This window comes from Mauremys mutica, chromosome 12, assembly GCF_020497125.1.
Source record: "Mauremys mutica isolate MM-2020 ecotype Southern chromosome 12, ASM2049712v1, whole genome shotgun sequence".
Taxonomy (NCBI): domain Eukaryota; kingdom Metazoa; phylum Chordata; order Testudines; family Geoemydidae; genus Mauremys; species Mauremys mutica.
Window position 1 is genome coordinate 55,886,280 of NC_059083.1, and position 71,338 is coordinate 55,957,617.

A 71,338-nucleotide genomic window follows, 5' to 3' on the forward strand; every position below is an offset into this window, starting at 1 on the left:
CCAAGTGTGTGTGTATAAATGAGAGTGAGAGATTTGCTGCTCACATGCACCATTTTGTTCCCTGTACAGCATCCTTGCTGAGAGCAGATGGAATGACTGGCTGGCAGGGACGGCTCTAGGAATTCCGCCACCCCAAGCAGGGCGGCGCGCTCTGGCGGTCACCGGTCCCGCGGCTCCAGGGGACCTCTTGCAGACGTGCCTGCGGAGGGTCTGCTGGTCCCATGGCTCTGGTGGACCTCCCGCAGGCACGCCTGTGGATGCTCCACCGAAGCCGCGGGACCAGCGGCCCCTCCGCAGTCATGCCTGCGGGAGGTCCGCCAGAGCTGCCTGCTGCCCTCCTGGCAAAATGCCGCCCCAAGCGTGCGCTCGGCGCGCTGGGGTCTAGAGCCGGCCCTGCTGGCTGGAGCTGAGGAGAAGCCAAGCTGCAGGAACTGGCTGACATGAGGATGGGATGTGGCTCCTTGTCCCAATGGAGGCAGCAAATTGGCAGAAGGGAAAAGGTCTATTGCTCTTAGGGCAGCACATTTCTCAGAACAGGGAAGGGAAAATAAACTATTCCTGGTTCACATGGGTGAGAGCAGAAGAATCAGGCCAACTGATTGTGAGGGAGCTGCCAAATGGACTTTGCCCTCTGACAAGTCTACAGCAGCTCTTCCGTGCGGGGAGGGAGGACACACTCTGACAGGGCTGGGCTGTTCTGGCTGTGGGGCAGTTCTCTCCCCAAGCCCAAAGGTGGGTGGCACGGCACCTTGGGTGGAGATGACGCAGATAGACACTGAGCTCAAGGAAGCAGGACAGCCAGAGCCTGGGGAGACACAGCCCAGAGACGGACGGTAAGGACTAACTGGCCCCATCCCCGCCATCTCTTCATTCAGAGTCTGAGCCAGGACAGAGCCCCAGACCCCGGGGAGACAGATTCAGGATCCCACATGTCTCTGACTGTCCCCAAGATAAAAAGTGATTTCTCTCCGGGCAGTCAGGACAGGGCTGATGTGGGATCCCATTCTGCCTGCACGTCCCGGAGGTGAGGGATCTCTGCTCCAGGGCAGGGAGTGGAGACAGTGGGGCTGATCTGACCCTAGAGGTGGGCCCAGGATAGGACAGCAGCTGGGCAGGGCCTGTCAATACGTGCGGGCTGCATATGACTCGGATTCCAGGGATTGTGTGGGGCCACCAGGTTCTTTATCCCCAAGGTGATGGGTTTGTGCAGATGGAGGTTCAAGAAGTGAACCCCCTGAACCTTCTCATGCCTGGGGTATCTGCACAGAGGGGCTGGAAACCTCCCCTCCCATTCCCTATTGCATCACCCAGGAAGCTGGGCAGATCTGGGACCTGGGAACCTCCATCCTCTCTGATTGCTCTTGCTGCCCCTTTCAGTCTCTTTCTCCCTGTCTCTCTCCTACTCCCTCTCCTCTCCCCCAGGGCTGGGAGACTCGGTCCCTGGCCCAGTCATGGGGCGTTCACTCTCCCGGAGCTGGCTCAGCTCCTGTGGGTGCTCAGGGGAGCAGAGCCTGAGGGTGTCAGTGAGGGCAGCAGCTCTGGGAGTCGCAAACACCCAGGAGCAGAGCTGGGGTGAGGAGGGGCCATTTGAACAGAGTCACTTTCCTGCCCGGCCACAGATCTTTCCCCCAGGTCTCTCCCCTCACCTGAACTTTGCGACTCAGAAGCTGGTGTTGGCAGAGCCCAGGGCTGCCCCAGGGGCTGGTTCCAGCCGCCAGAGAAGGTCTCCCCTCGGATAGAGTTCTCATTAGCAAGTCTGAGTTTACATGAACGCTCTGAGTGGGGCAGACTCAGGGCAGGGAGTGGGATTGGTTCTGAACTGTGGACTCAGGGTCAGGAGGAGGTAGCAATGTCCCATCTCCCTCCTAGCGTTGTGCTGTTAAAGGCGATAGCAGCAGCAGCAGTGGCCCCCAGACAGGGACCCTGCCCATACAGCAGTGATTGAGGGGAGGGCTGGGTCGTGTCCAGGAGATCCCCCAGGCTGAGCCTATGGGCCGGATTCTGGTCAATCCCATGATCCCCTTCCCCCAACCACAGCTCCCTCCACTGCAGGAAAGAGGAACAGGAGGGGGAGGAAATAGCCCAGATGGGGCCGTGTCCCTGCAGCTCATGCAGGCACTTATGGCCAGAGACCCCCTGAAACACCCCGCTCTGCAAAACACCCCCTGCCTCCTCTGCCCTGTAGCCATTAGTCATGACAGCAGCCCCATAACACCTGTTGGATGATTCACACAGGAGCGTTTGCAGGATCGGGCCTTAGTCAGGTCCCTCATTTGTTATCACTTCATATTCCTCACAGAGGGATTCAGGAAGAGCCCACCCTTCCTTGGGGGTGGGGGGTTGAATCTGAGCAGGGAGGCTCCCGCACTTGAGTCCATGGGGGAAGGATCTGAAATCCAGGCAGCTAAGTGGAACAGAGACCCCTGTTCCCTGAACTGCTGAGCAGCCTGGTGTCATGGGGTCCCAGGCTTGGTGCTCTTGAACTGCTCTGAATCAGTCCCTGGCAGGGCCTTCGTCACAGTGTGTGACACCTCTCAGGACAGTCTCGCTAAGGTCAGCTTCCTTGGCTACAACGCCTCCAGGACCAGCTTCGGAGCCTTCAGCACCCCTGTTCCACGCCATGAGCTCCCTGTAGTGAGTTCACCCGAATAAGACACCTGGGGAAGACTTGCATACACACCTAAGGGAGCAATGCACCCCCATCTTCCTCAGTCAGCAGTGACTCTCAGCCAGCATTGTAAAAAGAAAATGGTTTATTAGTTGTCTGGAACACAGCATAGGAAGTTCTTTTCTAGCACAGAAATCAAGAAGTTACAGCAAAGTCCATCTTGGTCAGACCCAGAGAATCCGAGAGCTGGCTCTCCACCCCCAAGTTCCCATCCTGGCTCCTCCCCAGCTCTTTCATCTTGGTTTCTGGGCAAGCTATCCTCACCTGGCTTCCAACCTTAGTTTCTTTGTTCCCCCAGCTAGTCAAACCAATTGGCTTCCTGAAGAGGGTACTATGTCCCAGGCCATTAGTTGCTAAGCACCAAATGTCTGGCCATCAGTACGACCATTGTCGGCTGAAACTCTGCTCAAAGGAAACTTCCTGCCACCTAGTTTAAACATGCAACATGTAGGGAAACCGAGGCACACAGTATATTCATCCAAAATATTATGAAAAATTCCCACTCTGTCATACTGGCTGCCCCTTGAACAAAAGGGCTCATCTCCCACAGAGCAACTGTTCTAAATAAAGGTCTCAGGCCTAAAACAGCAGCAAGCACCAGGAGGCTCCAGCCCAGGAAGTTCATAGAATCATAGGACTGGAAGGGACCTCAAGAGGTGGCCAGACTAAGTATTATCTAGCCCATCCCTGACAGGTGTTTGTCTAACCTGCTCTTAAAAATCTCTATCGATGGAGATTCCACAACCTCCCTAGGCAATTTATTCCAGTGCTTAACCACCCTTACAGTTAGGAAGTATTTCCCTAATGTAACCCTTCTGCCAGGTGAAATCGGCAGCAACCAGGGCCAGGGCAGAGAGGTATGTTGATGAGGCTTTCCGGGTCACTGTAGAATTGTCCCACCTCTGGTCAGACAGCCCCTGCGCTGTTGAGGAGGGTGAAAGGCCCAGGGAAGCAAAGCAGTCTACAGGAGCAGAGGGAAACCTGTTGGGGTATCCTCTCTCACTGAGGTTACCTCTCCTGGGGGAGGGAACTCCAGTTACTAGGAAAAGGCAGGTGTTAGTAATGGGAGATTTGATTATTAGAAATGTAGATAGCTGGGTTTGTGATGACCGGGAGAACCGTATGGTGACTTGCCTGCCTGGTGTGAAGGTTGCGGATCTCTCGAGGCATCTAGACAGACTTAGGTGTAGTGCTGGAGAGGAGCTGGTGGTCGTGGTACATGTAGGTACCAATGACATAGGGAAGGGTAGGAGAGATGTCCTGGAGGCCAAATGTAGGTTGCTAGGGAAGAGACTGAAATTCAGGACCTCTATGGTGGCATTCTCAGAAATGCTCCCAGTTCCACATGTAGGGCCAGGTAGGCAGGCAGAGCTTCAGAGTCTCAATGCGTGGATGAGACGATGGTGTAGAGAGGAGGGGTTTACTTTCATTAGAAACTGGGGAAACTTTTGGGATGGGGGGAGCCTATACAGGAGAGATGGGCTCCACCTAAATCAAAGTGGAACCAGACTGCTGGCACTAAACATTAAAAAGGTTGTAGAGCAGTTTTTAAACTAGGAGATGGGGGGAAAGCTGACTGCTGCAGAGGAGCATGTGGATTGGACAGAGACTTCTCTTAGAGGAGAGTCTATTGATAGAGATTCTCTAGGTTATAGTCAGGAACAGAGGATGGAAGAGGATAATGTAAGGGTCAGATCAGACAAGAAACATTCACATAAAAAGGAATCTGACACATCAGAAAAGGGCAGACAATTAAACAGTGACAAGTTTTTAAAGTGCTTGTACACAAATGCTAGAAGTCTAAATAATAAGATGGGTGAACTAGAGTGCCTGATGATAAAGGAGGATATTGATATAATAGGCATCACAGAAACCTGGTGGACTGAGGACAATCAATGGGACACAATCATTCCGGGGTACAAAATACATCGGAAGAACAGAACAGGTCGTGCGGGGTGGGGGGAGTGGCACTATATGTGAAAGAAAATGTAGAATCAAATGAAGTAAAAATCTTAAGTGAATCCACATGTTCCGTAGAATCTCTATGGATAGTAATTTCATGCTCTAATAAGAATATAACATTAGGGATCTATTATCAACCACCTGACCAGGACAGTGATAGTGATGATGAAATGCTAAGGGAAATTAGAGAGGCTATTAAAATTAAGAACCCAATAATAGTGGGGGATTTCAATTATCCCCATATTCACTGGGAACATGTAACCTCGTGACGAAACGCAGAGACAAAATTTCTTGATATTTTAAATGACTGCTTCTTGGAGCAGCTGGTATGGGAACCCACAAGGGGAGAGGCAACTCTAGATTTAGTCCTGAGTGGAGCGCAGGAGCTGGTTCAGGAGGTAATAAAGTAATAATTGGAGATATACCAATCTCCTAGAACTGGAAGGGACCTTGAAAAGTCATTGAGTCCAGCCCCCTGCCTTCACTAGCAGGACCAATTTTTTTGCCCCAGATACTTAAGTGGCCCCCTTAAGAATTGAACTCACAACCCTGGGTTTAGCAGGCTAATGTTCAAACCACTGAGCAATCTGTCCCCCCCAAAGAATAATAACAGGATGGCTTGGAAATAGTGACCATAATATAATATTTAACATCCCGGTGAGGGGAAGAACATCTCAACAGCCCAACACCGTGGCATTTAATTTAAAAAAGGGGAACTATGCAAAAATGAGGGGGTTAGTTAAACAGAAGTTAAAAGGTACAGTGATTAAAATGAAATCCCTGCAAGCTGCATGGTCACTTTTTAAAAACACCACAATAGAGGCCCAACTTAAATGTACACCCCAAATTAAGAAACACAGTAAAAGAACTAAAAAAGTGCCACCATGGCTTAACAACCATGTAAAAGAAGCAGTGAGAGAGAAAAAGACTTCCTTTAAAAAGTGGAAGTCAAATCCTAGCGAGGTAAATAGAAAGGAGCATAAACACTGCCAGATTAAGTGTAAAAATTTAATAAGAAAAGCCAAAGAGGAGTTTGAAGAACTGCTAGCCAAAAGCTCAAAAGGTAATAGCAAAATGTTTTTTAAGTATATCAGAAGCAGGAAGCCTGCTAAACAACCAGTGGGGCCCCTTGATGATAGAGATAGAAAGGGAGCGCTTAAAGATGATAGAGTCATTGAGGAGAAACTAAACAAATTATTTGCTTCAGTCTTCATGGCTGAGGATGTTAGGGAGATTCCCAAACCTGAGCTGGCTTTTGTAGGTGACAAATCTGAGGAACTGTCACAGATTGAAGTGTCACTAGAGGAGGTTTTGGAATTAATTGATAAACTTAACATTAACAAGTCACCAGGACGAGATGGCATTCATCCAAGAGATCTGAAAGAACTCAAATGTGAAATTGCGGAACTATTAACTAGGGTTTGTAACCTGTCCTTTAAATCGGCTTCTGTACACAATGACTGGAAGATAGCTAATGTAACACTAATATTTAAAAAGGTCTCTAGAGGTGATCCTGGCAATTACAGACCGGTAAGTCTAACGTCAGTATCGGGCAAATTAGTCGAAACAATAGTAAAGAATAAAATTGTCATACACATAGAAGAACATAAATTGTTGGGCAAAAGTCAACATGGTTTCTGTAAAGGAAAATTGTGTCTTACTAATCTATTAGAGTTCTTTGAAGGGGTCAACAAACATGTGGACAAGGGGAATCCAGTGGACATAGTGTACATAGATTTCCAGAAAGCCTTTGACAAGGTCCCTCACCAAAGGCTCTTACGTAAATTAAGCTGTCATGGGATAAAAGGGAAGGTCCTTTCATGGACTGAGAACTGATTAAAAGACAAGGAACAAAGTGTAGGAATTAATGGTAAATTCTCAGAATGGAGAGGGGTAACTAGTGGTGTTCCCCAAGGGTCACTCCTAGGACCAATACTATTCAACTTATTCATAAATGATCTGGAGAAAGGGGTAAAAAGTGAGGTGGCAAAGTTTGCAGATGATACTAAACTGCTCAAGATAGTTAAGACCAAAGCAGACTGTGAAGAACTTCAAAAAGATCTCACAAAACTAAGTGATTGGGCAACAAAATGGCAAATGAAATTTAATGTGGATAAATGTAAAGTAATGCACATTGGAAAAAATAACCCCAACTATACATATAATATGATGGGGGCTAATTTAGCTACAACGAATCAGGAAAAAGATCTTGGAGTCATCGTGGATAGTTCCCTGAAGATGTCCACGCAGTGTGCAGAGGAGGTCAAAAAAGCAAACAAGATGTTAGAAATTATTAAAAAGGGGATAGAGAATAAGATGGAGAATATATTATTGCCCTTATTTAAAGCAATGGTACACCAACATCTTTAATACTGTGTACAGATGTGGTCACCTCATCTCAAAAAAAGATATACTGGCACTAGAAAAGGTTCAGAGAAGGGCAACTAAAATAATTAGGTGTTTGGAGAGGGTGCCATATGAGGAGAGACTAAAGAGGCTAGGACTTTTCAGCTTGGAAAAGAGGAGACTAAGGGGGATATGATAGAGGTATATAAAATTATGAGTGATGTGGAGAAAGTAGATAAGGAAAAGTTATTTACTTATTCCCATAATACAAGAACTAGGGGTCACCAAATGAAATTAATAGGCAGCAGGTTTAAAACAAATAAAAGGAAGTTCTTCTTCACACAGTGCACAGTCAACTTGTGGAACTTCTTGCCTGAGGAGGTTGTGAAGGCTAGGACTATAACAGGGTTTAAAAGAGAACTGGATAAATTCATGGAGGTTAAGTCCATTAATGGCTATTAGCCAGGATGGGTAAGGAATGGTGTCCCTAGCCTCTGTTTGTCAGAGGGTGGAGATGGATGGCAGGAGTGAGATCACTTAGAATCATAGAATCATAGAATCTCAGGGTTGGAAGGGACCTCAGGAGGTCATCTAGTCCAACCCCCTGCTCAAAGCAGGACCAAACCCAACTAAATCATCCCAGCCAGGGCTTTGTCAAGCCTGACCTTAAAAACCTCTAAGGAAGGAGATTCCACTACCTCCCTAGGTAACCCATTCCAGTTCTTCACCACCCTACTAGTGAAAAAGTTTTTCCTAATATCCAACCTAAACCTCCCCCTCTGCAACTTGAGACCATTACTCCTTGTTCTATCATCTTCTACCACTGAGAACAGTCTAGATCCATCCTCTTTGGAACCCCCTTTCAGGTAGTTGAAAGCAGCTATCAAATCCCCCCTCATTCTTCTCTTCTGCAGACTAAACAATCCCAGTTCCTTCAGCCTCTCCTCATAAGTCATGTGCTCCAGCCCCCTAATCATTTTTGTTGCCCTCCGCTGGACTCTCTCCAATTTATCCACATCTTTCTTGTACTGTGGGGCCCAAAACTGGACACAGTACTCCAAATGAGGCCTCACCAGTGCTGAGTAGAGGGGGATGATCACATCCCTCGATCTGCTGGAAATGCCCCAATTTATACAACCCAAAATGCCATTAGCCTTCTTGGCAACAAGGGCACACTGTTGACTCATATTCAGCTTTTCGTCCACCGTAACCCCTAGGTCCTTTTCTGCAGAACTGCTACCCAGCCATTCGGTCCCTAGTCTGTAGCAGTGCATGGGATTCTTCCGTCCTAAGTGCAGGACTCTGCACTTGTCCTTGTTGAACCTCATCATATTTCTTTTGGCCCAATCCTCTAATTTGTCTAGGTCCCTCTGTATCCTATCCCTACCCTCCAGTGTATCAACAACTCCTCCCAGTTTAGTGTCATCTGCAAACTTGCTAAGGGTGCAGTCCACACCATCCTCCAGATCGTTAATGAAGATATTGAACAAAACCGGCCCCAGCACCGACCCTTGGGGCACTCCACTTGATACCAGCTGCCATCTAGACATGGAACCATTGATCACTACCCGTTGAGCCCGACCATCTAGCCAGTTTTCTATCCACCTTACCGTCCATTCATCCAGCCCAGACTTCTTTAACTTGCTGGCAAGAATACTGTGGGAGACTGTATCAAAAGCTTTGCTAAAATCCAGAAATAGTACATCCACTGCTTTCCCCTCATCCACAGAGCCGGTTATCTCGATAATTATGAAACTTGATCATTACCTGTTAGGTTCACTCCCTCTGGGGCACCTGGCATTGGCCACTGTCAGTAGACTGGATACTGGGCTAGATGGACCTTTGGTCTGACCCATTACGGCCGTTCTTATGTTATGTTCTTATGTTCAATATCTAGGGGTTTCTTTTCAACAATGCAACGTAGAACCAGCTCAGCACCCACCCAGTAACCTGAGAAAATACCATGCCACCCCTGGGCACCTGTAGGTGGCAATACTTCCCCTCTCACAAGCACAAAGTCTGAGGGCTTGGCTACACTTACAAATTTGCAGCGCTGCAGCAGGGTGTGAAAACACACCCTCTCCAGCGCTGCAAATTGCGGCGCTGCAAAGCGCCAGTGTGGTCAAAGCTCCAGCGCTGGGAGCGCGGCTCCCAGCGCTGTCCATTATTCCCCACAGGGAGGTGGAGTACGGACAGCGCTGGGAGAGCTCTCTCCCAGCGCTGGCGCTTTGACTACACTTAGCGCTTCAAAGCGCTGCCGCGGCAGCGCTACCGCGGCAGCGCTTTGAAGTGCTAAGTGTAGCCACAGCCTGAGTATAGAAAAGAAACTTTTGAATGAAGGGAGGCAACTCACCCAACAATTGATTTCAGCTGTAGTGAGCACTTAACAAAACAAAAGACTCCTAATTGAGCCCTACTTAGCTCTATCTTTGAACAATGGAGTGGGGCATGTTAAACGGTGCCTGGTGCTCTAAGATAGAGCCTATACTTCCCATTAGGGACACCTGTCCCCACCCCCTCTTACTTTAACAGGGGTCTTTGACCCCCTGTCTTAGCAAGCTTATTTCAGTTGAGAGTGACCCCCTCAATGAGGACAGGTTAGGCACAGTTCTACTGCCCTTTACTCCTACAGTAAAGATAAAAACATTGATAACAAGTATCAGAGGGGTAGCCGTGTTAGTCTTTATCCACACAAAAAATGAGATGTCCAGTGGAGAACTAGTGTTAATGAGGCCAATTCAGTTAGGGTGGATGTAACAAGCCCCGTTGCCTACTCTGCCCCATATCTAGTCTAGCGACACCACCAGAGGACCCAGCCACATCTGCCACACCATCAGGGGCTCATTCACCTGCACATCTACTAATTAGATATATGCCATCATGTGCCAGCAATGCCCCTCTGCCATGTACATTGGCCAAACCAGACAGTCTCTACGTAAAAGAATAAATGGACACAAATCAGACATGAGGAATGGTAATATACAAATGCCAGTTGGAGAACACTTCAATCTCCCTGGACATTCAATACAGATTTAAAAGTAGCCATCCTTCAACAAAAAAATTTCAAAAACAGACTTCAAAGAGAAACTTCAGAGCTACAATTCATTTGGAAACGTAATGCCATTAATTTGGGCTTGAATAGGGACTGGGAGTGGCTGGATCACTACAAAAGCAATTTTTCCTCACTTGGTATTGTCACCTCCTCATCAATTATTGGGAGTGGACCACATCCACCCTGACTGAATTGGCCTTGTCAACACTGGTTCTCCGCCTGTTCTTCTCTTCATGTGCCAAAATATTTATGCCAGTATCTGTAATTTTCACTCCATGCATCTGAAGAAGTGGCCCAGGGTGAGGCAGGTGATCTCTAGAGGTTCTGGGTTCAGCAGAACCCTAGAAGTGGTCAGGCTAGGGATAAGTGATACCAGCACCAGGTATACACTTTTCGGGCAATGGATTTCCCTGGGACTGGGTGGGACTAGTCTTTCTTTTGCAGTACATGGCTTCAGTGACCTACACACCTTTGGAAACCTTCTGACACTGAAATACCTTTGGAAATCTGGCCCTTTGGGGTAAAGCTGAGTGGATTCTGTAATGCAGGGGTTCCCAACACGGTGCCCGCAGGCGCCATGGTGCCCACGGGGGCATCTAAATGTACCCGCGTCCTGGCCAGCGGTTGAGCATCGCTGAAATGCCACCAAATTTCGGCGGCATTTCGACGGCGATGCCTCTCGATGACGCCACTTGAAGTGGCGTCATCAAGAGGCATCGCAGCGGCATTTTGGTGGATGCTCGACCGCCACCATGGTCCTTCGTCTGGTACCCGCCAGACAAAAAGGTTGGGGACCACTGCTGTAATAGATGCTAAACTGTATTATGCTTTTTAGCCACTAGATGGTACTGTGTGAAGCATACCTTGTTTAAGCTAACATTAGTCATACCTGGCAGAGAATTAAAGGATTTTATGGATGACACCTCTCTGCTGTATCTCTCTAAGGCCTTGTCTACACTACAGAGTTTTGACAGCAAAAGTTTTGTCGACGATCAAAAAGCGCTATAATAAAATTGGTCTTGGAAGTTTACACTACATCCCCTCTGTCAGCAGAGTGCATCCACATTTGGGGCACTAGCATCAACAGTTCAAGCAGTGCACTGTGGGTAACTATCCCACAAGTGATTGCAGAATAGTGCAGGAAAGTTTCTTTCACTGGGGGAAGGAACAAAGCAGCTCTGCCAAGGAACCTTCAGCAGGGGATTGCCAAGTATCTCCAGGGAAGTTTTTCTAGAGATCTCTCTGGAGGATTTCCATGAAATCTTAGTGTGCATCAACACCCTGTTCTGCCATACTACCTAGCTGCACGGGGAAATGCCCAGCACACACAGAAACACAGTCAGCCTTGAACATTTCAATGCCCTCAACCCACCTCTGCACTTTACAAAGCAAAACCATTTACTAGGGGTCTCCTCTCTTGCTTTTTGCTCATCGGACTGTGACTGCTGAGACTGGCTAGTGGAGAAGAGCTCCTGATTGGATGCACCATGGCCTCCACCTCATCATCTAACTCCACTTCTTCATCAATTACTTTGTCCTCTGGGTTAGGTCCACTTTCTGCTGGCTCCAGCCCTGCCGAAGTATCCACAGGGCTCTTGGTGGTGGAGGTGGGGTCGTCGTCGAGGATAGCATTCAACTCCTGATAGAAAAGGCAGGTCTTCGGCATAGCACTGGAGTGATGGTTTGCCTTCCTCACCTTCTGGTACACCTGCTTCAGCTCCTTGATCTTTGCCATGCACTGCAGCATGTCCTGATCAAAGCCCTTTTTGCACAAACTTTGAGAAATCTGCCTGTAGGTAACGAAATCCCTATGGCTGGATCTCAGCTGGGACTGCAGAGGTTCCTCTCCCTATATACTGAGCAGATCCAGAAGCTCTGCAGTGGTCCAAGCAGGAGAGCATTTGCTGCGTGGAGCCGCCACGTTTATCTGAGAAGACATGATGTGAGCTCTCCATGCCAAGCAAGCAGGAAGAGGAATTTCAAAATTTCCTGGGGCTTGAAAGGAGAGGGGCAGATGGTTGTTTACCTGGCTGCAGGGCAGTGTATTTGTAACTGCTGACCAGAGCAATCAGGGTGGGCATTGTGGGACACCTTCCAGAGGCCAATTAAAGTGATAAAATCAAGTGCAGTGTCTACACTGGCACTTTGTTGACAAAACTTTTGCACAAAAAGCCCTATGTCTCTCACTGAAGTGGTTTTATTTTGTCTCCAAACTGAAGAGTTTTGTTGCCAAAAGTGGCATTGCAGTGTGTACACCTCCACTATTTTGCTGCCAGAAGCTTCCTTTTGCTGACAAAACTCTGTAGTGTAGACAAGGCCTAAGAAGGAGGCTCTGTAGCCAGTCTATATTGGAACAGGAGCCTGACCTGCTGGTAGCAGCCCTGCCACCTACTGTGTACAAGGTGTACATGAAAGCTTCAGCCTGAAGCGTCTGAGTCTTCACATGTGGGGCAGTTCACAACCCCCATTTATGTCCTGGCATCTCAGCTGTGCTGAGTGGCCCCAGATCCTATTGAAACCAAGATGAACTACCCGGTCTCAGCTTCTTTGAAAAATCAGGCCATGAACTGGGAGGTGCTGGGGGCCTCCCAGAATCTTCTCCAGAATCTGCGCTTGGACCCCCGGCTCTCCTGGCAGGTGAAATCCAGTGTGGGAGGATGCTCTCAATGACTCCCTGAGAGAGGGCTGGCGCTGGCTTCTCTCTTGGGATTTGTGATGCTGCATCACTTTAAGATAATTGTTTTCAGCCTATGGTCCACGTATGCCTGGGGGTCTGCAGACTATGTCTAAGGGGTCCGTGAAAGACTTAAACTGAAAACTCATTGAACAGAATTCCCCTATGTACAGACAACAGATTTCCAAATGGGTCTGCAAATGAAATAAAGGTTGAGAACTACTGTTTTAAGATACCAGCCCTTCATGCTGACAATCTGGCTGACTCCATCCAGTTTCTAATCTTCTGTTTCTAGTTTATTTTACTGGGGAAGTAGCGTCACTGTAAATAAGGCTGAGACCAGCTTACTGTTTGACAGCCGGTCTTTTAACTGCTATATAATCCAAATGCCAGTCTGGGTTGTCTTGAATAATGCTGTGCCTTGTCAAGGTCTGGGGTAATGGTCATGGTCCAAATTTAAGGTTACTTGAGCAAGGGGTTCCCAAAATACAGTTCCCCACCCTGAAAAAGTGACAGTAACATTTTCTAGTTCTTATAATATTTTTTTTGCACAAACCTGGGGTTCAGGCTATAGCTCTGATCCTCCCCAAACTGATCTCAGCTCAGGATTGAGCTCAGCTAACGTCTGGCACCCGCTGCCCCTTTGGCAAAGCAACACTGGAGAAGTTACTAGAGGTTAAAGTTAGCTCTAGTAGCTGGCTCAAGCTTGGGTGATAGGCTGCAGGGATGTGAGCTGCAGGGCTGCTGCTCTGTGGCAGACAAGAGCATGCAGAAGCACAGCTGATGTCAGAGTCACCGGGTAGCTCAAGGCAATGTGCTCTAGGCATTAGACCAGAGCAATTACCCAGAGACTGTAACTTTAAGTCCTTCTGTTGACATAATTCTAAGGCTGCCTCTGCTGTGCCTGTTATTACTCTGTCTGCTTCAGGAAATGAGTGTCTGTTGGAAGATTTGCTGCACTGGCAGTTTTTCTTTAAGAGACGATATTTCAAAGTGCCCTGCAGACTCAGGTTACTTTAAATATTGTTTCAGAGTGGTAGCCATGTTAGTCTGTATCAGCAAAAAGAACAAGGAGTACTTGTGGCACTTTAGAGACTAAAAAATTTATTTGAGCATAAGCTTTTGTGGGCCAGGGGTATTAGAGATTCAACTTTGAGTCATTTGGTCAAAGTGTTCCTCAGTTATAGCCCTCCTTCCAATAAAAAACTGAGTTTCACAAGCCAAGTGCTCTGAAATCCATGTCCAAATTCAGGGCTGTCCCAAGGCCTATGCAGAATATGCAGCTGTGTAGGGCACCATGAAACTTGGGGAACCAAATTGCCCCAAATTTCATGGTGCCCTAGGCAGCTGCGTGCTGCATATGTGGCAGCACCAGCTTCAGAGGCCAGCCCTGTCCCCCGGCTGGGGATAGGGCAGGGCCGTCCCTAGGAGTGTGGGGGGACCAGAACAACTCTCTCCACCCTGCCTCTTAGTATTCCTCCCTGCTTCGCCCCCGGCCAGCCCCCTTCAACCTCTTCCCCCAGCGACGGATGCAGCCCGGAGGATTAGCAGGGGGCCTGCGCCGGCAGCAGGGGTCGGGCCTGACCCCACACTCACCAGCAGCAGCAGAGCAACCTGGTCCCAACTGGCTCCACTCCACCAGTTCCACTTCCCGTTGTCAGTGAGAGAGGGGAACAGCCCTTCCCCCTCCCACAAGCGACATGGCTGGGGCCAGGGCAAGGGAAGCAGAGTGGGCTGGAGCTGGGTCGCTCCACTTCTCGCTATTGGTGAGTGTGGAGGGCAGTCCTTTCCCCAACCCCCACCCCCATCTGAGCAACATGGCTGGGGTTGGGGGAGTGGAGCAGGCTGGGGCCAGGTCATTCTGCTTCCTGCTGCTGGCACTGGTCTCCCTGCTAATCCCCCAGGCCGCTCTGGGTCTCTGGGGCCCCCGAATGTGGCCCCCAACATCTTCTGCCTCCCCAGCCCCACAGGCCTTGAGCTCAGCCCAGACCCTCCGCAGAGGGGCTGGGGGGAGCAGGTGCTCAGACTGCATAGGGCACCATAATTGGTAGGGATGGCCATGTCCATATTATTCCAGTAACCTATGGAAGGTCTATAATATTTTCTCACCTGTTCTCTTCCCTCCATCTCACCCCATTTCACTTTTCCCTTCTCCGTGACATCCTCCCTCCTCCTCTTCTCTCATTCTGGGCCTGTGAAGAGCTGATCCAGACAGCAAGGGGATGGTCTGTCAACAAGACACAGAAAGCCATGGCCTCAGCAGCTCCCAAAGAGAAAGCATTAGAAGAAGCCACTTGCTCCATCTGCCTGGAGTATCTGACAGAGCCGGTGACCATAGACTGTGGGCACAACTTCTGCCGAGCCTGCATCACCCAGTACAGTGAGCACAGGGAGCCTGAATCAGGCACAAAGGTTCCCTGTCCCCAGTGCCGAGCTCCCTTCCAGAAACAGAAACTCCGGCCCAACACGCAGCTGGCTGATATTGTAGAGAACGTCAAAAAACTGAGGTTACAGCCAGGGAAAGAGCAGAAGAAAAATCTGTGTGAGAGACACCAGGAGAAGCTCCAACTCTTCTGTGAGGAGGACAGAGAAGCCATCTGTTTGGTGTGCAGAGAGTCCCGGTCTCACCGAGCTCATGCTGTGCTCCCCATACAGGAGGCTGCCCTGGATTACAAGGTAGGAATCACTGCTGCTCTTGTGGAAGGAATCCCATAAAGGCCTCATTATATTTCTCCCCAGAGCCAGCTGGTGGGATCTGAGTGGAAACTCACATGGCTTAAGGGAGGTGGATGATTAGGGGGCTGGAGCACATGACTTATGAGGAGAGGCTGAGGGAACTTGGATTGTTTAGTCTGCAGAAGAGAAGAATGAGGGGGGATTTGATAGCTGCTTTCAACTACCTGAAAGGGGGTTCCAAAGAGGATGGATCTAGACTGTTCTCAGTGGTAGAAGATGACAGAACAAGGAGTAATGGTCTCAAGTTGCAGAGGGGGAGGTTTAGGTTGGATATTAGGAAAAACTTTTTCACTAGTAGGGTGGTGAAGAACTGGAATGGGTTACCTAGGGAGGTGGTGGAATCTCCTTCCTTAGAGGTTTTTAAGGTCAGGCTTGACAAAGCCCTGGCTGGGATGATTTAGTTGGGTTTGGTCCTGCTTTGAGCAGGGGGTTGGACTAGATGACCTCCTGAGGTCCCTTCCAACCCTGAGATTCTATGATTCTATGATTCAGGGATCCAGGCACTGCCAGGTTGGGTAGTGAAGGATCCAGCTGCCAGTTGGGCAGAGAAGAGTATAGCCAGCCACCTCTGTCTATCTGCCAGGCAGGGCGTCTAGTGCGAGGTGACCACAGCTACCTGGGCACCCGAGTGGAGGATATCAGGGCTTCTGCCCTTCCCAATTCAGTGTGCAGGTGAGGCCCAAGAGGTTGGCTCAGACTGTGAGGTTGGGACTTGTTTGCTCCTTTGCAGTATCAGGAAGGAAGCACCTTGGATTCTCCATTTCACAGGCGTTTCCTGTGGATGCCCAGGCACAGCCCACTGTGGCTTTACTCAGCACAGGTGGAGTGTGTGTGTTGTGGATCTCTGTGAAAAGGGTTCTTTGAGGGGTGGGGGGCAAAGGAAGAGACGTGGAGCTTTTGGGAGCAGGCGAGGGAGGGGATTCCGTGTGGGATGTGGGGAGCTGCCTTGAGATGAGTGGCATCCCCCAAACAAGGGACACCCGAGAAATGAGGCGGGGGAAGGGGCATAGAGAAGGGGCCAGATCCTGAGTCCCAGATATCTCCTTTGTGCTGCTCCACAAACACAAAGATCCACCCCCTCTCAAGTCCTTTCCTGCCCTGGTGAGTGCTAGGGGCTTTTGGGCTGGGGCTGGGCTCGGTGTCCAGAAACCTCAGCTAAACTCCTGCATTCCTGAGACAGCTCTGAGTGTGGCAGCTGAGTGGGGAAGAGTCTCTCCCAGGATCAGCATCTCAGCCAGATGATGGTCCAGGCCCTGCAGTGCTGACCCTGCTGCCTTTGCCCAGGGCTTTGCTAGTGAAATGTGCATTTCACACAAGGCAGGACTGAGGCCACCCAGGGCCCAGGCTCCACACGCTGGCACCGGGCCCAGCTGTGACCCTGCCCCATTGGCAAGGGCTGTGGAAGGGGCCACCCACCCAACGGCTGTCTGCTTGGGGTGGGACTGGCAAACCTCTTTGGACAGACAGGTTGAATGGCTGGGTGCTCCCTCCCAATGGGAAGACAAGGGTCACAGGATCCCTTCTCCACACAGGACCAACAACAGAGATCCCTTCCCCCCATGAAAAAGAGAGAGCGAGAGAGAGAGAGAGAGAGAGGAAAAGGGTCAGAGTTCCCCCTACTCTATCAGCCAGGGTATCTCTGATGGGAAGTGGGGCAAGGACATCTGATCTGCTTCTCTCCTACCACACACAGAGCCCCCTGCTGGGGGCAGGGATTGGCAGGGCCCCAGATCAGTGTGGCTTTGCGTCAATTTCCCACAGAGATGAATGGGGCAGTCCCCTCTCAGGGTGCTTGGTTCAGGCTCTCTGCAGACTCAGGCAGGAATCTCTGAATCTGTCACATTCTGGGCACGTTTTCAATATTTTCTTTGCAATGCTGAGGATTTGAAATATCCTGTTTTTAATGGAAACCAAGAGCTTAATGTAATCACATTACTTCAGGAGCTACAGCCTAGACATGGGCCTATAGGACTCCTGCTTCATCCATCCCTGCCTTCTGCAGTCTCCACTCATTGGATATGCAGATTAATGGCTGTTTATCACACATGATGCCCCTGCAGGTGAAACTCCGGGGAGCCCTGGGACCTCTGAGGAAGCAGTTAGAGGGGTGCCTGGCATTGGCGTCCAAAGAGGAGAAGAAAACCACAGAGTGGCAGGTGGGTGTTTGCGTTTATCCTTCCCAAAGCCTTTCCCCCTGCAGCATTCCCAGGAATGCAGGGCTGTAGAGCTGCAGGCTGCAGTTCTGACTGTTTGCCTCGGGGTGGTGCCATGGTGCCAGGAACAGGAAACATCTCTGGTGGGGATCCCAGTGCAGCAACCCTGGGCAGAAGGGCAGTGACTGGTGTGTGGGCAGTGGCACAGACTCACCCCGGGGCTCTCTGGAGGCAGGAGGGAGATGGGTCACATTTACAGAAGTGGGTGCCGTGTTTGCATATGATCCCTTGCCCCATCGCACCCATGTGAAGCCAATTGGAACTGGCAGCAACAAGGATCAGGTTCAATATGTAGAGGTTCCTTTTAAGAATACAAAACAGAACTGGATTGACACCCCCTCCCAGTAATCTGGGAAAATTGAACACCACCCCCAGGCGCTCCTTGGAGGCAAACCTTCCCCTCTGACAAGCACTGAGTCTGGGTATGGCAAAGAAAACTTTTAATAAAAAGAGCAAAGGAATCCAACATTAATTTGGAAAAACATCACAACTACAATTCAAAAGCATGTGACAAAGAGCAAAATACCCATCCCAGAGTGCATTGGGCAGTGTCCTCTGCCTCAGTTTCTCACCTTGTGGTGTGAAAGTCTAACAAACTAATGTTCCTTTAACACATCACTGCCCCTCCCTCCACTGCACTCCACTCACAGCTGCTGTCTTTGGTCAGTGAAGACCCAGAGTTCAGAGGTGTGCAGGGGTGAAAGTAACTTAAAGGACTTACCCGTATGCCGGAGTCCTGAGTGGGGCATGGCCTCAACAAAGAGGCGTGGTCTCAACTGGAAGAGGTGGGTCCTTTCAAAATTTAAAGGCCCTGGGGCTCCGGCTGTGGCTGGGGGCCCCAGGGCTTTTAAATCACCCAAGACCTACCAGCTATAGCGGTGGAGATTTAAAGGGCCTGTAGCTCCAGCCACTCTGGCCCTGACTGCTGAGCCCCACTGCCGGAGCGCTGGTGGTGCTTTAAAGGGCCCAGGGCTCCCTGCAGCAGCCGGAGCCCCAGGCCCTTTAAATCACCGGTGGCAGGACTCCGGTGGCGCTTTAAAGTGCCCAGGGCTCCCCGCAGTGGCAGGAGCACTAGACCCTTTAAATCCTGACCCGAGCCCAGCTGCTGGAGCCCCAAGGCTCCAGCAGCCTGGCTCCAGCAGAGATTTAAAGGGCCAGGGGCTCCGGCCACTGCGGGGAGCCCTGGGCCCTTTAAAGCGCCACCGGAACCCTGCCACCCCGAGGTAGCAGTGGCAGGGCTCTCACAGTGATTTAAAGGGTTCGGAGCGCCGCACCAGACACCAGTAGGTTTCATTTGCACATATTTGTATTAATTTTCATACACATATTGCCCATTTATCCCACTCACACTCACTTCTGCATTGGTTCCATACATCCAACCTGCACTCATTCCACACTCACTGTCACTGACCCCTGACCTCTGCACCTACCTACAATTACTGCAGACAGTGCACCCAGACACCGCCCACACTGCATCCACCCCAATTCATCCTGCACCCACCCACCGACTGTTTTGTAAACACACACACATGATCAGGCCTGTCTAGAAAAATTTGGGGCCCAGGTACAGCATGTTTGCTGGGGCCACACCCCTTCTATTTCACCCCCATTTCATTCTAGTTACCGACAGTTTGGGGGCCTGCCTGAGCTGGGGCCAAGGTACAATTGTGGCACCTTCTCTCCCCCATCAGCCCTGCACACACTCCTCATGCACCCAGCCATGCACCTATAGCTGCCAGCTCTGTGGGTTTGCAGATCTTCTAACGCAGGGGTTAGCAACCTTTCAGAAGTGGTGTGCCGAGTCTTCATTTATTCACTCTAATTTAAGGTTTTGCGTGCCAGTAATACATTTTAACATTTTTAGAAGGTCTTTCTATAAGTCTATAATATATAACTAAACTATTGCTGTATGTAAAGTAAATAAGGTTTTAAAAATGTTTAAGAAGCTTCATTTAAAATTAAATTAAAATGCAGAGCCCTCTGGACCAGTGGCCAGGACCTGGGCAGCGTGAGTGCCACTGAAAATCAGCTTGCGTGCCGCCTTCGGCACACGTGCCATAGGTTGCCTACCCCTGTTCTAATGGGTGGACTGGGAACATCTGTAGTTTGTGGGGAAATCCCATCTGATTGGCTGTGTACTAGTGAAGGGCAGCCAATCAAAGCTACAAAATGTACTGATTGACAGCCTGGTCCCTCAGCCTATGTTGCAGATAGCGCTCCTGGGTCTTAGCTGCATAAAGGGCTGCCCCATTTGGTGCCTCCCATTACCCATGCACGACTGCCTCCATGTGCAACTCACTCCATGTGCTGCTCCCTACCCCATCCACGTATCACTGCCTTCATTTTCTGAATCCATCCCCCACACACATGTACCATGGCCTCCATGTGCTGGCCCCTATCCCCCCAATCTTGTACCACTGACTCTGTGTGCCAGTCACTCCCCTCCACTGGTCTGACTCCACACTGAACTCCCAGGTACAAACTGCCCCTTACCACAGGGGGTCTTCTGGGAGAGCACAGGTTTAAGGGAGTGGGCAGATGCTCCCACCCAGGTTCAGTGGTCAGGTGGTCACCAAGAGGGTGCCCCTGCCTGCCTTCAATCTGTTGAGAGCACCACAATCTTCAGGAGAGGGACACAGTCCTCTCATCCTGCCCCTCAGACCCCTCACAGAGAAGGGGAGGGATTGGAGGTGGTGATACAGGGGCAGTAGTTGGGGTGTAACCAGGTTGTTTTCTCAGGCTCAGAAGGACATATTCATGCAGTTTGTGATCCCTGCCGCCCATGACTAGCAGCCCTGCTCCCTGATACATGAGACACACCCAGCACAGCGTGTGCCCATCTCTGGCTCCTGGGGTTTGTTCCTTCTTCTTTTTTTACTAAAGGACAATGTGGAGAATCACAGACGGTTGATCACACGTGAATTTAAGAAACTGCACCAGTTTCTGAGTGAGGAGGAGCAGCTGCTTCTGCAGAGACTGGCGGAGGAGGAGAGGGAGATTCTGCAGAAGCTGCAGGACAATATAACAAAACTCTCAGAGCAGAGTGCTGCTCTGATCAATCTCATCATGGAGATGGAGGAGAAGTGTCAGCAACCAGCTGTTGAGCTGCTGAAGGTGAGACTGTTAACAACCTCCCCATCCCTTCCTGCAGCATTCAATTCTCTTGTCAGTGACTAGATCCCAGGAATTAGTGACAAATCCTATTTCCAGTGCCTGGTCTGACAGTTTACCAACGCGAACAGAAGCCCAGGTATGAGGCCCTATCAGCACGGACACATGCAGTTAGTGTTACAGGGAAATGCAGACACAGCAGGGCCTTTGCCTGTCTAATGGGTGGAACAGAAGGAGCAAGAGACTGACATGGTTCCTGCTTTGACTGCTGAAACCTGGCCCCATGTGGGTGTTGAGAAGGGACTCTGACCCATGGGGTAACGAGAGGGAGCCCAAATGAAAGGGCGGAGACTCATCACTGACCATTGATGCTGAGGGCCTCCATCTCTGGGTGCCAGCCTGAGACACCTGGGGCCTGATATTGGGAAGTGCTGAGCACCCACACACCAGCTGAAGCCAGGGCCAGCTCCAGGCACCAGCTAAGGAAGCAGGTGCTTGGGGCGATGAATACAAAGGGGCGACAGTCTGTCCACTACTGGGGCGGCATGTCCAGGTCTTTGGCGGGAATTCAGCGGCGAGTCCCTCTCTTCCTCTTCGAGCTGATGCCGAAGTGCCACTGAAGAGGAAGAGAGGGAGCGGAACCGCTGCCAACGAAGTTCCACCAATTGCCTTTTTTTTTGTTTCCGCCACTTGAGGCGGCAGAAAACCTGGAGCTGGCCCTGGCTGAAGCAATGGGAACTGCAGCTGCTCAGAGTGAGGATCTGTGCACTATCTCCTTTGATCTGCAGCAGGAAGCCGGACAGAGGAGTGTTAGGGATGATCCTATTTTCTTTATTCTAACAACGCTCCTTGTTCAGAGCATTGCGTTCTCCCAGTCTGTGCCATTGTCACATGACACTCAGCTCCTCCTGAGAGTCAGAGCCAGGGAGATGGGGCATCCGAAATCAGTGATCACTGTTGAATGTCCTGCACAGAAGGGGCTGGCCCTGATTTGTTAAATGTTGTGGATTAAATCTGATAGAGAATGGAAAGTCACTCAGTATTTTTGCACCTGGTGTTAACTCAGCTCCCTTTCTCTCTGTTTCCTCTCAGGATATGAAAAGCGCATTGATCAGGTCTGTTCCCATTTCCATTTCTCCTTCTATTCACTTGAGTGATGTGGGTTCCGAGCAGCTGAGTGATGATGAGACGTTGTCTTCACAGGAATGAGAATGTGACACTCCAGCAACCAGGAGTTGTGTCTCCTGCCCTGAAGAACGTGTATAAAGTCTGCCTTGACATGAGGGAAATGCTGGAGAGGTTCACTGGTGAGTGAGAGCTACTGGGATGGGTTTCCTTTACATCTGGCTTGGGAGGAGAATTGATTAGTGTTGTGCATGGGGACAAATGGAGAGGATCACATTGTGACTGGCAGCCCGGCATGGCAGCAGCACTGAAGCCAAGGCCAGCTGAGCTCTCTGAGCTGGAGGAGGAGCAGGAGGTCTCCCTGCTCTGCTCTGCTCTGCCCTGCTGCTAGGCTGTTAAGTCACCCTTAACTGAAAGTTCTCTCTCCTGGCCTCAGGGGTTCTATGATAATGATTTTTAGCATTCAAGTATCTGCTTACACCTTCTCAGCTAGTTTTAGGTTTTTCAAGTTGCTCCTTCCTTTGTTCTGCTGTTCAGACAGTTTTGCTTTCTGTATAGCTGTGGCTAGACTTAAATCTCTCTTCAATTGTAGCTGCTGTGAAAGCTTTTTATCTATTAACCCAATAACCAGCCTGTCTCTGACATTTTCATGTTTTGCAGTTTCAAAATCACAGTTTTCAGCCAATGCATGCAGAACTCTAATAAAACATTCAACATTTCCCCTGGTTCTTGAAACAAGCTCTTTCTTAAAGCATATTTCTCTTTGTGACTGTCTTTGGTAAAGTCAAAATATTTAAAGATATGCTTGCCTACTTCCCCATAGTATAAATTAAAGAAGATACCTGTATATCTCCAGTTCCCTTGTGGACCTTGTTTGCAATGAGAAACCTTGAAAAATACACTTCTAGTCTGTCCATTGTGAAGATTTGTCAAAGCTCAAGTTCTCTGGGGCATTGAAACATGGCATGTTGATGAGATCCTGCAACCTTTGTTGCTTTTTTCAATCGCTCTGCCACCCCTGTTGGTTTGCTCCTTCTGTTTCTGCTGTCCTCTTGTACTAGTTTATTTCTGCCACCATGTCATGCTTCTGTACCAAATATGGGCTGGCTACAGAACTTCCTTCTGATTCAGAAACACTTCAGATGTCTTTAATATAAGATCCTTTAATGCACTACCAGGTATCACTGATAAATGCTACACACAGTGCCACTTAGGCTTGGGCTACACTACCAGGGGGGTTTGAACTAAGATAGTTAACTTCAGCTACACTATTCGCATAGCTGAAGTCTAAGTATCTTAGTTCGACTTACCTGGCCATCCTCACGGCGGCGAGTCAACCGCCGTGGCTCCCCTGTCGACTCCACTTATTTCTCCTGTTGAGTACAGGCATCGATTTGGGGATTGATGTATCACGTCTAGACGAGATGTGATAAATCAATTCCCGATACATCGAATACTACCTGCCAATCCTGCGGGTAGTATAGACATACCCTTAGCAGCTGAACAATATAATACAATTTAGCATTCCATTACAACTGGTAGCCAGTATCAGGCGGCCTCACGGTCTCTCCAACAGCAGCCCCCAGGATACATTCACACATGCGCCCTTTGGGGTCAAGATCATCTTTCATTCAGACTAGCTCCTTGTTAGTGTTTCTAATTACTGCTGGACACATCTTTTTTTTTATTGTAGCCTGCAGCAAAGGAGCTCTAGGAGCCCATTTCAGATCCTCTTCCAACCACATGACTTTGTGCAATTTTATCAGCTGGAAAATCACCTTTCTGCTCCACTCCTGGGGGGACAGCATTTCCTTTAGGATGGATTTCTTTTTAGCCCAGCTCTGGTTGGGGCTTTGTGTTGCTTGTTCAGGCCTCTCGAGAGGAGAGGTCCCTGTCTCTTCCTGTCTTATTTCAGCTTCCTCTTGTTTTTCTGTCATTGACATGGTGGCTTTTCCCTTCAGCAGGTGGAATCATAGAATTCAAGATCAGAAGGGACCAATATGATCATCTAGTCTGACCTCCTGCAAGATGCAGGCCACATAAGCCGATCCCCCCACTCCTTTAGCAAGCGACCCCTGCCCCATGCTTCGGAGGAAGGCGAAAAACCTCCAGGGCCACAGCCAATCTACCCTGGAGGAAAATTCCTTCCCGACCCCAAATATGGCGGTCAGCTGAACCCCGAGCATGCGGGCAAGACTCTCCAGCCATACCCTCTGGAAAAAGGTTAAGAATATCATATCATTGACCCATTGTACTATTTACCAGTGTGGCACTTAATTAACCTATTGACTAAGCCCGGTATCCTATCATACCATCTCCTCCATAAACTTATCTAGCTTAATCTTAAAGTCATGGAGGTCCTTCGCCCCCACTGTTTCCCTCGGTAGGCTGTTCCAGTATTGCACTCCCCTGATAGTTAGAAACCTTCGTCTAATTTCAAGCCTAAATTTCCTGACTGACAATTTATATCCGTTTGTCCTCGTGTCCACATTAGCACTGAGCTGAAATAATTCCTCTCCTTCCCTGGTATTTATCCCTCTGATATATTTAAAGAGTGCAATCATATCTCCTCTTATCCTTCTTTTGGTTAGGGAAAACAAACCGAGCTCCTCAAGTCTCCTTTCATACGACAGGCCTTCCATTCCTCGGACCATTCTAGTGGCCCTTCTTTGTACCTGTTCCAGTTTGAATTCATCCTTCTTAAACATGGGAGACCAAAACTGCACACAATACTCCAGATGAGGTCTCACTAACGCCTTATATAATGGGACTAGCACCTCCTTATCCCTACTAGAAATACCTCGCCTAATGCATCCCAAGACCGCATTTGCTTTTTTAACGGCCACATCACATTGCCTGCTCATAGTCATCCTACGATCAACCAGGACTCCTAGGTCCTTCTCCTCCTCCGTTACTTGCAACTGGTGCGTCCCTAGCTTATAACTAAAATTCTTGTTAGTCATCCCTAAATGCATAACCTTACACTTCTCACTATTGAATTTCATCCTGTTACTAATACTCCAGTTTACAAGGTCATCCAAATCTCCCTGGAGGATATCCCGATCCTTTTCCGAATTGGCAATACCTCCCAACTTGGTGTCGTCCGCAAACTTTATCAGCCCACTCCTACTCTTGGTTCCCAGGTCAGGAATCCCCACCTCAGACAGCCCATCTTCCATCCAGCCGTCCTGTACCTCTTCACCAGTGGTTCCCAAACTTTAACAACTCCTTTCACTAAAATGTAAAATCTCACAAACCCCCTCCTAAAAATGAATATTTCCAGGGATTTTATCTTACCTGAGCATAAATTATAAAAGCAGTGATCTTGGAAATATGGACTTTGGTTTTTATTACATTCTTATTACACACTGTTTATTATTAATAATTACAGTATTAATTTTATTACATGATGAAAATGGCAACACTCTTCCAAGATGTCACTTTTGTAGTTTGTATCACTTTGATTAAGCCTGTTATAAGAAAAGTCTTCTATGTTTCATCAAGGAGTATCAGATATGAAAGAGCATGAAGGATGTAACCAACTCAAATAAAGAGTTCCTCCTACACAAGCATTCGGGTCTTGAGTAGTGCAGGCAAATGCATGTTACAACAAAGCTTAAACTTGTTCTTCATAATAATTTTAAAAACAACACTAGCAGCCTATTAAATTTTAAAAACAGAAAAAAATATCCACCTCCATTTCCATTTCTTATAAGGAGTCTTGAAGTTTAAATCTCTTCAGTGTGATGGAATGCGCTTGTTTTGATTAGCATAGCTCTTGGAAGTCCCCGGGACTCTGGGCTGCCCTAGGAACGGCTCTGTCCGTCATTGGGGAATTTTTTCCCAAGAACCCCCTGTAACATTTTGTGAACCCCCAGGGGTTCATGAACCCCAGTTTGGGAACCACTGCCCTACACCCACCGCAGCATTGTTCTTGTCTCAAGCTGGCTGGTATACCTCACTGCCCAGCAGATCCATTTTCTGGAGAAGCCACGCCTCCTCTCTCTGCCATAATTTCAGCTCTTTCCACAAGGCCATCATCTCAGCCTCGGCGCTCTCCTACTTTGTATTCATTTCATAGTTGAGCTTCATTCCACACTTGATTTTAAGCTGGTTCTAGGGCTTAACCAGCTCCTTCTGTGACAAACACTGTTGTTCCCCGGTTGCCTTCCAGTGCTGAGACAGGCCAGCTCCTGCTCTGCTGGATGGCTTGGGCTGAGATCCAGTCCCTTGGGGAGTGGACCTCCTCTAGCTCCTGCAAGGCCTCAGCCTTTGGGCTTCAATTGCTGAGCTTCTTGGTAACTAAAGCAGAATTTCTTTGCCAAACTCCTTTCTGAATGCCTTGACTCGTTTGTTATCCTTAGTCACAACCAGGTGGCTTCTCTCCTGATCTGTGAATAGCTCCTTCTGCCTGTGTTCTGATCACTGGACTTGTTCCTGTTGCTCGACCAGTTTTAGTAAAAAAGACACACCTGGGCCTGCAAATTACAGACCTGTTCAATAACCCTTTCAGAGCTCTTGTTGCACACATCTCTCAGGACAACCAGAATGTTTAAATCACATTTAGCTTTTCTCATGGCTCCTGTGTCTCAGAGATCCTGTTGTGCACTCAAGCTGCTGGTTGGACTGTTTTCTAATGGTGACAGGTTTCAGAGTGGTACCTGTGTTAGTCTGTATCAGCAAAAACAACAAGGAGTCCTTGTGGCACCTTAGAGACTAACAAATTTATTTGGAAAGTGGGTTCTAGCCCACAAAAGCTTATGCCCAAATAAATGTGTTAGTCTCTAAAGTGCCACAAGGACTCCTCGTTGTTTTCTAATGGAGTTCTTTCAGGCTACTGGAGGAACCTACTCAAACTCCACAAACTCCCATGTTTTGACTCTGAGTGCAAGATTAAGCATCTCCAGTAAGCAGAGGGACGTCTGAAATCCATGGCTGGCCTCACCTCCTGAATCTTATACCCCAGGGCTTGCTTTCTTAGCTGTCCATTTTGCCCACTACTAGAAACTCTTACTGCCCCAACATTCTTGTAGGGCAGCACCTTTTTATGTGCTCCTTTTCCCCATGCTTGAAAGAAATTAACACTGGAGGGTCACTCTTCCTGGCCCAAAATGAGGTTCCCACAGTTCTCTGTTTCAACTGTAGGCTGGGCCTGACATCCTCATGGAATATCTTTAATACCCTGGAACTCCCCGGTACTCTGAGTGTTCTAGAAACCAGGCTAGTCTCACTATCCTTGTTCTTGGGGGGTAGCCCCATCTTGCATTCCCATCTTGCCCATGGTTAGTTCACAGCATTAGACCAGCCCTATACCTTCTTCTCTGTCATTGTCTGTGGTGGCCAACTCTTTCAAGTCACTGAATCTCCTCGATGCATCACTGTCTGTTGAGGGCACTTCCCAAACTAGGAGTTGGAACTCCCAGGGTTGTTGCTGGGCCTCCAAACACCAGCTTCTGAGAATGCATGTTCCACCACCATCATGGAAGGGGTCTGCACCAGGCTGCTCTACCATCCCTCCTTGGTGAGATGGGGTCTTGGATTCCACTCCTGATACCGTGTACTTATAAGGCAGTGCCTTTGAGCACTCCCATCAGCTAGCTCAGGGTGTCCCTATAAGCACCCTGCCTAAGTTTACTCTTATTAGCACTCAGATTACTCAACGTAGTCTAAAAGGTCTGAGACAAAAGTCCTGCTGGGGTCCACTTTGAGTCCAAGTAAACCCTGAAATAAAATATTTTCCTTCTCTCGGCTCCAGTCCCTGGCTCTCACTCAAACTCCTCACTCTCCTCAAGTCAGGAGCCCTCAGCCCTTCTTCCCAGAACTAGGGTCAGGTCAGATTGTATCTTTATTCCCTGCTGCCTCATTTGCAGCCAGGGGTGCTGGAACAGGGGGCCAAGGGGTGATCCCCCAACTTTTTCCCACCTGTAAGGATGAGAGATGGGGGGCGGGAGCAGAGAGGAGGGAGCAGAGAGGAGGGAGCAGGGGTCTTGGGGGAAGGGGCAGTGTGGGGGTGGTGCCTCAGGGGGGCGGTGTGCAGTAGGGGCAAGCCTGCATTTCAGGAACCTGTGGCACCCCACTTTTAGGGTGCTTCCACCACTCCTGCCTGCAGCCACTTTTTCTTGCCAGGAGCAACTCCCAAGGCTTCTGTTCTGCTGCTGCTACTGTGGCTGTCATTGTGATCCCTGGTGGCTCTTCTCCCTTAGGGGAGCCCCTCTGTCTAGAAGCATCCAGGCCCCTTAGTCTGGTGAGCTCTCCTGGGAACAGGGGCCGCTCTAGGATTTGCGTTGCCCCAAGCAGGGCGGCACGCCGCGGGGCGCGCTCTGGCGGTCGCCGGTCCCGCAGCTCCGGTGGACCTCCTGCAGACGTGCCTGCGGAGGGTCCGCTGGTCCCGTGGCTCCGGTGGACCTCCCGCAGGCATGCCTGCGGATGCTCCACCGGAGCCGCAGGACCAGTGGACCCTCCACAGGCATGCCTGCGGGAGGTCCACCAGAGCCACCTGCTGCCCTCCCACGGGACGCCGCCCCAAGCGCGCGCTTGGCGCGCTGGGGTCTGGAGCCGGCCTTGCCTGGGAATCCTTTTCACCAGCAGCTTCCTCTCAAGAGCAACCCCTTCAGCGGAGCCCTAGGAGAACTGCCAACCAGTCAAATGGGGATTTAATTACTCCCAGGTGGGTCTGGGTTGGCTCGTTCTCCCTCTCAGGCACCTGTCAAAGAGCCAGACCCCATGACACTCAGATATTGCTCTGGGAGTGATTGAGCTTTGCTCAGCTCAGGCCAGTTCCTGACCTACATACAGTTAAACCTGATCAGCCACATAATAGAGCTCGGAGTTTGCTCTAGGATCATTACATTGGTTTTCAAAGTGATTAAATTAATTCAGTGCACATTTCTCATATGGCCAGTCTCTGAGGCTTGCTCACAAGTGGAGCAGGCTCTGCAGGTACTCTGGCCTCATCACCCTGTTTGTCTGCAGCAGGAAAATACGGCCTGTCCCACTCCTCACACCCACACACAACATGCTCCCAGCAGCACAGAGATGTCACAGCCACTCTGTGGTTCAGACTGGACTGGAGCAAGGCTGATCACTGTGAGGCCTTGCACCGAGTCAGCCTGCACTGAGGTCGCTGTCATAACAGCCCCAGAAGTGCACACAGTACCCAGCGCTATCCCACAATGCTCCTGCCCCGTCAGTGATGGCTCTGACACCGGGCACCGGCTCTGTCACCTGTCAAGCTGGCTACACCCAGGCTGAGAGCAGCATGGGCAGCTCCAAGACCCCCTCTCCTCCTAGGGTAGAAGGGGGTGAATACCAGCCCTGCCCCCTCATCCCAGGGGCACACCAGGTGCCAGGTGTGCAGAGCTCTTCAGGTGGAGACACTTTCACGCTGACCCAAGAATCAGTGCTGGGAGACCCCACTGCCCAGGAGGCAGAAGACTCTCACTTCTCTGCCCTGGGAGGTGACGGGAGGGGCCAAGGGGCTGCTGTTCCCCATCCCAGGAATGGGTTGAAAGAGACATGGACACAGACAATGTCCCCGCATGCTCTGTGAGGGGCAGACCAGGCTCTCACAGCAGGTGCAGCCTGTCACCATGGCAGGGGCAGAGAGAGCGGGGCCAGGAGCAGAAATGCTGTCAGAGCTCAGGGTCCCAGAAAAACCTCTTCCCATCAGGGCTTGCGGAGCCTGTAAATGCTGTGGGGAGTGTCTGGGCAGCACCAGCCTGGAGCAGCTGTTTGAGGAGGGCATGAGCCCTGCAGAGTAACTGGGCACCAGGTCAGTGCCATGGGCCAGAGATCTCCGTGGAGGGAACTCACACACTCTGCTGACAAAGCTGGTGTGTCTAAATCCCAGGGGAGGACAAGGGGGGTTGTTATTATGGAGTCTGGTTGTGACCCCAGGGCTAAGGCTGGGAGACGCTTCCCATGTTAACTCTGATCATCCCCCCTCTGCCTGTGACATTAAACTACTACCCTCCTGCAATGTCTCTTTAGCGATCTCCATCCTGGGGAGAAAACTCTGGACTTTTCAGGCCAATTTGGCTGGGTCCAGGGAGAAAATTGTGTGTTTGGCTATGGGAAAAGTATCACGTTTAAACACAAAGTGTTCATCTACACAGCCAATGGCAGCGAGTCTCAGAGCCAGGGTGACAGACATGGGCTCGTGGGGTTTGCACTTCTTCATTAAAAACAGGTGTGTAGATGCTGTATCTCAGGCTGAAGCTTGGGATTTGAAGGACCCTCTGCCAGTGATGAGCTGCCAAAATATTAACAACCGGTTCCCTCCTCCTCACCCCATGAGGGGGTCATGCCCCCCCCAGGACTCATGCCCCATCCAACCCCTCCATGTTCCTTGACAGCCCCCCCCCCAGACCCATGCCCTATCCACCCCCCTTCCCTGTCCCCTGACTGCCCCTTGCCACCCCATCCAACCCCTTCTCTCATTCCTGATGGCACCCCAGGACCCCTACACCCCATCCAACCACCCCTTCTCTCTGTCCCCTGACTGTCCCTGGAATCCCTACCCCTAACTGCCCCCACCGCTCCATCCAACCCCTGCTCCTTTCTGACTGCCCCCCCGACCCTTACCCCCGTTCAATCCCCCTGTTCCCTGCCCTCTGACCGCTCGGACACTAATCCACCCCCCCAACTCCCCTGCCCTCTTCCAACACCCGCTCCCTGCCCCCTTACCGCCTGCCTGGAGGTGGGGGCCCAGCTGGGCTGGGGCTGGGACCAGAGCCACCCAACCGACGTCGGTGCCGGACCCGGGTCCGGGCAGGAGCCGCGCTGGACCCGGCCGGACCCGGGCAGGAGCCGCCCCGCCCCGCCGGACCCGGGGACCGGGCCAGACCCGGACCCGGGCGCCGGGCAGGAGCCACGCCGGACCCGGGGACCGGGCCGGACCCGGACCCGGGCAGGAGCCGCGCCGGACCCGGGGACCGGGCCGGACCCGGACCCGGGCGCCGGGCAGGAGCCGCGCTGGACCCGGGGACCGGGCCGGACCTGGGCGCCGGGCAGGAGCCGCACCGGACCCAGGGACCCGGCCGGACCCGGACCCGAGCACCGGGCAGGAGCCGCGCTGGACCCGGGGACTGGGCCAGACCCGGACCCGGGTGCCGGGCAGGAGCCACGCCGGACCCGGGCGCCGGGCAGGAGCCGCGCCGGACCCCGCTGCCGGACCCGGACCTGGGCGCCAGGCAGGAGCCGCGCTGGACCCCGCTGCTGGACCCGGACCCAGGCACCGGGCAGGAGCTGCGCCGCGCTGCCTGGCGAGGTCGCAGCTGGACCCGGGGGGCAGGAGCCACGCTGCCCGGCCCCAGGGTCCGGCCACGACCTCGCCTGGCGGCACGGGGCCTGGAGCCCTCCTCCCGCTGGCGCCCCCACCCCCTGGCCCCAGCTCACTTGGTGGAAGCCTTCTCAGCCCTCCCAGGCTTCCCGCGTGAACAGCTGATTCGCAGGAAGCTGGGGAGGGGGAGGAGAAGCCGGAGGAGCTTCTGAAGAGGAGGCAGAGGCGGAGTAAGGTGAGCTGGGGCCGGGGGAAGGGTAGAGATCTGCTAGATCTTTTGTTAAATTTAAAAGCCCTTTTGGAAGTAGTTGTTCCTCCAGGAACAACCGGTTCTAAAGGAGCTTCTAAATTTAACAACCGGTTCGCGCGAACCGGTGCGAACTGGCTGCAGCTCACCACTGCCCTCTGCTCCCTGGGCTTCAAAGCCCAAAATCCAGCCTGAACCCAAAGATCTACATGGCTATTTTTAGTGCTGTAGAAGGAGCCACTCAATCTGTTGACCTGGCTCAGAGACTCGTTACCAGGGGCTATGTAGACAAACACAAAGAGTCTCCAGAGTTTAGCAGCTGAAAAATTATATTTCCAATTGATTGAGACTAATCCCGAATCCATGTTGAGTTTGATGGATAGTTTAAATGAACAGAAAAAGGTGCCAATGCTTCCCTTCTAACCTTTAGCCCAGTGGCTGGACCCTCAGCTGGGAGCCCGCGGTTTAATCCCCCCCATGTGGTGTGGGGAAGGAATTGGAATGTGGGTCTCCCCCATCAGGTGAGGGCTCACATCACTGGGCTTCGGGGTGTCTGATGTGGAGCTGCCTCAATCTCTGCTGCTGAAGATGTCCTCCTGTGTGTAAATACTGCATTAGGCACTAGGCCAGAGCATGGGAGTGAAAATGATTCTCCAGTCCAGTGGATGGGGCCCTGCCTGGGAGTCCCAGACTCCAGCTCCCCATCTCCAATGCCCCTGTAATTATTGATCCATAACCCCAGTGATGGGAGGGGTTACAGCTCCTGGCACAGCAGTGTCCCAGCCATGTAGATGCTCCAGTGCAAACCCCTAGTGCAGATGCTCTGTGAAGCTGTGAACTGGGACTGGCACCCTGTGCAGCTTATCCCAGATGGAGGGAGCAGTAAGTGGGGAAACAGCCCCTCCCCTCCCTCCTCACTGCCTCATTAGCAACAGCTCCTGTTCCCCCCAGTTACACCTCCCATAATCCCCTGCTGCCCACTCTGGCTATGCCCTGGGGGAAGGGCTGGGCCTGGTGACGGGAGGAGCTGGCTGTGGGCTGTTCCTGGCTGGAAGGTGGTGCCTGTGGAGCCAGCCGGCCTGGAGACTCCCAGCTGCACCCCCTGGGGCAGGGCTGCCCGGCCAGTGTGTGTGGGGCTGACACCGACCTGTTCCCAACATCTCTCTCAAAGTGCACTGGTTAAGGTAAAACATAAAGCAAGTTTATAAACTACAGAATGATAGATTTTAAATCATTATAAGTGATAGCAAACAGATCAAAACAGCTTGCCTAGCAAATGAACAAAACCACATTCTAAGCCTAATATACTAGGTTAGGGTTGCCAATTGTCTAATCGCACAAACCCAAACACCCTTGCCCCACCCCCTACCCCAAGGTCCTGCCCCCCCCGCTCACTCCAGCCCCCCTCCCTCTGTTGCTCTCTCCCCCCAACCCTCATTCACTTTCACCAGGCTGGGGCAGAGGGTTGGGGTGCAGGATGGGGTGCAGGCTTTGGGATGGGGGGTTTGGGAGTGTGGGAGGGGACTCCAAGCTGAGGCTGGGATAGGAGGTTGGAGCATGGGAGGGGGTTTGGGGTCTGGGATCCAGGAGGGAGTTTGGGTGTGGGAGGGGGCTCAGGGCTGGGGCAGGGGATTGGAGTGCAGGAGGGGGTTCGGGGTGCGGACTCCAGGAGGGAGTTTAGGTGCAGGAGGGGGCTCATGGCTGGGGCAGGGTGTTGGGGTGTTGGTGGGGGCTCTGGGAGGGAGTTTGGGTATGGGAGGGGATCCTGACCTCTGGCAGAGGGGTTAGGGTGCAGGCTCTGGGAGGGAGTGCTTACACCTTCCCTTGCCAGCCCCCACTATGTGCTTGTGGCATCCACCACTACCATCCTCCTCTTAATGGCTGCCAATTCTCTCACTCACTTGTTGCCCCCTGGGGTCTGCCCCTTCTCTCCCACATCTCCCTCTTGGTGTCCACCCCTGCCCAATCTCCCTCATACCCCTCTGGTGCATGCCTCACCCCCTTTGTCTCCAATCATCTGTGCCCTTCCCTTGTGCCCCCCTAGTCCCCTGGCGCATGCCTCTCTGTTCACCACTTGTATCCCCTGGTGCAACCCCCTTCCCTCTCCCCCCCTCAGTGTCCCACTGCCTGCCACTTCTCTTGCCCCCCTTTGGCCCCTGGCGCCCACCCCTCTCCTGTCTCCCCCAAAGCACCAGCCCCATCCCCTCACCCACCTTCTATCCCCTAGTGTCTGCCCCTTCTCTTTCTTTTTAGCCACCCAGCACTAGTTCCTCCCATTACCCCACTCTGTCCCCTTGATACCCACCCCTCTCCTCACTCTGCTTTGCTATCCAGTGACCAACCGTGCCCTAGCCACCCCCTATGCCCTGGGCTCCTGCCTCACTCTGTCCCCCTGGTGCTTGCCAATTCCCTTCCCCCTCATGTTCCTGGCACCTATTTCACTCCTCATTCCCCACCCCCTGGCACCTGTCTCTCTCCTCGACTCCCCTCTGCCCCCCTGGAGCCCACCCCTCTCCTCATTTCCCCTGCCTGTTAGAGCCCCCTCATTCCTTCACACACCTCTGCCCCCTAGGGCCCACCCCTTCCCTTGCTTCCCTGTGACTCTAGGGACTGTCCCCTTCTTCTCCCTGGTGCCCACCCCTCCCCTCACTCCCCACAGCCCCCTGGAACCTGTCCTTCCCTTCACCCCCCTCCTCTGTCCTCCTGGTGCCAGCTCCTTCTCTTGCCCCCCAATGCCCTAATGCCTGCCCTCCCCTTTCTCCACTATGCCCCTCCCTTTGGCCCTTTCTTCTCCCAGCATCAGCCTGTCCCCTCCCCATCTCTCTACTGCTGACCCCTCCCCTCCCATACCTCCATTGACAACTTCCCACCCCCACCCCTGTCCCTCCTGTCATTCCCCTCATGGGCAGACAGAGCCCTGATGCCCTGGGCAACAACCCCCAGGCACAGCAATTAACGGGGATGCAGGTTAATTTCCCTTTGATGCCAATGACCAGCCCCTGCCCCCAGCACTGACTCTGTGACTCTCTCCCCAGTGGACGTGACTCTGGATCCAGACACAGCTCATCCCAATCTTGTCCTGTCTGAAGATCGGAAACGTGTGAGACATGGAGACACACGACAGAATCTACCAGACAATCCTGAGAGATTTGATTGTTGTCACTGTGTTCTGGGCACTGAGGGGTTCACGGGCGGGAGGCGTTATTGGGAGGTGGAGGTGGGAGACAAGACTGACTGGATGCTGGGGGTTTGTAGAGAATCTGTGAGCAGGAAGGGGTGGGTCATACTCACAACTGAGGATGGATACTGGACCATGTGGCTGTGGCATGGGGAATACAAGGTCCTCACCTCCCCCCGAACTTCCCTCCCCGTGAGCATCAGGCCCAGCCGGGTGGGGATTTTCCTGGACTATGAGGCGGGCGAGGTCTCATTTTACAATGTGACTGACAGGTCCCATCTCTTCACTTTCACTGGCACCTTCTCTGGGAAGCTCCGCCCTTATTTCTGTCCTGGTCTCAATGCTGGGGGTAAAAATGTGGCTCCCCTGATAATCTGCCCGGTCCCAGCTCAGGCCATAGGGAATCTGTCTCTGACAGTGACATCCAGGGCAGAGAATGTCCCCTCCTCGTGCTGACCAGCCCCCAGGGCTGTTCCCATGAGGTATGTAATGACCTTGGGATTCTTTAAAACTCAAACTGATGAATGAAGCAGGAATAAAACTTTTAATAATATAAACCAGTGAGCACCTGTGGTGAGTTGCTGTGCCCAGCTACCCTGTGTTCTCCACCCTGCATCCCGGCACCTCTCCAAATTCCTGTCCTCATCATACTAACCCTTCCGAGGGAGCAGGGCCGTCCTTACCCTTATGCAAAGTACGCAGCTGTATAGGGCACCAGGAAACTTGGGGCACCAAATTTGGGGGGGGGGCGGTTGTGTTGGGCCCCAGAATAGCTAGGGACAGCCCTGTGAGGGAGCCTGGCTAAATTTATAATCTTGCACAAACTGTTCTTGTGGACAGGTTTCAGAGTAGCAGCCGTGTTAGTCTGTATCCGCAAAAAGAACAGGAGTACTTGTGGCACCTTAAAGACTAACAAATTTATTTTAGCATGAGCTTTCGTGAGCTACAGCCCAGTACAATTGTTTATAAAACGAGTGTGAAGGACAGTCAGAGAAATGCTCCCACCCGGCCCTGTTTGAATGCAGCGAGCCATGAGCTGAGGGGTTCCACATCTCTTGGAAAGGCACTGACCTGATTCAGCCATAGCCCAGAACACTGCTGAGCTGGGAGGACATGTCGATACATGGGACATTGGGAGGGGGTTGGCTGGTTTAGGAGATGAAGTTGCTGCCCCTTATTGGACAGCGTTTCTCTGGGGAGCACTTGGCAACTCAGCCCCCAATTCCCTACAGCCTGTCAGCGTGTGCTTGAGGCCCATTGAACTGACCAGAGAGACAGGGCCCCACTGAGTATTACCTGTCCAGAGTGGGGGCTGTGTGTGTGCAGGAGGGGGCAGGGGCTCGGGGGATTCCCACGTCTGCTCAGGGCCATTTACTGAGTTATGCGACTCCCAGAGAAAAGCAAAGCCTGGGAGCCCAGTGAATGTGATGGGGCCAGTGAGTGAGGGGAATGTCCCGGCATTTCCTGCCCTGGGGGAGTCTCTGCCTGTGTGTTTGTTCCACCATGGCCACAAGGCTCTCCCCACCCCCATGTCCTTATTGTCTTTGCCTGGAACCTGGTTCCAGTGTGATGGAGGGTGGGGTGGGGAGTGGGGAGAGCTGGTGTTATACCAATAAAATAAAAACCAGCAGGATCTTATTAAAGGGGATAAGACATTTATGTCACATTTATTGTAAATACAATAATAAAACAAAAGATAAGAAATAAGTAGTAATAGGAATAAGTAGTCAAACAATGTTGTTTACTCTTATGTACTTATATATATTCATTCATACAATCATTCATCCAAGTTCTGTATAAATGTTATAGTTACCAGACTGGAAGTTGCTCGTGACAGAATACTGGCTGGCCAGGTATCCTCTCCACGAGAGTGGAGCCGAGTCCGTGTCAGATGCGCACCTGATGCTCCTGGAGGGTGGCAGCAGAATCAGAGACTCAAAGTTCTTAGTCTTTAGAGTCCATTTTTATAGGGATTTATTCCTATGTCAGTCTAGGGGAATTGCTTCATCCTGCTGTTGCTGAATCAATCAGCAGGTGGCACATTCCTGATGGCTCCGTGCTGTCAGATGTTGGTTTTTCTCATCCTTTGAGATGGTGGGGTGGATTCCAGTTTGCCCTCCGGGGGTCATCTGGTTGTTCCCACTTGACGCCTTCTTCGGCCAATGCATACCACATTCCTAGGCTGGCACGTCCCTGATCATTCATGTAAACCAAGCATTTGTTCACATACATTCTCTCTTTTAATCACATTTAGTTTACTGTCTCCACCACTTTCGGGATGTTACTAATTTATTTGAGACTCCCTGCCCTTTGATTACAGAGGGAGGGGTTTTTTCTGTGCTGCCTCTAAGAGCAGTTGCCATTGCAATGTATCGTTTTGTGTGGAGAGTTAATTAACGGCTTACCGCATTTGTTTACACCATATCAATTACAGAGTATTCTTAGAGAACAGAGTTAATTGACTGTTTGCAAGTTTTAAATAGCAATAAAGTATCTTTCTGAGAACAGATGCAACCAATGGCTTATAAATTTTACAGATAGTAGCTTGTAAATTAACAATAAATCCAAGAGATCTTTTACTTGGTAATGCTATGTCTCAGCCCTTCCTGGAAGGAGATTGGAGACCTGCACCAGGCATCACGAATAGTCAGTAATAAGATACAGCAATGAGGAATCAGGCACTGTGGTGAATTGAAAGTCAGAAACTGAGGTTACCAGCCCCAGCCCCTGTACCTTTTGTGCAGAAAAAAAATGCATGTAGGCCACACTGCCGAGGCAGATGATGTCTGTCTGTCCCCATGTGCATCATGTGCTAGGAAGGGGTTATCACCACTTGTAGAGGATTCTCCTAACCAGAGAGCCTGTGCAGTTCAGCCCGAGCTCCCTGAGAGAGAGGCATAGTAGCTTGGCCATGTTCATTGGTGTGTCCATGTCCATTGGGGTGTATATGTCCATCAGTGTGTACATGTCCACTTGTGTAACCATGTCTATCACTAAGCCCATGTCGACTGAGGTGCAGACATCCGCTGGCATGGCCATGTTCACTGGTGCGTCCATGTCCATTCATTTGTGCCTCTCCATTTGCGAGGCCACATCCATTCATTCCTTCTGAGACTGAATCTTTGTCCATCTGGGCTGGCCTGTCTCAGATATTTCTATAGCACCCAACCAACTGCCACAAAAGGCACCACTAACAGAGCCAAATACGCATAGTGGGTGGAATTTGTTGAATCTGAAATAAAACCACAAATAAATCAAAGACTGAAATATCCTGCATTAGTCATGTGCTGGAATATGTGTTATCACTGGAAGAAGTTTCCATCACTTTTCTTCCCTGCTCCATAGTGTTCCAGGATCAATGCAATCTCAGGTAGGGTGTGATTTTGTAAGTTATTGCGGAACTCAATAGTCCGCAGCATTGGGCCCTTATTGGGAACTTGAGGAATGCACAGTGAAATACTAATAAATAATATGAATTATTTGCCTTTTTACCCACGAAGCCCAAAGCTCTTTTCCACCAGTAACTAATCATCACTAGTTACTGGGAAGTAGGTCAGTATTACTATTAGAGCTGAGGGAATAATTTGCAGTGAATAACCTTAATAAGTTTCCCACACACCAACTGTAAAATTAATTCTCCTTGACTGCACAGTTCACTCCCAAGGAAGGCACCAACTGCAAAATTCTTGACTTTCAGATTCAAATTTATATCTGAGTATCTATTTGCAGTATTGTTGTAGCCTTGTTAGAGAGACAAGGAGGGGTGGAAGGAGGTAATATCTTTTATTGAAAACTTGTGTCTCTCACCACCAGAAGTTGGTCCAATAAAAGATATTACCTCTCACACCTTGTCTTTCGGATATCTAATTATTTGTCAGTTTCACTAGTGAATAACTCCCAGGCTGCAGACCAATCATATGGAATAGACGATTTGTGCTGTAACCTTCTTAACCGTACATGGCACAAGTTTCCAATTGTATACTTGACTGTAAAAAGTCCCAACTTGTGTGATGTTTTATTGTTATTCATTTGTATTATGATAGCACTGAGAGGCTCCAACCCATATCAGGGCCCCATTCTGCTGGGCCCTGCACAGACAGAGTGAGAGATAGCTCTGATCCTGAAGAGCTCACACACTAAATAGACAAGAGAGACATAGTGCAGGAGGGAAACTGGTGGCAAAGTGACTCACCCAAGGTGACACAGCAGACCAGTGGTATAGCTGGGAACAGAGCCCACATCTCTTAGTGCAGTCCCATGCCTGCACCACTTAACTGCACTATATCTTCTTTAACCACATTTGTCATGCAATCAGGAAGTAAAAACATTGTCATGTGATTAACACAAAAAATCTGTGGCAGGGCTTGGTATAGAACCAAAGAGTCCTGGCTCCTAGACCACTGCTCCAACCTCTAGACAGACTGCCTCACACATTGCCTCTGCTTAGAAAATACAGTTGTTCAAGTGGTGAAAATATCCAAAGGGAACTTAACATTAAACACTTCCCATGTGATATCTGGGGCCAAGGTGAGCAGAATACATCTGGACTCCATGGGCCTATGGAGACAAATCCACTGGAATTTTGCACAGGATGGGACATCATCCAGAAACAAGTTTCCCAAATGTTTGAGGAACATATGGCATTAACCAGATAGAGGGAATAATTTCCTTTCACTTACTCTTCCATTCTGCAGTCCCACTGGCAGCTCTCTCAATAGGCTTGGGGCTCCCTGGTGTGGAAGGCAAGAATAGGGTGGGATCTGGAATGTCAAGATAGGAGGTGGGATCCCAGAAAGGATTCAACAAACAGAAATTGCACAGGAGAAGAAAATGTAACAAATGGTTATTTGTATTTCAGTAATAACTAGGGGCTCCAGTTAATATCAGGGCCCCATTGTACCAGGCATTGCACAGACACACAGGGAGAGACAGTCCCTGTCCCAGCTGAGATCAGGGACCCATTGTGCTGGGCACTGCACAGATACACAGGTAGTGACAGACCCTGCCCCAAAGGGCTCATGACCAAGTGTGGGGAGGGGAGGTGGATTTTTCAAAAGTTTCTAGCCCTTGTGGTGGAGGAGAGAAAATATGACCTGAGTAGCCAAAGCAGGAGCAGTTGCCTGAACCTGCAGCGAGCCTGAGACAGTCACTCTGAAAGGGGTGATCTCCCCATGCATCTCATTGGCATGTTAACTCCCAGCCTCAGTGCTCTGGGGGCCCTGGCAGCCCTACCCAGCAGGGGGTGCTATGTGTGGCAGGTGGGGAAGAGCACTGCCACCCCTATTGTGGAGAATGGAACCTCATGTTAATGCCTCTGCCTTTCCAGGAGGGGATGGGGGTCCCACCTGCCACCACTCCAAGTAGTGGTTAGGGTCACAGCATGGGCTGAGGGTCCTGGCACAGGGATAGGACTGCAGGAGGCTCATATAGCCTCAATACAGGCCTGGCAGCTGGCAGGGTGAGGTTGGAGTTTGGACACTTGGACTGTCCCAGGGCTGCGGAAAAGGAGTCTTCTGAGAACGTACCAGTCATCATCAGAGAGACAGATGCTGCAATGGTTCCATCCCAGTATTTAATCTGATAGTCTCCTTCAAGCCATTTGCTCATGTTCTCAACAGTGAAGTACTTATCCGACAAGATGATGTGGCCTTCAAAGCTGCTGTTGAAATATTGTGGTTTCTGGTTGTTTAGAACCAGGATGTTGTCGCACTGGGAAGTGTAGGGGTTTCTCTTACACACTTCAGGCATGTTTCTGGAAATGCTCACTGGGATCTGCACAGAGGAGCCCTCAGGAATGGAGCAGGAACGGACAGGCCAGGCTGAGACATCTAGAAGAAGGATGCAACAATTTTATATGATCCTGGGGTGCTCCTGTGAAGCTCTTTGCATGTCTGAGTGGAGCCAGGAGACCTCAGCATGAAGGGGAATGAAGTGAGACGCCCGGTGGGGGAGGGGAGAGCACAGTATACCCAGTCCACTCACAGAGAAACCAACCTGTAGTTCTGGTCCCCCCCACCTCAGCAAGGATCTATAAGAACCAAAGGGTCCATGGGGACTCCTTTATGGAGAGAGATTGAGAAGCCTGGGGCTGTTTAGAGGGGAGGTGAGTAAGAGGAGATGGGATAAAAATATAAATAATAATGAACTGGACAGAGAAGGTAGATCGGTCACTGCTATTCACTCTGTTCTTGTGTTAGGAGACCAGGGGACACTCAATGACACTGCAAGATGACAAATTTAAAACTAATCTAAGGAAATACTTTTTCACACAACACACAAATTGCCTCTGGAACTTGCTGCCATAATATCTTATTGAGGCCAAGGGATTAGCGGGATTAAAAAAAAATAATTGGCTATTCCCATTATCCATGTAAATGTTCAGAGTCATAAGAGTAAAGATGAAAAATAACTAGTTTTGGTAGGGATATAAACCCTCCAGTTTGGGGGCATGAACCCAACCTCTAATTGATAGGGGTCAGGAAGAATCTTCCTCTATGGGATAAGGGACTCCATCACTGTTCACTAGGGGGTCTCTTGTCTCAAGTACAGAGAAGGGCTACTAGGATGATCCGAGGAATGGAAAACCTGTCTTATGAAAGGAGACTCAAAGAGCTTGGCTTGTTTAGCCTAACCGAAAGAAGGCTGAGGTGGGATATGATTGCTCTTTATAAATATATCAGAGAGAGAAATATTAGGGAGGGATAGGAATTATTTAAGCTTAGTACCAATGTGGACACAAGAACAAATGGATATAAAGCGGACACTAGGAAGTTTAGACTTGAAATTAGACGAAGGTTTCTAACCATTAGAGGAGTGAAATTCTGGAACAGCCTTCCAAGGGGAGTAGTGGGAGCAAAAGACATATCTGGCTTTAAGACTAAGCTTGATAAGTTTATGGACGGGATGGTATGATGGGATAGCCTAATTTTAGCAATTAATATTTGATTATCAGCAGGTAAGTATGCCCAGTGGTCTGTGATGGGATGTTAGATGGGGTGGGATCTGAGTTACTACAGAGAATTCTTTCCTGGGTGCTGGCTGGTGAGTCTTGCCCACATGCTCAGGGTTTAACCGATCACCATATTTGGGGTCGGGAAGGAATTTTCCTCCAGGGCAGATTGGCAGAGGCCCTGGAGGTTTTTCGCTTTCCTCTGCAGCATGGGAAACGGGTCACTTACTGGAGGATTCTCTGCAGCTTGAGGTCTTCAAACCACAATCTGAGGACTTCATTAACTCAGACATAGGCTAAGGGTTTGCTACAGGAGTGGATGGGTGAGATTCTGTGGCCTGCATTGTGCAGGAGGTGAGACTAGATGATCATAATGGTCCCTTCTGACCTTAAAGTCTATGAGTCTTCCTCTGACTCTGGTGGAACTGGCTGTCAGGAAATTGGGCTGGGTGCAGGGCTGGTGCAACCATTTAGGCAATGTAGGCGGTCGCCTAGGGCGCTGGGATTTGCGGGGCCCAAATTTTCTTCGGCAGCGACTGCGGCAGTCGGATCTTTGGCCACCGCCGGCATTTAGGTGGAGGGAGTTGGAGCAGGGGAGCGTGGGGAGGGCCGCCTGCAGCAAGTAAGGGGGGGAGGGCGGCACGCAGGGGAACTCCCCACCCCAGCTCACCCCTGCCCCGCCTTCTCCTTCACTTCTCCCACCTCCCAGGCTTGCGGCGCCTAAGCTGATTGGCGCTGCAAGCCTGGGGGCAGGAGAAGTGAAGCAGTGATGGAGCCTGGGTGCTCGTGCGCAGAGCTGGGGTGGGAGAGGTGCCTCAGGGCAGAAGGTGGGGGGTGGGGAGCTGCTGCAAGGGAGCGCCTCAGGGCGGAGGGAGGGAGCTGCTGCGGGAGGGGGGGGCTCAGGGCAGGGGGGCGGGGGGGGCGGGCGGCGCAAGGTGCAAGTTTCGCCTAGGGCGCGAAACATCCTTGCACCACCCCTGGCTAGGTGGACCCCTGCTCTGGTTCAATCTGGCCACTCCATAGCCCTCACCCTCCCAGACAGACTGTTGTACAGGCTGTAAAGACAAATGCTGAACACAATCTTCTCCCCATCAGGCCTCCCCTGGACCCTTCCCTCTCTCCCTACTGCCTGGGCCAGGAGCATCATACAGATCTTCCTCTGAGCCACACTGACTGGCCTATCCCCTGGCTTGATGGCCCAGTTGTTCTCAGGGACTGGATGTCATTTCTCCTCTCTGGTTGCTCAGCCTGGAGAGGACTACGATTTCCATAGCGTGTGATTTGTGTTATGGAAGCCTATGATGGGATCATTGTAACACATCAGCCTCTTCCCTCCACCTCTGCCTAACAGGGTGTGTCAGGGAGGCCCCGGGAAGCCTCACACAACTGTGTGCAGCCTCACAGATATTTCCTACCATGGGCCTGGAAAGGGGACATAGCCTGCTGCCTCCTTACCTGGCTGCTGAGTCGGGCACAGATGGGAAGAGTTAGCCGCCGAGTGGACTGTGCTGAGTGCCAGCCAAAAGAGAGCTAGGACCAATAGGCATGTCCCTCCAGAAAACATGGCAGCAGATGAGACGGGAGCTTCTTCTGAGGAGGAGCCTGCAGCAGTCAGAGATCAGCCGAGTTATGTTGGATGCTTTCTTGAAGACCCTCCTGAGGCTCACTAGCCCCTGGGTTGTGCCGCCACCATTGTGCAAGGGCCAGCTGGATTTGAGCATACAATGCAGCTGCCTCTCTCCCTGTGACTCTGAGGGTCTGTACAATGATGGGAAGGGTTCAGGAAGAGGGTTGAGTGGCAGCTCACCCCTCTACACTGCAAGAGGCCCAGCCTGGGGGCTGTGGATTGCTGGGCTACGGGCATGAGAACTGTTCTGAGACCCAGTCCAGCACCCAAGAAGAATGGGGAGCTGCTCCTCTGCCACTTCTTGGAGGGGTCTTTGTGGGACTCAGTGCACAGAGTGGAGCTGCCCTTTGAAACTGGCCCTTACCACTCTGTGTTTCCATTTTCACTCTCCCCAAAGCCAGGCACCAAATTAGCTGCAAGTCCAGGAATCTTCTCTCCCTCTTCCCAAATGGCTAGAGAGGCAGATACCCCAATGGGAGAGGGAAATCACAGCCTGCTATGCAGCCCGGTGGGTGGTTCTCAAATGTCTCAACCCCACCCTCCCATCCCACACATCCACAGTGCCAGAGCCAATCGATATGGGGTAGCTTCATCCAATAGGTTCTATGGAGCCATTGAAAGGGGACAGGACCCCCTCTGCACTCAAGAGGGCAGGATGGAGCCAACACTCCCCCCACAGGGTCAATGGGGAACAGATCTCAGAGCTCCCCTCCTCCCCATTTACTGAAGGGAGCCAGGAATTGCTCTGGTCACTCACCTGGAGAGGGATGGTGAGCTCACACTGATCAGACCCTCTGCACCCAGCAGGGACGTGGTGGGAGGAGCTTTTCTGTGGGAAAAGAAACGAACTGGGGTCAGTCCATGACACCCTTCTCCTTTTCCTACAGCCTGAGGTGCTCTGCTCCTCTCCTGCAGGGCCCACAGCCAACTAATGGGAGGCCACTGCCCTCCCTGCATCTGCCTCGACATACAAACCCAACCATGAGTATAGGTCCTGGCTGGGTCACCTTGTGCTTTCTGCTCCTTGGGGGAGTAGCAAGAAAGACACTTCCATACAGAGCCCCTTGTTGCTCAGCACAACCTGAGCCAGCATCATTTACTCCACAGCACCATGCCCAGGTTGGTGTCCTCCCGCCCTCACCTTTCAAATGTCCTTCAGTTTGAGGGAGGTCACTCACTGCAGTCCCCACATTACCTACAGTCTGCACAAATTTGATGTCCCCTAAATTCTATTGCTGATCACAGATTTTAAGGCCTGAAAAGACCATCATGATGTACTCTGATCTCCTGCATAAACACAGGCCAGATCATTTCCCCCAGGGATCCCTGCATGGAGTCCAATAACTTGTGGCTGAACCAGTGCAAGGTTTTCAGAAAGACCAGCCCAATCTCGATTTAGGCCTGGTCTGTACACAAAGGCTCTGTCTATGTGGGAACGTGTTCCCAACTATGCTGATCTAGTTATACCAGTGTAAGTTTTCATACAGACACTCTTATACCCCTTTAACCCCTTCCCAAGTGACATAAACTAAACAGGAAAAAGGCACTTTTCTACTGGAAAAAAGCCTTGTCTATATGGAGAAATTTTGTGTAATCAAAGTTACACAATATAAATATATCAATATAGTTCTGCTGATATAACCCACCATATACACACTTTTATAGCGGAGTGCCCTTTTTTCAGTTTAGCTTATGCTACTTAGGAATAAGTTTAAGCTAAACAAAAAATTACAAAACAAACAAACAAAAAGCTGCTCTTGTACCAGAAATAAGGGTGTCCACATTGGGGGAGTGGAGAAGGGGGTAATACCAGGATAACTTTAAATTCATACATTCATTTACACAGGTATAATTTTGCAGCGTAGACAAGCCCACGTTTTGCTAAATCAGTAGAAATCATACCTCTCGGGTATATCAGTGCAACTTTGGCTGTGGACTCTCTTACATCAGCTGAAACCTGGTTTACAGCAGTTCTGAGATATAACCAGTTTTAAACCAATGTGAGTACAGGGGTTGTATCAGTTTCACTGAATCTATTTTTATACCGACGATTTCAGTTAAACCAGTGTGCAGACTGTTAAAACTTCTGTGTATAGATAAGCCCTTAGAGACTGGGTGTGATGAAGAATCCACCACAACCCTGGGGAAGCTGCTCCAATGGTTAATCTCCCTCCCTGTTGAAATGTGCACTTTGGGTTTCCGATGTGAACTTGTCCTGCTCCCAGCCACTGGCTCCTGACTGGAATCAGCCATGTGGGCTCGTTGCAGGGAGGTTACGGGGAGAGAAGGATTCACACACAAGGGAGCAATGCAATAGTGTTGTGAGTTTCTGAGCTGTGTCCCCTCTTCCCGCCTCTCCACCACACAAGCACGGCAGCTTCCAGCCTTAGCACCGCGGAGTGACGTCACGGAGTCACAGCTCACCCTCTCACTGCCCCGCTCTAGTCCCACCCCTAAAGTGACAGCGAATCAGCCGGCTCCTCGGGGAGCGTCAAACGCTCCCCTTCTCCTTCATTGGCTTAACGAGACACTCATCTCCACAACTCGCTCTCCCTCCTCGCCCAGGTGTGCGAGGTCGCTGGGTGTCGTCTCAGCCCCTGCCCGCTGATTTGCCCAGGTCCCCGGACAAGCGATAAGGGTGCGAGTCAGGAATTCACCATTTGCCTGCGGCTGCTGCAGAACCGCAAGGAGCAAATCCCAGGAACATGCCACCCCGCCCCCCAGCTTTAGGCACAGTGCGCCAATCACTCATTCCTGCTGATCTGTCAAATGCCCCCCTCACACACTCGGGGGAGGGAGGCTATTGAATGTGCAGGAAAACAGCTCTGCAGTATTTCAGAAGAAACAGGGATACGTCTTTCAATTCCCCCGGGGGCGGGGGAGGGTAGAGGAGCAAACGCCAAACGTGCTAAATGGCCTGACCAGAACCTCCAGGGACAAGATGCCACGTTCGAATAGAGGAAACAGGAAACAAAGAACCTGGAGAAAGCAAGAGTGGGCAGGTTTATTTTGAGGATGAGCTGGGAGAGAAAGAGGCAATGACACACTGATTGTTCGGGTGACCTCCCCCTCCTGTCTGCCTCTGTCTGGGCCGCTGCAGTGACTGAGCCAGAGTCGTTACCAGTGGAAGGACCTCGTACAGAGTGAGGGGCACAGAGGGCACTGCCGGCGCTTGTGTTTCCATGCTGGTCCCTTCTCCTCCCCTGGGCCAGAGCCCTTCATCTTTCATGTCACTCGCCTTTCTAGGATTGCCAGCTCTCCAGGATTATCCTGGAGACTCCAGGATGAAACTGTAATTAAAGATCATGTCATGTGATGTGATGAAACCGCCAGGAAACAAGCCACACTGGCAGCCCTACTCCTCTCCCAGTGCTGGGAACACTGCCATCTTGCTGGGAGCAGTTCTTTTTTCTCTCTTCCCTATCCATATTTCCGTTCTGGTACCATCTCCTTCATGTGCGAGCTCATAACAGATGAATGCTGGGAAGGCTCGGGGGAGGGGCTGGTAACAGTCACACACCCCTGGACTCAGCCCGCCCCCACGGAAGTTAGTCAATGCAGAGCCCGGCTGGGAAATCTCTCTGGCTGGCTAGGAGGCGTGGCCACAACCCCAGAGCCGGGGCACGGCTGCGTTGCTCCCCTTCCGGCTCTCACGTCAGACTCAGGCCTCGTAAACCAGCGCAGCGCCTTCCGCTCTGCCCTGCCCCCCCTTGGGCGACACCTGTTGGCCTGGGATGCTACAAATGCAGGAAGCGCGGGCAAGGCTGCCCCTTCCCCTCCAGTGTCCCGCCTCACGTTCCACCCCCAGAGCGGAAGGGGATCCCTTTTGCAACCCCTTCCCTGACTCTCAGCCCTAGAGCCAGGAGGGAGAGTGTCCCCCTTCTACCTCCAGCTCTAGAGCCACGAAGGAGTCAATTTGCTGCTCCCCAGCTGGTCCTAGTGCTACTGGCATTGCAGCGAATGGATTGGGCACAGAGCCTTGTCACATACAGGAGGGGAAATTAACCCCTAAATTCCCAGATCCTCAACCTGACAGCAAGTTTCCCAGGACCTAGAAACCTACCTGGGGTCTAGAGCTCTGTACCCCACAAAGCAGATCACCTGGATTTAGCATCCCAGCATAACACACCCTATGCTTTGCACTGGAGAATTCTCTGCTACACAGGCAACCACCCCCCTATCCTGAGCTCCAGAATCCCCATTCCACTGGATAAATTTTGCTATCCAGGGATCTAAATCACCAATTTTCATCTGGAATCCAAATCACCTCCATCCTGCCATTGCAGGAGCAGGGACTCCACGGATGAACTAGATTGCAAAGGTGAAGGGTGTCTCTTTTCCCCTCTTACCAACTGTGCTCTTTTCTTGCTACCCTGACTCCCCAGGCTGTTATTTATATTAGAGGCACCAGCTGAGATGGGGGCCCCCATGCTGCTAGGCAAAAGCTAGTCTCTGCCTTGAAGAATTTACAATCTAAATACACAAGACAGACACACAAAGAATTATCTCCTGGGGAACTGAAGCCTGGAGAGGATCAGTAACTTGCCCAGGATCAAACAGGAAGAGTGTGAGTTAATCCCAGCTCAATGCCTTAACCACAAGGGCTTGCATTAAGAATAGGGCTGGTTAATAATGTAGTCAAAACTTTTTTCAATTGCTTCCATTAGGTTTTCAACCTACTTTGGTTCCTGCAGCAGTAGCTCAGGACAAAAACTGAAGAATGAGGAGACACCACCAGAGCTAGGAGATTAGTAATATGGAAATATAATTGTTCCACCCCTGTGACTGAGTGAAACCCTCTGCTGAGCATTACTTAGTGTGTCATGTTTCCCCAGCATCAGATATTATCTAGGTTTCCAGAAGGCATCTGGTGCTGCCATGGAAAGCACTAGTAGAAACTTTTAAATTATTTACTTGTACAACATACACATTGGGCCTAATTCTGCCCTGCCATCAACTTTATACTGGTGTAACCTTCTTTACTTCTATGGGATTCCTCCAGATTTACACCAGGGTGAGAGGGGAATCTGGCACATCATTCTTAAACTGGCTGACTAGGAGACATCAGACTACTCTTCACACATTCACAGGCTCCTTGAGTGGTGGTGTGGGATTAAAGGATAGAATCATAGAATATGAGGGTTGGAAGGGATCTCAGGTGGTCTGAGCAGATCTTCTCTTGGGGCTATAAACACTCTAGTCCAGGGGTGGGCAAACTTTTTGGCCAGGGCCACATCTGGGTGGGGAAATTGCATGCAGGGCCATGAATGTAGGGCTGGGGTAGGGGGTTGGGGTGTGGAAGGGAGTGTGGGGTGCAGGAAGGGGCTCAGGGCAAGGATTGGGGCAGAGGAGGGATGCAGGGTGTACGAGGGGGCTCAGGGAAGGGGGTTGGGGTACAGGAGGTGCAGAGTGTGGGAGGGGGCTCAGGGCAAGGGATTGGGGTGCAGGAGGGGAGAGGGGTGCAGCAGAGTGCTCAGGGCAGGGGGTTGCAGTGGGGAGCTCAGGGCAGGGGGTTGGGGTACAGGGTTCAGGTGGGGTTTGGGGTGCAGGTTCTGGCAGGCTGCCTGCCTGCTTTGGCCCCACACCCGGTGCTCCCAGAAGCAGCCGGCACCACATCCCTGCAGCCCATGCGGGGGGGGGGGGGGGAAGGGGGCAGAAGGCTCCGTGCACTACCCTCGCCTGCCCTCCGTGCAGAGTTCCCTGTTCCTGGCCAATGCCTGCAGGCGAGGGCAGCGTGCGGAGCCCTCTGCCCCCCCACCCCGGGGCTGCAGGGACATGGTGCCAGCCGCTTCCACAAGTGGCCTGCGGTGCCACGGGGGAGGCAATCCCTCAGGCCAGATCCAAAGCCCTGATAGGCCAGATCTGGCCCATGGGCCGGTTTGCCCACTCCTGCTCTAGTTGCTGGCTGCGGTGGCAGCATTGCATGCATCCCCTCATGTGGATTCTGTTTCCTAACAACACCTTCTCTCCTGCCCTCCCTTCCTCCCCAGTCCCTCCTACACACACTTGTGGGGACTCTAGCTAATCCCTCTGCAGGGACTGATCTTTGCAGGTGTGACATATCCCAGAGGGGTAGGAGTCACTCTGTAGGGTGAGGGGAGGATCGGAGAGAGTTCTCTGTGCTTTGCACATTGGGGCTGACAAGGGGAGCACAGAAAGACCAGTAGCTCTGTGAGGTGGGGCAGAAGCAGTTGGTTCTAAGGCAGATGGAAAGGCTGGCGTGGAGTTGGTTATGTTCTATACATCCCTCTCTGGGCTGCGCACCAGTGCACAGCTTGTGAGAGTCACTCAGGGGCCTTTTTTGCCAGCAGGACACTCTGTAACCAAAAGGAGCGGGAGGACTTTTCTATACTGGATTAGTTGTGCTGACCCAAACCTCCAAGTGTGGGCAGGCAAAGCTCCCATGAACTTTAAGTCAGTGCAATTTACCCTAGTTTCAAGCAGGGTTAAGCTTCATCTGTACAAACAGTGGCTTATCCTGTCTACAGAGAGAGTTTGTGCTTTGGCAGATACTCCTTATGGCTGAAAACCCAGGGTAGACAAGGCCTCAGCTCTCAGTTTGAATAACCCTCCTAGGCCATGTGCTATCAATGGCTTAAGCAGCTGTTTAATATGCCTCTTGCTCCACATTCACTCCATACTCAAAGGTTTTACCCAGCAAGCCATAGGGGAGGGGTGATTCCAAGTGAGGAGGGGGAGCTTCTGTCGTAGGAGAGATCCAGGCATTTGGAGGAGCTGTATCCATTGCCCTGCACCTGGGAGTGAACAAGAAACCCCTGGAAAAACACCAGCTGAGCCAAACACAGCAGCCCAGCCCTGGTAAAAGAGTCCCTCAGCCTGGATGCTCCATTCCGCCATTTAACTCCACATCCTCTTCCAAGGTCAGTGCCCTGATCTTCAAAGCTCTCCAGGGCCTGCCCCCGCATCCATGACCGAAATGTTCCACGGAGAGTGCACAGGCCTGAGCAAAGCCAGGGAGATATGGAGGCACTTTTGTCAGTAGGGGGTCTATGACTGTGGAACTATCTTCCTGGAGGAATCAAGGTGATCAGCAATCTTTGCACCCAGGCTTTACCTCAGAGATAACACACACATTAAAAAAATTACAATGCAAATTACCCTACAATTACACAGATGAGAAGAGAGAGACAGTAAGCCACTCAGCAACACACACACCCATTCTATGAGTGGGGAGTAGGGTCAGGTGCTTAGGACAGCAGGGGTTAGGAATCAGGACTCTTAGGTTCTGTCCCCAGGTCCAGGAGGGGAGTGGGATCTTGGGGGGGTCAAAGCAGGGCCTAAGGAAACAGGACATGTGGTTTTCCGTAATCCATACTCTGTGTGTGACCTAGAACAAGTCACTTATCTCTGTACCTCACTTTACAGAAACAAACACTAACCACCTTTGTAAACTCTTTTGGCATCTCAGGATGAGTATTCATGATGATTTCTTACGAGTTTCTAATCGTGGCAGGGGAGCACAGGGGTGTTGGGGAATGTGTGGTGTGTGTAGGTACATAGCTGTATTGCTGGTTGTAGCCTTGTCATTTTTTAGTCCTTCGCTATTATAGCTCTGGCTGTTTTCATTCTTCATATAAATGTCCAATCCCTTTTTTGAATACTAATCACTTCTTAACCTCAGCAGAATCTTGGAGTAGTGAGTTCCACAGGCTTAATCTGTTTGTATGTGTAAGCAGAGTCACAATGAGCTCTACCCTGACATCTGGTAGTGAGTTGTGGAAAAGGACTTCAGAGCTCATCTTGTTTGCATGGGCACACCCACCCTGCCTAGCATGATGGGACTGCTTGTCCAAATGGTCATTTTGGCTGCTGTGGGATCCCCAGTCTCTTTGTTATTGGGGAAGGAGTAATAAAGTGTTGTTATCCTTGTTATGTGAACCCAGGACAGTAGAATTATACTTGGCATTTTATGCCTGAGGAACCTGCTCTCAACTAGAAACACTTTTCTAAACACCTCTAGTTCTGCAGTACCCCATCTGAGATAGAGTGATCATTACTACAAACAATATTCAATAAGAGAATGAATCACTGATTTATATAATGATTTTGTTTTATTCTCCATAGAATCACAGGTTTGGAAGGGACCTCAGGAGGTCATTTAGGGTACACTATGGGATTAATCTGATTTTACATAAACCGGTTTAGTAAAACATTGTATAAAATTGAGTGCATGCGGCCACACTAAGCACATTAATTTGGTAGTGTGCGTCCACGGTCCGAGGCTAGCATCGATTTCTGGAGCATTGCACTGTGGGTAGCTATTCAGTAGCTATCCCATAGTTCCCGCAGTCTCCCCCACCCCTTGGAATTCTGGGTTGAGATCCCAGTGCCTGATGGGGCAAAAATCATTGTCGCGGGTGGTTCTGGGTAAATGTCGTCAGTCACTCCTTCCTCTGGGAAAGCAATGGCAGAGAATCATTTTCGCGCCCTTTTTCCCTGGATTGCCCTGGCAGACGCCATTAGCATGGCAACCACGGAGCCTGTTTTGCCTTTTGTCACTGTCACCGTATGTGTACTAGATGCCGCTGACAGAGGCGATTCAGCAGCGCTACACAGCAGCATTCATTTGCTTTTGCATGATAGCAGAGATGGTTATCAGCCGTTCTGTACCATCTTCCATGCCATTTTTAATTTGGCAATGAGATGATGGTTACTAGTCCTTCTGTGCTGTACCATCTGCTGCTGTCATAGGTGACCCTGGCTGAGATCGGCCAGGGGTGCAAAAGACAAAAATGGGAATGACTCCCTGAGTCAATCCCTCCTTTATGGTATCTAAAAATAGAATCAGTCCTGCCTAGAATATGGGGCAAGTGTACTAGAGAACCAGTGTATCAGAGAACCAGAGAGCACAGCTGCTCCGTGTCAGATCCTGCAGAAATGATGAGCTGTATGCCATTCACAGGGGGTACCCCTGCAACAACCCCACCTGTTGATTCCCTCCTCCCCAAGCCTTCCTGGGCTACCGTTGCAGTGTCCCCCCCATTTGTGTGATGAAGTAATAAAGAATGCAGGAATAAGAAACAGTGACTTGTTAGTGAGATAAAATGAGGGGAAGGCAGCCTCCAGCTGCTATGATAGTCCAGACAGGACATTAAGCAGTGTGGGGGAGAGGAGCCCAGCATCCCGCTGCTAGGATAGTCCAGGCAGAACAGAATCTTTTCTTTACACATGAAGGGCGGGGGCTGATGGAGCTCAGCCCCCTGTTGCTATGATGAAGACGGTTACCAGCTGTTCTGTACCATCTACTGGTAAGTAGTAGCACTCATGGGCTGATGAGGACAGATATCAGCCATATTGTACCATCAGCCACCAAGGGGGGGGGGGGCGAGGATGCTACAGTTCAGTGCCGCAGCATCGCGTCTACCAGCAGCATTCAGTAGACATAGGGTGACATTTAAAAGAGTCAAGAGACTATTTTTTCCCCCTTTTCCTTCTGGGGGTGGGTGGGCAGGGGGTGAATTGACGAGCTATGCCCTGAACCACTGGGGACAATGTGCTTGACTCTACAGGCATTGGGAGCTCAGCCAAGAATGCAAATGCTTTTCGGAGACTGCAGGAACTGTGGGATAGCTTGAGTCCTCAGTCCCCCCTCCCTCCCTCCCTGAGCGTCCATTTGATTATTTGACTTTCCGTTACGCTTATCACGCAGCAGTGTGCTGAGTCCCTGCTGTGCCCTCTGTCTGGAGATTTTTTTAAAATGCTTTGGCATTTCGTTATCTGTAACGGAGCTCTGATAGAACAGATTTGTCTGTCCATACAGCGATCACATCCGTACGGTCCACGCTGGAGCTCTTTTTGGATTTGGGACTGCATTGGACCCGTGCAGATCAGAGCTCCACGCTGGGCAAGCAGGAAATGATATTCAAAAGTTCGCGGGGCTTTTCCTGTCTACCTGGCCACTGCATCCGAGTTCTGATTGCTGTCCAGAGCGGTCAGTGGTGTACTGTGGGATACTGCCTGGAAGCCAATACCATCGATTTGCGGCCACACTAACCCTAATCCGATATGGTAATACCGATATTAGCGCTACTCCTCTCATTGGGGAGGAGTACAGAAACCGGTTTAAAGAGCCCTTTATATCGATAAAGGGCCTCTTAGTGTGGATGGGTGTTGTGTTAAATCAGTTTAACGCTCCTAAAACCGGTTTAAACGTGTAGTGTAGACCAGGCCTTAGTCTAACTCTCTGCTCAAAGCAGGACCAATCCTCAACTAAATCATCCTAGTCAAGCCTGACAAAAAACTTCTAAGGAAGAACATTCCACCACTTCCCTAGATAACCCATTCCAGTGCTTTACCACCCTCCTAGTGAAAAAGTTTTCCCTAATATCTAACCTAAACCACTCCCACTGCAATTTAAGACCATTACTCCTTGTTCTGTCATCTGCTACCACTGAGAATAGTCTAGATCCATCCTCTTTGGAACCCCCTTTCACATAGTTCAAAGCAGCTATCAAATCCCCCCACTGGCTTCTCTTCTGCAGACTAAACAAGTCCAGTTCCCTCAGCCCCTCCTCATAAGTCATGTGTTCCAGCCCCTTAGTTTTTGTTGCCTTCTGCTGGACTCTTCCCAATTTTTCCACATCCTTCTCGTAGTGTGGGGCCCAAAACTGGACACAGTACTCCAGATGAGGCCTTACCAATGTCAAAAAGAAGGGAATGATCACATCCCTCAATTTGCTGGCAATGCCCCTACTTATACAGCCCAAAATGCCGTTAGCCTTCTTGGCAACAAGGGCACTCTGTTGACTCATATCCAGCTTCTCATCCACTGTAACCCATAGGTCCTTTCCTGCAGAACTGCTGCCTAGCCATTCAGTCCCTAGTCGGTAGCAGTGCATGGGATTCTTCTGTCCTAAGTGCAGGATGCTGCACTTGTCCTTGTTGAACCTCATCAGGTTTCTTTTAGGCAAATTAGAGGATTGGGCCAAGTCCCTCGGTATCCTATCCCTACCCTCCAGGGTATCTACCACTCCTCCCAGTTTAGTGTCATCTGCAAACTTGCTGAGAGTGCAGTCCACGCCATCCTCCAGATCATTAAGGAAGATATTGAACAAAACCAGCCCCAGGACCGACCCTTGGGGCACTCCGCTTCATACTGACTGCCAACTAGACATGAAGCCATTGATCACTACCTGTTGAGCCCGATGAGCTAGCCAGCTTTCTATCCACCCTATAGTCCATTCATCCAGCCCATGCTTCTTTAACTTGCTGGCAAGAATACTGTGGGAGACCGTATCAAAAGCTTTGCTAAAGTCAAGGAATAACACATCCACTGCTTTCCCGTCATCCACAGACCTAGTTATCTCCTCATAGAAGGCAATTAGGTTAGTCAGGCATGACTTGCCCTTGGTGAATCCATGCTGACTGTTCCTGATCACTTTCCTCTCCTCTAAGTGCTTCAGAATTGATTCCTTGAGGACCTGCTCCATGATTTTTTCCAGGGACTGAGGTGAGGCTGACTGGCCTGCAGTTCCCCAGATCCTCCTCCTTCCCTTTTAAAACGATGGGCACTACATTAGCCTTTTTCCAGTCATCCGGGATCTCCCCCGCTTGCCATAATTTTTCAAAGATAACGGCCAATGGCTCTGTAATCACATCTGCCAACTCCTTTAGCACCCTCGGATGCAGTGCATCTGGCCCCATGGATTTGTGCTCAGTTTTTCTAAATAGTCCCGAACCACTTCTTTCTTCACAGAGGGCTGGTCACCTCCTCCCCATGCTGTGCTGCCCAGTGCAACAGTCTGGGAGCTGACCTTGTTCGTAAAGACAGAGGCAAAAAAATTAGCTTTTTCCACATCCTCTGTCACTAGGTTGCCTCCCTCATTCAATAAGGGGCCCACATTTTCCTTGACTTTCTTCTTGTTGCTAACATACCTAAAGAAACCCTTCTTGTTACTCTTAACATCTCTTGCTAACTGCAACTCCAAGTGTGATTTGGCCTTCCTGATTTCACTCCTGCATGCCTGAGCAATATTTTTATACTCCTCCCTGGTCATTTGTCCAATCTTCCACTTCTTGTAAGCTTCTTTTTTGCGTTTAAGATCAGCAAGGATTTCCACTGTTAAGCCAAGCTGGTCGCCTGCCATATTTACTATTCTTTCTACACATCGGGATGCTTTGTTTCTGCAACCTTAACAAGGATTCTTTAAAATACAGACAGCTCTCCTGGACTCCTTTCCCCGCTCATGTTTTCTCCCAGGGGATCCTGCCCATCAGTTCCCTGAGGGAGTCAAAGTCTGTTTTTCTGAAGTCCAGAGTCCATGTTATGCTGCTCTCCTTTCTTCCTTGTGTCAGGATCCTGAACTCGACCATCTCATGGTCACTGCCTCCCAGGTTCCCATCCACTTTTGCTTCCCCTACTAATTCTTCTCGGTTAGTGAGCAGCAGGTCAAGAAGAGCTCTGCCCTAGTTGGTTCCTCCAGCACTTGCAACAGAAAATTGTCCCCTACACTTTCCAAACACTTCCTCATGCATATTAACATTGTTTGCTTTTCAAACAGCAGTAGCACATTGAGTAAAGGTCTACATTGAGCTGGTCACATTGAAATTCCTAACTTGTTACATTTATTTTAGAAGCCAAGAGGCTTTAGAATTACCCCTTCCAATGTGCATTATTTTGCATTTGTCGACTCAGAATTTAATATGTTATCATATTGTCCATTCACTCAGCTTGTTTAGATCTCTCTGAAATTCTTCACCATCCTCTCTGGACTTGACGAACCCAAATAACTAACTAGTGCAAGTTTTGCAACCTTACTACTAAACCTTCTTTCCAGATCCATTAAACAGAGGATCTATACAGAACTCTATTGTTATCCTTTTGCCATGAGGAAAATTAGCCATTCATTCCTACTCTGTTTTCTTTCTCCTAGCCAGTTTCTTAGTATTATCTTTTGAAGGACTGTCACAGGATTTTTGAAATTCCAAATAAAGTATGCCTATCCAGTTCTCCCTTTATCTACAGTTTGTTGAGAGGTTAAAATCTTAAACCAAATTAGTTAGGCCTCTTATTCCTTTGCAAAATAACTGCTGTTTTTCCCCCCCCCAACAGACCATGGTCAACAAGTGTTTTATAATTTTAGTTAACCAATTTATGTTACAGAAGTAAGGCTCACTGGTCTGCAATTCCCCAACTTATACTTAGAACATTTTTAAAAATATAGATAACATTTTCTATCCTCCAATCCTGTAGCTGTTTTTAATACAATATTGCATATTTTTGCTAACAGCTCAGTACCTTCATTCTTAAACTCCTTCAGAAAGCTTGAATGTACTAACTGGGCCTGGTGACTACTACCCCTCTTCTTCTGACAATTCAATCTCTGATAGTACCTCAGTCTGATTACCAGAAAGTAAGTAAGTATCTCCTAAATGTCCTCACTGGCAAAGACTGATGCCAAGAAATCATTTTGCTTATCACCAATGTCTGTATCTTCCTTAATTGCTCCCTTTACTCCAAGGGACCCACTGATTCTTTTCCAGCCTTCCTGTTTCTGAAAGATTTAAATAACGTCTTGTTTGTTATTATACCTTTAGCTATTTGCTCTCTAAATTCCATCTTAACCCAAGCTAGTTTCCTTTTGATGTATTGCCTCCTAAAAGGTTATAGTCCTTTCCATTAGCTATACTTGATTTGGATTTCCATATTCTGAAGGATTTCTGTTTGTCCCAAATTACCTCTGAATCCTTGCCATTTAGCTATAACCATGTACTTCTTGCTTTTCTGCTTGTTTCTTGTTCAGAGGTATGCACATCTTCTGAGATTCTTGCTGTATCCCTAAGCAACCTCCATGCTAAATGTAAGGATTTTAACATCCTTTGTGATTTTAGGCTCTTTTTGATGTTTCTTCAATAAAACATTTCCCCTTTCTAAAGTTTGTCACTATGGCTGTTTTTATTATTTCTATTGCAGTAGCATTTAATGCCCCAATCTATGATCAAATCCCCATTGTGCTGGGTACCCTACAAAAAGGTAAAACAAAGACAGTCCCTGCCCCAGACAGGTCACAAACCAGAAGTATAGCAAGACAACAGACTGATATAAGAGCAGTGGTGTGTGTGTGTGTGTGTAGAAGGAGGCAACAAAGTAAGAGTAAGATAGGTATGTTAGTTTTAAAGGTACCTCCAGTATAACCTTTCTACTTTTCCTCTTACTTGGCCATTGAATGTAAGTGTACTGTGGTTGCTATTACTTAGGCTTTGTCTACACTACACAGCTTTTAGCAACATGACCGTGCTGCTAAAAGTTGGGCAGCGTAAACACTGTTAGCAGGCACTTTTGCCGAAAAAATACTTCCACCCCCTATGAGCAGGGCCGACAACTAGCCATTTACCCAGACAACTGAATGACAAACTTGTGTCTTTCAGGTGTTAAATGACACCCCCGCAAAAAAGACAAAGTTTTGCCGACAAAGCTACGACACTCCTTGAGGGTGGAAGTATTTTGTCAGCAAGAGAGCCAAAAAACAGCGACTACACTGCTTGACTTTTAGCGATATGAGTGTAGTGACACAGCTGTGTCACTAAGAGTTGCATAGTGTAGACAAAGCCTTAGTGGTGCAACTAGAGTTCTTTTCTAAATCAGTTTTGGTGCATTACTTAGGACTAAGTCAAGAATAGCAGAACACAAGTATCAAGGCATTGAGACAAAATGATACACTACATTTTAAATAACTGTCATGAATTTGAGACATTCTGTTGCTTAGCTAAGGAAATATAGATCTGAGAATTTCTCCAAGTACTAGAATCTTTATTGTTTACCCCAACAATCAGTGACTATCACAATTGCAATATACACAGGGAAGAAGCAGTCAGAGGGTTATTACTAAAACGCCGCATTAAACTTTAAAGTGATCAAAGTGATAACCAGAGATTACACAAAGTTAACATTAAAAAACCCCAAACAAACAAAAAAAAACCATCACATTATCCGGATGGTAACCTACCTAGCTGTAAACTGAGAAGCTGATTTCTATTGTTAGCTTAAATGTAATTCTTTAAATACAGGACTTAATTGGCATTAACAAACTAACTTCCTATACAGACTAGAAGGGGGATGCTTAACTCGCAGCTGGAGGACTAAACAAATTAAGCTAGCTTCTCAAACTATTTTACGAGGACTTCTTCACAGATTCTCAACCTTCCAAGAGAAGCTTAAGAAGTGACCTGATCATAGTATACAAATATCTACTTAAGAGTTAGATTTCTTATAGCAGATGGCTCTTTAATGAGGCAGAAAAAAGTAGAATGAGATAGATTCCCTGGCTAGAAAATTGAAGCTAGGCAAATTCAGATTGCAAATAAGGTGCCTATTTTTAATACTAAGGGTAATTAGTCATTGGAACAATTTACCTAAGGATGTGGTGGATCCTCCATCATTTGAAGACTGGATAGCTTTCTAAAAGATATGCTATAGCTCAAAAAAGTTTTGGGCTTCATACAGATGTTACTGGGTGAGGTTCTTTGGCCTGGCTATACAGGAGGTCAGCTTACACACAATTGTAATGGTCCCTTCTGACCTTAAGATCTATGAATTGTTGCAGCAAAACTACTTTACAAATGTGGATAACAGTTTAAAACAAACAAACATTTTTATGAAGAAATTCGCCAAGTATAACTTTCATGCAGTTTTAACCATGTTGTTCATTTACACAAGAGCATATAGTTAAAGTCACTTAAGGCAGCATGGCTATTTACACACACACCAGCCCCCAGGCATGACTTCCCGCTGAGCCAGGAGGGCCCCGGTTCCCTTCGTCCCACGTGCTGCGGAGGGGCCGCGTGGCGACAACTCTGGGCGCGTGGGTAGCCCTAGGCCCGGCCACTGGCCCAGAACAGGGGCAGAAGTGACCTAATAGGGCAAGAGTAGAAGCGGCGCCCGCTGCCTCAGCTGGCAGTCCTAGCCTGCATAAACCCAGGGACAGCGGCGGAAGTGACGTTTTAGCGGGGCGGAAATATCCTCCCACGTCACTCCTCCATCATAGATCACTCCAACAGAACAAAGGAGTTAATGCAATCAGAACTTTACCCAACTTCCTAGCTGAAGGTTGTTTCAACTCTGTGAGCAGAATGGTATACAAACACACAATTTGCAGAGTTGCTGAGAGCGTCTCCACATATACACATTTGTATTGAGATTTTGAGTTAAAGCAGGGATTTCATCACACAGTTGCACTTCCGGATCTCCATCCTGTCCCAGCTCTGCAGATGTCCTTTGGTCCTGACACACAGCCCACCCCAAACTTTGTTATTCCAGTCCTGGGCTAACCCACCCAGCACTGCCAATGCTCCTCAATCCCAACTCACAGCTCCTCTGCTATTCCAGCCTGGGCTACCCAGCACCCATCCAGCTCTGCGGATACCCCTCAGTCCCGAGCCAACGCCCCGCATGGCTATTTACACACACACCAGCCCCTTGGCATGACTTCCCGCCGAGCCAGGAGGGCCCCTGTTCCCTCCACCCCACCTGCTGCGGAGGGGCAGCACGGGGACAACTCTGGGCGCGCGTGTAGCCCTAAGCCCAGTCGCCAGACAGCTCCCGCTCCAGATTCCCTACTTTGGCTGCACTGAGCATGCACACCCGAACTGAGCATGCCCAGTAACCTTTGCTGTCGCCACTGCCCTCTCTCTGCCCTCACTTCTACTTATGATTTGCTGCCTCCACTTTGGGGTGGTTTAAAAGGCTCAAGGGGGCAAATCGCAGCGGGGGGGCTGCCAGGGTCTGAGCTGGGGGCAGAAATTTACTGGCCAGGGGGGGAAATAAAGCTGCTGTAGGTAGCGGCAGGAGACAGGCTGAAAGGGAAAAATCAGGGGTGGTAGCAGGGGTTAAGCCCGGAGGGGGGAGATGCTGCCAGACCCTGTGTGGGGACAAAACCCCTGTTTAGGGAGGGGGTGTGTGGGGGGGAACAGTGGCCCCTCAGGATGAGCCACCTGCTGTGCTCACAGATCTGGGGGTGTCGGGGTTGTGGTGGTGGGGGGGGCAGAGGCTGTTTTCAGGTCTGCTGCGTGTCAGCCCCGGAGCAGGGGCGGGTTCCTGGGGCTCGGTCTTAAAGGCACAGGCAGCCCAATTCCTAGACTGTCAAAGCTTAGACACCGCAGCTCCTCTCTATCCTATAGAAGTGCTGCGGGGCTGTTACTGCTCCAGCCAAGAGACTGAATGCGGGGAAATATTGTACAGACGCCCCCTCCCTCCCTCAAACTCTGCCTCTCACATTTTGACTATGTAAAAGTGTCTTTTATCATTTTCTATGGCTATATGAAATCACTGCAGCTCCTTTCTCTTATACAACATGCTGATTTGGTAACTCCCTCCCAGAGCCCACGTCTGTACCCCCTCTTGTACCCGAATCCCCTGCCCCAGGTCAGAGCCTGTACCCCTCACTCAAACTCCCCATAGCCTGCAACCCTCCTGCCCCCCAACTCCATCCCAGAGCCTGCACCCCAAACAGGGCTGAATTAGCCTTTTGTGGGCCCAGTGCTAAACATATTTGTGGGTCCCCATGGGGGAAATGGGGACATGGGGCAGGGTCCTCAGAGCGAGGGGCTGGCCGGGGGCAATGGGAGATGAGTCATGGCACGGCAGGGACAGCCCCACTCCACCCAGCCCAGTACGAGGGCACTGTTTACAAACCGGGAGCTGCCAGACCCACGCTGTCCAGCCCAGCCCTGCACTGCCATTGTGCTTCTTCCCCTTGTGGGTGGGCTCATGCTGCACCATGCTACCCCCTGCCCAGCACCCCTCTGACTCCCTTCGCCCAGTGCTGCACCATCCAGAGACCCCCACAAACCCCCTGCCCAGTGCCCTCCCAGATCACTCCCCCACCCACTCAGAACCCCCCCACAGATCCTCTCACTGACCAGTGCCCCCCAGCTGAAGCCCCCCACAACTGCACAGTGCCCCGCACAGACCCCCCCACACACACACTTCCCAGCACCCACACACACAGATCTCCCCACCCCCCAGTGCCCAGCACCTACCCAGACCCACTAGAGACCTACTCTCCCACACTCTAACACCCAGCCAGGCTGCCAGGCTGAGATGGCAGCGCAGCCAGAGCTGGTCCTGGGGCAGGGTAACTCTGGCCTCTTGGGAGTGGTGGAAGCAGCCAGGCTAGAGCAGGAGCAGAGCCTACCAGGGCCAGGCTCTCTCAGGACCCAGCTGAGCCTCCCCCCTCCCTGACTGTTCCCTGTGAGTGGCTGAGACTGGCCCAGCCTCTGCACCAGTCCCAGGTGGCTCTTCCCCCAGGGAGGCAGGTGGGACCACACAGGTCCCAGGCAGTGGAGACAGCTCTGAGCTGGAGCAGTGCTGGGGAGTGGGGCAGATCCCTGAGATGTGACTCCCGAGATCCTACCCAGCCCACCCACATCCATTGGCCCCGTGGCCAGCAGCCTTGCAGAGCCCACACCTCTAAGAACCTCTCTCTCTCCCTGCTTTCCTATCACCAGTTATGTTACTACAGGAATGAAATCGAGACATCCCGTAAAACAGCTAGTTCCACAGTGTTCTTCAAACCTCAGATCATTGAAATGCAGCTTTGCATTTGAGATACTATGACTGTAGTACATTTTGCACTGCCTGCATCTACACTGACATCAGGAGAGGAGAAGAGGACAAGACTGTCCTTAGCATATATGATTTTAAAGAAAGGTGAGACACACCCACCCACTATCAATACAACAAGAAGGGAGAACAGTAGCTGGTGCCAAGAGAGAAGATGCAATGAAACCCTTCTGTACCCACAACTGATGTCTGAAAAGCATCAGTCACTCTGCAGATCAAAGAAAGAAAGAGCAGCCAGTTTGAGACAGATAGGATCCTTATGACCTATATAGGAGAAGTGCACTTCCCTATAGCAGTTTCCCAACATAGTTTTCTTATGGATTTATTTATTAAGCAAAAATTAAGATTAGGAGTCTGATTGAAATTATGTACATTTTCAGTTAGTTAAGTATGAAACTATTGCAGCTACTTTTATTTTACTCCTGCCTTCATAAAAAGCTACCGAGTTATAACAGATCATTACAAAGACTCAAGTACATGCTTTAATATAATAATTTAATATAATTAGGACCGGGCAACCCAAGATGAAAACTACACCATGGAAGAGTCCTACAACCAGGTATTTAAGGCCAATCAATCAATGGAATCCTCAACCAAAATATGAGGAAGGAGAAGAGTCACCCTCAAACTTTTGACAATAGCTCAAGGTCAGACACTAAGAAGACCAGCACCATTCGTATTCTGGTTTTGGATAAAATACTTGATCTTGCCTACATCATAGAAACCTTCCTCTCTCCAAGTCTACACCTCACTACACCCTTTAGCAATAAAGTAACCATCAAACAAGTTCTGAATCAGTCGTCTTTCTTCCCAATTTAGTTTTAACAATAAAGCTGCAACGTAAGTAGCTATGGGAGATGACAGTGCAACTACTAGGTATTGGTGGGGGGGAAAGTGTGCTAGTAGTGTCCTGGATATACTGGCAGGGCCGGCTTTAGGCCAATTTAGGCCTGGGGGCCCTTTAAATTGCCACCACAGCCACACTGCTGGAGCCCTGGGGTAGGGCTGTGGGGGACTGTGGGCTACTTAAAAAGTCCATGGCTCCCGTTGCTTCTATCGCCCCAGCCCTTTAAATAGCCACTGGAGCCCCGCCGCTTTCCCAGGGCTCCGGCAGCTATGTACATAGCCAGGGCTGTGGAAGCAGGGGAGCCCCAGGCAGCTGCTGCTACCCTGGTGGGGGAGGGAGGAGGAGGAGGAGGGAGCACTTACCATACCAGGTGGTCTGTACCCCCTGTACCCACACCCTCTGCCCTGTCTCCAGCCAACCACTCCCTGCCCTGTCTCCAGCCAACCCCTGCTGCACCTCCCCTGCCTGAAGCCAGCCATTCCTGCACTTCTGTCTTCAGCACTGCCAATCTATGCTGCACCCCACTATGGCCCTGCTTGAAGCCAGCTAGCCCACCCCACCCCACACACCCCTGTCTCCAGCCATTGCTGCACCCCTTGCCCTGCCTGCAGCCAGCCCCATGTCCACTGGTGCCCTGCAATTCCCTGGGCAGTAACCCTGCATACCTGCTTCAATGATGGGAGAAGAGAGCAGCTCGTACCCACACATGTGCACACCCTAGGGTGACCAGACAGCAAATGTGAAAAATCGGGATGGGGTGGAGGTTAATAGGATCCTATATAATAAAAAGACCCCAAAAATGGGACTGTCTATAAAAATCAGGACATGTGGTCACCTTAGCACACTCCCAGGGAGTGGCAGGGACCCACACATGTGAAACGGAGTTCATTTCTAGTTCAGGCCCATCTTTTTTTAAAAAAAGAACTGTAGGTAGGGTTAACATACTGCCGTATTTTCCTGGACATGTCAGACTTTTTGATTCTTAAATTGCTGTCCGGGAGGAATTTTTAAATATGGACATATGGTAACCCTATTGGTACCAAAAATACATACTCTGGCACATCCCTTAAATCAGAACTTTTTATAAGGAACCGGTTGCTAAGAAAGGAAAGGCTTTTTTTTTTTTATTATTATATAAAAAGTCATCCCTGCTGGGGCCCCGTCGAAAATGTTTGAATTGGGTGGGCCCCAAACTTCCTAAAGCCGGCCCTAACTAGTCTGTTCAGTGTTATAGCTTTTAATATGCTAATGCAAACACTGTAATAGAGCATTAATGTCCCAATGTACTGTAGCTTGTTTTAACTTACCGTAATACTAGAAGTGGTGCATGTGAGCATTGCCGTAACGAGGGCAAGGCGAGTGAGGCACTTGCCTCGGGCACGGAAAGTGAGGGGCTCAGAAAGTCTCTCCTTCAGCGGCAATTCGGCAGCAAGTCCTTCCCTCTGAGAGGGACTGGGGGGACCCGTTGCTGAATTGCTGCTGGTCATCAGCAATGGAGAGGGGCGGCACATATGGCTCTTTTGCAGAAATTCGTTGGTGGATCCTTCCCTCCAATAGGGAAGAGCCGGACATGCTGCCTCTGTTCCTTGCCTTGTGTGCAAAAATCCCTAGTTACTGCTCTGCATGTGAAGCTCTCTTAAAAGCTGACACTACAGTAGTGATATTCCCAAGCCAGCATGCATAGGGCTGGGAGTAGGGAAGGGGAGTGCATTTAGGTATAAGTAACATCTCTCACACAAAACAGGAACTTTTCCACAGTTCATTATTATACCTTGTCTTACAAACCCCCAAAACTATTACATATGCACAAAGGTCAATAATCCCCACCTCCCCATATATACAGAGTTGTGCTTCTGCATATAGTATCTCAGATTAATATTGAGCTCCCAGCTGTTCAGGAATCAGTAAAGAGTCAGCTGCCAAGCCACATGTTGAATCCTATTGCAAACAGTATGGGTGACCCATGAGGCATTCTGAAGCAAGAGATTACTGTAAAACTTTAAATAAGATGCAGAAAGAATAAACTTTTCCTAGGTTTTGTTTCTGTCAGATTTATTGTATTATGTATAGTAGGTGTTTAATATAAAAACCAGGTAGTATGGTTTACTATGTTATAACAAGAGATTATGCTATTACCATTATCCAGTCAACTTGAACACTACTATTTTGAATTAGTGATAATTCACAGAGAGAGAAAGAAGAAAGCTGAATTTAGATAACAATTATCCAGATTCTTGGTTATTCACCAGCCACTTTGCTTCAGTCCATGGCATAAAGCACCATAAACCCAGGACAGTATGGACAAGACAATATTCACCTCGAATTAGCATCTGCTACACTCCCTGCCCCTGCCTCATTCCCAGTCACACTATTCAGGATATAGCCTAGTGAGAAAGTGGCATGGCTGAAGCATGTAGCTGGCAACTGAAAACTAGTATAGAGTACAATAGCCCTGAGAACATTGCTTAATTCTGAGCACTGTGTCTGCAGTGAGATGCAGGGTGGGCCTGGTGCCATGGCACCGTTGGCACCATTGTAAAGTCGGTACTGACTAATCCCCCTCCCACAGGAAAACTCCCTTGGACCTTTTCTGGATGCCACTAAAAAAAAAAAATAAAAATCTGCTGCTCCAGTGCTAATTTACTGCTACAGGAGACTTGATGCAGTGAAATAATTTCTCTATATTCCATCAAACTCTGCATCACACCTCTTGAGTATTTAAAAGAGTCTCTCATAACTATTTGTCTATGTGAAGTATGAGAACAGTTCACAAATTTTAGGATTGCCTTTTGCTGCATTACTCTTGCCTGTGAATCCAGCTCTTACAGTCCCATGTTCACATGTCATTGCTTGTGTGTAGAAGCTAATTCACAAATATTCAGTAAGTGTATTATATGGTCTCACCCTACATCGTTCCCAAGGGCAAAAATCTTCTGCAACAGTGAAGGCTTGGGCTGATGACCAGTGGCTGCAGAATTTTTGGATGCATCTTTGTGCAAAACTCGCCAAAATGAAAGCTGCACTGACAGTGGAGAAGAAAAAACAATTGCACTATGGGGATCTGCAACACCAGATTACTTTCGGTCAATCAGTGGTCTCTCTCCTTAACTATGGTGAATGGATTTCTTTAATGTAAGTAGTCACAACATATGGTTAAATATTTTATGATCAATATCCAGAGGTGATTTATTAGATAATGTCCAATGTAAAAGTAAGTAACTGTTCCACTAAAATTTTTTTTTTTTAAAAGGGAATGTAACAATAGTGAGACTAATATCTTCCTGTTAGCTACAAGTAAACATTGAAACTGTATGTACTTCTACTGAATATGCTTAATAATGGACTTTGAGTGAACTTGTGTGATTTGACTCTGGGGAAAGACTTCACAGAATGTGGACACGAAACAGTAGCATGTTGCATGTTTGAGAATGTGTTATCAACATAGGGCACAGCAAATCAGGTGATACATTGTGTAAGTGTGAGATAATATGAAAACAAGTGTGTACATATGTGAGCAATAAGTCATTTCAATTACTAATTAAAAAGAGAGAGAATGGATTTTTATCTATGTCCAGAAACCAGAGGCGGGGGGAGGGGGAAAGGAAAGCAAAGCTCATTTATGCAGTCTGCTAATGTACTCTAAAAATTTCAGAAACTTCATCAAACGATTAACTAGTAAATCCTCATCTGATTGGAACAGTAAAATTGTTCAGCATCCCAGACAAAGTGATGGCCACAACTGCGGACCTCTCATCTTAAAGGTATTGAATACCAAATTGCCATTAATATTGGTTATGTATGTTTATTTATCCATGTTGAAAGTAAATGCCAGAGATTACCAGTGGGCACTGCACTGGTGTCCTTGCCAGGGTGTACGGGGTGCGCTTCTGGCCCCAAGAAGGGATGGGGTCTCCAGTGGAAGGTGCGGTGCTGGGGGACCAGATTCTACCAGCCAGCCCTTCCTGACAGCTGCTGCTGCAGTGGCCAGGAGCACCAGGCGCTTGTAAATCGCCGTAACCCAGAGCCCCTTTTGCTCCCCCACTGTAGGCAGCCCTGCCAAGAGCATTCAACAGCATTGCCGGACCCTATGGCTAGGCCGCTGATGCAGGGGCGATGGGATAAAGGGGGCAGCAACATTAAAGCATCAAGCACTGCCACAGCAGAAGTGTAATGTCAGCCATGTACAGGCCGGAACCAGTGGCCAGTTCTTACCAGTATACTGGACCGGCCCACTTTCACCTCTGGTAATTATAATGTGTATTCTAAATATCTGTGTTGTTAGTTTTCAGAAACATATTTGCAGCACAAAGACATCAGTGCGGTTAGAAACACCATAAGAGGCTAATACTGCGTTTAGAAGACATAGCAATTCTTCTAATGAAGGAGTCAGGTAATTACTTTCTTCCATGTATTGTGGACTCATTAGGCACATGTGAAGATAACATGAAGAGTGGAACTTTGTCACATAGTAGACAGTTATCTTAATACCCCTAAAGTGGGATCTCTCACAGGTTTGGTTCTCTAATGGTGACTATGAATCAATAATATCTTTAAGTACACAAAAATCTGAATGGGGTGAATGATTGCTATTGACCGACCAGTTGAATAAAATTTGCATTTTTAGATAGAGGTGCAGTAAAGTAAAAATTTGAGAAAATATGATTCCAAAAAAAGAAAAAAGTTCAAACCATTGACTGGATTAAAATATTGACAATAAATCAAGATTTCCATTTTCAGTGTTGGTTGTACCATATTCATCATTTCATAACGCTATATTTATTTTTAAGAAAGCGTGGAGGACTACTGCATATACTGCAACTTTATCAACTGTGAAAAAGAAATTGAGGATTGCACGATGGTAAGAAACATAGGATTGAATGATAAATATATGCCATAAACTGGCTAAGGATCATGATTCCTGTAAAAATTCCACAACAGTAATCATTTTCTTCATGCTGATAGTCATATATTAGGTAACACTCCCATGTGGAAGGAATAGCATGAGTGAATGCAAAGTATGTGTAACATAACTTCTGTGATTTCATTTCTTAATTGTTACTTATCAAAGGTCCAGTGTGATTCTTGCAAGAGGTGGGCACATATACCCTGCATTACAGAAGGAACCAATCAAGAAAACCTGACAGATAAGAAAAAGAGTACAACTGCAAGAAATGTGCATCGTTCACTTCATTACCACCCCCCCCAAAAAACCCATAGTTTAAATGCCTCTTGTTAAAACTATATTTCTTTGGGTTGTGTTATATTTTGATGTATAACCAGATTCTAATAAAACATGTTTTTTATTTGAAAAAATTATTCTCTGTATTTGTGTCCATATATAGAATGGAAATTATAAAATTATAAAAGTAAATTTAAAAAAGAAAGTGGTCTCATCATGGGCATTCTCCATTCCCCCAAACCTTACCTCCCTTTTCATGTATTCACACACAAAAAAAAGTGAAAGAGCGCACCTCAAGCATCCAAAAGATTAGGGTTCGGGAACCTTTCAGAAGAGCTGTGCTGCGTCTTCATTTAGTCTCTCTGATTTAAAGTTTCGCATGCCAGTAATACATTTTAATATTTTTAGAAGGTCTCTTTTTATGGCTATAATATATAACTAAACTATTGTTGTATATAAAGTAAATAAGGTTTTTAAAATGCTTAAGAAGCTTCATTTAAAGTTAAATTAAAATGCAGAACCCCTCCCTCCCCCCGACCTCTGCAATAGGTCAATTTGGCACATTAGCCAGGAGAAAGCAGAATGTGAGTATTTTTGACCACAAACCCGGTCCCTCCTGATTCGCAACCCCATGGACCAGGCGGCAGGACCAGGCGGCAGCAAGTCCTGAGCAGGAGCCCAGATGGTTACGCTGTGCGGCAGAAACTGCAATTAGTTGCAAAACGGGAGGGTTGCACAATGTGTCATCCGCCCCTGTTCTGGGCAGGTGTGAAGTGACCTAATAGGCCGACAGTAGAAGCGGCGCCCGCTGCCTCAGCTGGCAATCCCAGCCTGAATACACCCAGGCACAGCGGCGGAAGTGACGTTTTAGCGGGGCGGAAATATCCTCGCACTCCCCGGGCTCGGGGGGGGGAGTGTGATACTGCGTCTGCTCAAAAGAAGCCGGTTGAGTAGCTGAGGGCGTTGGACTGATCTACGAGAAGGCGGATGGAGGGGTGACGTACGTGCGAGGAGACGGTCACGTGTCCCCGGCAGAGGGTTCCTAGGCGCGGCCCCACTCAGCCCCTGTGTGTTCCAGGCTCGCGCCCTGCGCTCCCCTCCCAGGGCGGACGCTGGGCTCTGCGGGGAGCGCCACGCAGCCGCCTCCAGAGGTGGGGGCTCCCCCAGCGCGCTCACAACAGCTGTAGGCAGCCCTGGGGAGCTGGGAGCCCCGCGCCTGCGCTTCCCTCAGCCCCTGCCCGCCCCTCCCCCGCACCCTGCCCGCTGCCAGCCTCTTTCTCCCCCGCGCCTCCCTTCAGCCCGACCCACCCCCAACACGCACTCTCCAACCCCCCCCCCTTCCCTAGGGAAACCTTGTGTGTCTCTCCGGGATCCCCATACTTACCTCGCGGCCTGCAACGAGGGCGGGGAAGCAGAACTTCCTCTGTAGGAGACACGCTAGTAACTAAACTGCCCTACCGCGTGCCAAGGAGTCAGCAAGGGGCTCCGCTGTGACGTAATCACGCGTCGTGCATTGCGCAACAGCTGACTGATGCTTCCCGTGGAGGCGTAACCCATTGAAACTTGTTAAAGCTGCTGAGGACGCACAAGGTGGACTAGAACCCAGCTCACGTGGGGCTTGCCTACACTTGGTTATGATGTACTTAGTGTGTGTGAGCCTGTAGGGGGTCCGCTGTCGGGAGAGGGGGGCTGTTCGTCTTCCCGGGGCACCTGGGAACCAGGCTGCCTCACTACACCGAGCAAGCAGTTCAGTCCCTAAAACCCAGGCCCTGGGTTTAGGGCGGGGCAACAAACACAGCAGGTCAAATAGGCTGAGCAGTAAGAGTTCTCAGCCCAGCCCTTAGGTCAGGGCGGGCAGCAAATACAGCAAGTCAAGTAGGCTCAGGCCTTTAGGCGGGGCTGAGCAAACAGTTCAGTACTTTAGCCAAGGCCCTGGGGCAGGGCAGGGCAGCAACAATAGTCCAGGGGCTCAGACCCTCAGGCAGGGGCTGAGCAAACAGTTGAGTATATAAGCCCAGGCCCTTGGTCAGGGTGGGGCAGCAAACAATAGTTCAGTATATTAAGCCCAGGCTCCTAGGCCTGAGTGTCAGGGCAAGGGGGAGACTGCCACCCATGAGTGGGGTGGCAGGGGGGATGCAGGCCCACCCACTCCTCTGCATCCCAGCCCGGGGCCCTACCAGCAGCCGACAGCCTGCTGCTGTATCAGTGGGGATCCTGGCCGCAACACACTGACATTGGCTCTGGCAGTGTTGCAGCCAGACTGGGGTCGGCCACCCCCAGGCTACTTCCACTCTCCCCCTCACTGAGTACCTGAGTCGTCATGGTGTCAGCGCAGGGGTCAACCACCATCGGCTTCTCAAGGTGAGTGTCCCCGGGCGGGTTCAGCAGGTCCTCGGGGTAGGTGGCAAAAGGTAGGTTTGGCTCCTCATTGTGGTAGCTGGAGCGGGGTGGTCCCGGCCAGTCCTCCTCAGGGTAGTGAGCGCGGGGCAGGCTCGGCTCCTCCGGGCAGCTGGAGCGGGGCAGGCTCGGCCAGTCCTCCTCCGGGTAGCGAGCGCGGGGCAGGCTCGGCCAGGCCTCCCCGGGATAGTGAGCAAGGGGAAGGCTAGGTCTTCTGCTACCTCCCCAGCGGGAGCTTGGTCACAGACATCTGGGGCCTTACTGAGCTCGGAGGGCCTGCCTTTATACTTCCGGGTCGGTGCTTGACCCTTTGCGGGGCGGGCTCAGAGCTCCGTAGCTCCGCCCAGTCCGGCCTTCTGCTGGGCTCTTCGTCCTCCAGGGCGCCTGGGAACCAGGCCGCCTCACTACAGAGCCCCATTGACTGGACCTCATTGTACAAACACAGAAAAAAGAGATGGTCTTCTTATCTGAATATAATAAAAGAGACCACAAATGGGTACAAACCCTACTTCTGGGGGAATTCTGCACTGCTGCACATGTGCAGAATTCATGTCCAATGCAGACTTTTTTGCTTTCCTGCAGAATAATTAAATTCTGCTGGGGAAGCAAAGGGAAGCCACAAGAAGGGTCATATGTCCCTCCTGGGCAGTGCAAGTGTGTCAATTTGGGTATTGGGAGCAGCTGGGGTAGATGTAAATTACCATGGGGGGATAGTAGAGCTGGGTGTGCATGCATGCAAGTGATACTCTGTCCCTCTCGCCAGGGCCAGCTCTAGCGATTTTGCTGCCCCAACCAGCAAAAAAAAAAAAAAGCCCCGATCGCGATCAGCGGCAGCTCTAGCGCCGCTTCATTCTACGGCGGCAATTTGGTGGCAGGTCCTTCGCTCCGAGACAGAGTGAGGCCCCGCTGCCAAATTGCTGCCAGACGTGCCACCCCCCTCTTCATTGGCCACCCCAGGCACCTGCTGGTGCCAGCCCTGCCTCTCGCTCACTAGTGTGGTGCACCAGACGTGGAAGGGCAGGGCTTGGGGTGTTTCTGAGGCGGTGAGGGTGGGGCAGGCTCTGTTCCCTCAGACAGAGTAGAACGTAGAACCCTGCCTGCTTAGTGAATTGTTCATGTGTTACAAATGTGCTCCGTGAACTGTTTATTACTGACCTTTCTGGAGAT

The 71,338-nt window shown here is 50.0% G+C and overlaps 1 protein-coding gene across 3 annotated transcripts; it reads left to right on the forward strand.

Moving 5' to 3' along the window:
• Nucleotides 1-672: 672 nt before the first annotated feature.
• LOC123345415 (E3 ubiquitin-protein ligase TRIM39-like) lies at nt 673-36,093 on the forward strand. Of its 3 annotated transcripts, none has more exons than XM_044982272.1 (7): nt 673-833; nt 14,903-15,378; nt 17,499-17,594; nt 20,535-20,765; nt 21,855-21,877; nt 21,966-22,069; nt 34,450-36,093. In XM_044982272.1, the coding sequence occupies exons 2-7, from the start codon at nt 14,953-14,955 to the stop codon at nt 35,046-35,048; spliced, it is 1,479 nt and encodes a 492-aa protein (XP_044838207.1). In that variant the 5' UTR covers nt 673-833; nt 14,903-14,952; the 3' UTR covers nt 35,049-36,093. The 3 variants fall into 3 exon arrangements, with proteins under 3 accessions (XP_044838207.1, XP_044838208.1, XP_044838209.1); XM_044982273.1 differs by having other exon boundaries at nt 14,914-15,378; XM_044982274.1 differs by having other exon boundaries at nt 14,918-15,378.
• Nucleotides 36,094-71,338: the final 35,245 nt, after the last annotated feature.

What these genes read in the sequence shown, in the direction of transcription:
- LOC123345415 (XM_044982272.1), top strand. Translation starts at nt 14,953, where the DNA reads ATGGCCTCAGCAGCTCCCAAAGAGAAAGCATTAGAAGAAGCCACTTGC. An exon ending in AGGCTGCCCTGGATTACAAG is followed by an intron (nt 15,379 to 17,498) that starts GTAGGAATCACT and finishes ATGCCCCTGCAG; the next exon opens with GTGAAACTCCGGGGAGCCCT. An exon ending in AGAAAACCACAGAGTGGCAG is followed by an intron (nt 17,595 to 20,534) that starts GTGGGTGTTTGC and finishes TTTTTACTAAAG; the next exon opens with GACAATGTGGAGAATCACAG.